Here is a 72,089-nt window from a genome sequence, read left to right as displayed (position 1 = left end):
AAGCCATGCTTTGAGTGGTTTGAATCATGTGCGCACTGTGAGAGGCAGTGCTTTCATTTCCTGTTTCCATCTTCGACTGATGAAAACGATCAGTAAGGTTTCGATATTCTTCTTGACTGATAGTGACAGATTCACAATCTTTCTTCACATCATTAGAATTATCAGAAGTTTCTACTGCATTGGCGGAAGCTACATTGTTTCTGTATCGGTAACCTGGTGGATATCCATGCTTAACATAGCATGTATCCACTGTATGGTTGTTACGTCCACAGTGAGTGCACAGCTTCATTCCTCTTCCTCTGCCACCTTTGAATTTGTTTGGAACGAAATTTCGAGTCCGTTGCTGATCAACAGCATATGCTTTTGTCTCCATGCCAGATTCGATCACATTTTCAGAATTCATTTGACGCTCTTGCTGAATTACCAAAGAAAAAGCTTTGTTCATGTTCGGAAGTGGATCAATTAACATGATTTGTGAGCGTACGTGAGAGAACTGGTCACTTAGGCCTTTCAAGAACCTTATGACTTGATTCTCCTCACGATTTTTCTTGAACTTGTCTGCTGCTCCACAGGTGCAATCTGGTACAGGCTGAAGATTCTCTAATTCATCCCAAAAAGTCTTTAGCTGAGTGAAGAAGTCACTTACTGTGCATTCTCCTTGATGAAGACGATGAATATCTTCTTGTATATCACCAATCCGAAACACATCCGTTTGTGAAAATCTCTCATTGAGATCTTTCCAAACTTCATGTGCCTTCTCCATCCATATGATTGATTTCACAATAGATCCTTCAATGGAGTGATGAATCCATTGCAGAACCATTGTGTTACAGTGATCCCATGCAGAAAACGTAGCATCATTCTCATCTGGAATCTTGAACGTTCCATCTACAAAACTCAGCTTGTTCTTAGATCGTAAAGACATTTTCATCGATCTTTGCCAAGAGTGGAAGTTCTTGCCATTGAGAAGTGGTGTAACTAAAACAAGATTCAGATTTTCTGATGGATGCAGATACAGTGGATTGGCCGGGTTCGTGAGATGATCTGGAAGGGAGCTTTGGTTTGGATTCGCCATAGGAATCAAAAAGAAAATGAAGAAAGAGGACGAAAGAAGTTTCTTGATATCAACAAGATACCAGAGCTCCCTCAGAGCTCTGATACCATATCAGAACCCGAGAGAGAAACGAGAGAAAGGAGAGAATTCATATCTGAAGAATATTCTGTATTCAATAATCTGTGTACTATACAAAGAAGAACTCCATTTATACTAGAGTTCAGTGAAAAACTAACTAACTGAATAGCTTCTAGTCTCTAACAGAAATGCCAACAAGGCTAACCAATTATCTAACAAGCTTAACTAGTCTAACCAACTATCATAACAAGCTTAACTAGTCTAACCAACTATCATGAGCTTATCGACTAAATATCAGATGCAGTGTCAACTTATACACATGCATGCTGATAAATAACATATATCAACAGTTTTTAACAGAAGTCATGCAGATATGGTTTACCTGGAACACACCCATAATGGATCGAGTCTGCGATACGGCTGCTACCGACTGGCCCATGAGGGCACAAACAAAACTTGGACTTATAAAGTTTCTCCATATATACAATAGGCCCAGTAGCTCGAAGATCAATTCTGTTGTTCTGGATGTCAAGTTCAGTATCATGGTCCCACATAGCTGCAAGTTCATCCTTCAATTCAGAATCAGAACGACCAGCCCAGAAAGCAAGTGAATTCCTGCAATATTAGCATGGACATGAATTGAAATTTCTGTTTCTGATAGGTGAAAGGATTCCAGTTTTTTAACAGAATAATTTTGTTGGGTTGATTTAAAATAATGTGGAGCTACCTGTTCTTTATGTCATTCCCCCCTGCAGGGTGTAAAAATGGAAGCTGAACTTGAGGGAGGGTAACATCCTTATGTGGAATATAATCATCGTCATAACTAGATGAACAAACCACTCGAATCGAATTTTTCACCAGATGTGGAACTCCTTTAGTAGCCTCGAGACCAATATCGTGGCAAGTCACAAAAAAGTGATCAGCACCTAAGGTTCTGTTCCAATAAGGGTACTTGAATTTTAGCCTCTCCACATACTTCTCGACTTCATAAGTCATACCCTCGTAAGTCAACCCCTGCGTAATCCAAATGTGCATTAGACTCACATCTCAAACAATCTGGGAACCGTGTTGCCACCGTGACCACAACACTTAAATGTCATACATCCACCACGCGCACTGGTAGTCTGGTATTCCAGAATCTATTGCTGATATATGAAGAATTTTATTTTTAAGCAAATTTAATCTCTGAAGTTCATCATTAGATTAGGAAGAATTAGCTAGACCATGATATGAGCAGATGAGACGGATAGATGATGGTAGATATAAACAAACAGGGTTCTTGCATGATTGTACCATTTGATGGAAAACAAATCGAATCCAATGGTGAAACTGGTATATTATTAAGCAACATCAACCTAATAGTTCTAATATTTTCAGCTATTATCTGCAATATAAGAAGAATTAGCAACACAATTGGTTTGGATAAATAGCAAAGCTTACGCCTGAAAATCTGTACAACGAATGGCGAATTTCTTGTTAATCATTTTGAGCTGAAAAGGCGAAGAAAGAAAATAGGACATACTCTGCCTCGCATTTTGTGGCAAGAAATGGGAATGAAGAAGAGGTGAGCTCGTTGAGGATCACGAGTGAAGAACCGACTTTCTCCGATGTTCTTGAAGAAATAGCCTTCACTTGCGTATTTCCCGGTGAGTTTCCTCGGCGTGTGGAAATAGGTCTCAGGATCTCCGTCAGGGTACACAAAAACCTTGAACTCCTCCTCCATCTTCTCATAGTCCAAGTCGAAAGCCTCCGGTGAGTGGAACACGCCCGAAGATAAATGTACTTTGCACGGTGCATCGGAATGGAGCTTCACAGAAACGAAATCGAATGACCGTGAAATTGGAGCTAGATAAGAGGGGGAAAACAAAGAAAACTAACTAACCTTCAGGTGTGAGAGTAGCTGTGAGGAGAAGATGAATTGTGTGATCAGATAGACGGCGAAGGCAACTATGCATACGGTAGATAAGGATAAGTATCCACAAGGGCAATGGTTACGGCGAGGGTGATTCCGGACCATGGATATTGCCGGAAAATTTGAGAGGGAAAATGAACTTTCTCGGGAAAGTGGCATTGGGGCGGGAAAAAGGTTCCTTTCTCTTTCTTCGAAAGTCGTTGTAACAGCCTTCTTCTTCTGTTTGGACATTGGAATAACCGAACAAGTGAGAGAAAGTGAACTACTCAACAAACTAGAGCTAGAGCTAGAGGGCGCTAAATATCAAATATATGATTACGAAGGAAGGTTCGGTAGGCCCGGCTTAGTGTCCAACTAATATGGCCCAAACAGACCGCAACCTGAAACGCCCATAAGAAATAATTGAAGAAACGGGGACATTTACCCTTTTGTCACTCTTTGAGTACTATTTATCGCAATGCTATGATTTATTGTAATTTTTTCAAAATGTCACGTCACATTCTCGCTACGCTAACAAGCGAGACTAAATTGGACACATGACAGTATCTTGCAGGCCACAAATCTTGCTCAGCAGTGTAGCAAGATTTGTGATCAATGTGGCAGACTGCTACATCTGTAAAAAGTTGTCCACTTGACTAAACTCGTTGGACTGTCCATCGAGATTAGGTGATTTTTGGTGATTTTTTTCACGTGTTAGCACTTTGCGTATCTCACTGGGCTACTGACCACGATTAGTGGCAACCATACACATAACAGATGCATATGTGACACATGTCACAATTGCATGAATCTTGCTGGGAGACTAGCGAGTTATGTGTAGCCACTACGAGAGTACCATGCTAATTATCATTTAAGTTATATTTATAAGTAATTATTAGGTTTTGTTACTTTATAAATGCCAAAATTTACATGTGCATTAATGAAAGAAATTCAGTTATTTCAAGACAAAAAAATATTTTAGAAGGGGGTATGCTGGTCTGGGAAAAAAATTGATAGTATTTAATTATAAATTTTAAAAAAATAAGGGTAATTATTGAATAAATTAAAGTTGTAAGAAAATATTTATTTTTAAAGAGATAACAATAGTATTAACTCATTAAAAAAATTAGGACAAAAGAATTATGATATTTTTTTTTTCTTCATATTATAGTATAAATATAAAAGCAAAGACATTGCATACAATCACCTATGAATATGGGTAGATGGAAGTGTGAGGTACATATTTAATTCTCTAATTATGTATCATTAAAAGAAACGAAGTTTAGTTATTATATATAGAATTATTGAAATCGGTTAGCAACCCAACGAGATAGGTCAAAGTGCTAACACGTGGAAACATCTTAGACAAACTCGATCACCAGCCCAGCGAGATACGCAAGGTGTGACACGTGAAAAAAGTCCACATAATCTTATTAGTTAGCCTAACGAGATTAGTCAAGTGGATAGTTTTTTTTTTTGCAGATGTGGCAATCTGCCACATCGATCACAAATCTCGTTACACTGTTCGACGAGAGTTATAGCCTGCAAGACCCTCTCACGTGTCCAATTCAGTCTCACTAGTTGACAAAGCGAGAATGTGAGTGATATTTTGAAAAAATTTCAATGGATTGTGATGTTGTGATAAATAATATTTCAAACAGTGATATAAGTGTCAATATCCCAAGAAAGCGGTACTGGTAGTCCACTTCCCACGATCCATGTATACCTATTATTATAAGTATACTTATGCAACTTGCAAGTAATGATTATGAGATTACTATTATTAGTAGCATATGGCAAAGTTACTTTTAATTCTATAATATAAATCGGTATTATTGAATATTCGATAATTTATATGATATATTTACGTTCTTTCGCGCAAGGCTTGCGTTGTGTGAGTTACCGTTGCCCCCTCCCACTCCTATATAAATAAAGACTAAATATTTTTTTTTGTCCTCTGTAAATTTTACAATATCCGTTTCAGTCCCCACATAAAAAGGTTTATTGTAGTCCTTAAGAAATGCAAAATGGCACCACTAGGGATAACCTAATGGTGTTGAGTGTGTTTAGTGTGTATTAGGTGTGCAGTTCGATTCCCTGTAATGTCCAAAAAAAAAGAAAAGAAATGCAAAATGGATCCATTTTAATCTTTTCGAGAGATTAATATGAGTTTTTTTTAATTTGTAAGGAATCACAATTTTAACTAAATGAATTCATTTTGAATTTATCAGGAACCATTATGGGCCTTTTTATTTGCTAAGAACTAAAGCGGACGCTTAGGACCAAAAAAGATATTTACTCATAAATAAATATTTTAATAATAATAAATATTATTTTATAGTAAATGTTGGCATCAATGGCAGCAAGGAGTTAAAGCCCCACACAAAATCACAAGTCACATGTATATGATTAGTAGCTTCATTTCGAATTCTCCACACAAACAAACGCAAGAGAAGCAGCGAGTGAGAGAGTCCCCATTCTACTATTCTTCTCCAATCCGTTTGAAATCAAAACGAAACCCTAGGTAGGGTTCCTTGAATAGAGCGATCGAATCACTATCATGGCGGAGGAGGGTGTTGCAGTTGCAGCTCCTCTGGGTTCTAGCGTGATCTCCTTAGTGAACAGGCTTCAGGACATCTTCGCCCGCGTCGGCAGCCAATCCACCATCGACCTCCCACAAGTGGCCGTCGTCGGCAGCCAGAGCAGCGGCAAGTCAAGCGTCCTCGAGGCACTCGTCGGCCGCGACTTCCTCCCACGCGGCAACGACATCTGCACACGCAGACCCCTCGTCCTCCAGCTTGTTCAGACCAAGAAGAAACCCGATGCCCTTGACGAAGAGTACGGCGAGTTCCTCCACTTACCTGGCAAGAGGTTCCACGATTTCTCCGATATTCGCAGGGAAATTCAGGTCCGTTTATTTTTTAGTACAAACTGTTTCTGCTTCGTTGCTTGTTCTTGTTCAAGTGTAATATATAATACTAGTCAGTGGAAGTGGATGTGGAAAATCTTTAGCGTTCTAGTTTAGGAGTCTAGTGTGAAATTTCTATGTTTAGATTTTAGAAGTGACGTGGAGCAAATTTTCAAGGATATTTCGAATTTTAGCATTTTCTGCCTGCAGGATCAATCCCATACTCCATAGTTTATTTGTTGTGACAATTTATAATCTTTTATATCCATCATATGTCTAACCGTAGGAATGTGGAACAAGCACGGCATGAGGTGGGATATTTGAATCCTTAAGAATCTTAGCCTGCTTGAAGTATTTTCACCTCAGCCAAACATGTGCCGTTGACATCTGAAATTTCCTAACTTATCTTGATGGATGAGAAGGTGGTGATCATTTAGTTCATAACCTTGGAGAAAGGAATTTTCCTGGTTTTTTATTTATGTGGTTGTTTGGCTGAGGTTCACCATGTTTGGAAGGGAGAATCCTTAACATCAGTTTTAGAGATAATGAGGGTGATCCCTTTCAATCATGATGATTATTTTCTCTATCCAGAGAAGAAGGCTAACATGCTTTCCCCAGTTACCGACAAGAAACACGCACACACAGCCCAGTTAACCATCACATAACTGAGTAGAATGAGGAGCAATCCGATAGTGATCCTCAATGGTCACGTCCATATATTTGAAGTTGATATTATGAGATTATGGCATCCGATGGTCCAACCATAGAGTGGAACAAATCGATATTTTAGAGATTTGATCATTTCGCATTAATAGATTGGAGTACAATTGAATGTAAAATAGTTGAATGAACTTTGAGGTATATTGTTTCCTCATTTGTCACAGCAGCTTTCAGTGCACCATCAGCACTGCTATAATGTTATTGACTGGTAATTACTGTCTTGGTTGAAATCCATAATCCATTTGAACTGATTTTCATGTTTTTAAGCTTGAAAGGTAGCTGAAATTGAGATTTCCAATATTTGCATCTGTGTAGAGTTTGATAAGGTTTACAGTGTACCAGTTTAATCCTTTTCCCTATATATGTGACTTTTGACTTGCATATCTTTATCCTCTTTCTGTAGGCTGAAACTGATAGGGAAGCGGGAGGGAACAAAGGTGTCTCAGACAAGCAGATTCGGCTGAAGATTTTTTCACCAAATGTTCTTGATATCACACTTGTAGATCTGCCTGGCATAACAAAGGTTCCTGTTGGTGACCAGCCTTCTGATATTGAAGCCCGAATCAGAACAATGATCATGTCATACATCAAAACTCCCACCTGTCTCATTCTAGCTGTCACACCGGCAAATTCAGATTTGGCTAATTCAGATGCTCTTCAGATGGCAGGAATTGCTGATCCTGATGGTGGGCTTTTACTTCCATATGCCTAAAACTTTGATATTTTCACATCTCTTTAATTGGTATTTAAATGTTTCTGTATCTGTTGCAGGTAACAGAACAATTGGTGTAATCACAAAGGTTCAGTATAATCTTCTGACATTCTAATTTACACTAATATTTGTGAAATTTGTTATGCTGACAATGTTAGGCACATATTATTTGGAATGTAGTTGGACATCATGGACAGAGGTACTGATGCCCGAAATCTGTTACTAGGAAAAGTTATTCCCCTCCGACTTGGTTATGTAGGCGTTGTGAATCGCAGTCAGGAGGTATGATGTTATTCTACTGCAAAGAAGGCAGTGTTTAACTAATTTAAACTTGCACGTTTCTGTTAGATATTCTGTTAAAATTACTGGTTATTGTATGTATATACATATGATTCGTAAGGGCACTTTGCAAATAAATATGCATATGCAAATTGCTTGATTAGCATGCAGGAAAATGTGTAATGCTGAAATATGGTTTGTCTATTGCTTTGTTAAATTAGGATATTCTAATGAACCGGAGTATAAAGGATGCTCTTGTTGCTGAAGAGAAGTTTTTCCGCAGTCGTCCTGTAAGGAAGTTCCTATGCATAGTTATGTTCTAGCTTTTTCACTTACATATATATACTGATTTTTATCCATTTATGTCACGCATAGGTATACAGCGGTCTAGCAGATAGTTGCGGTGTTCCTCAACTAGCAAAGAAGTTGAACCAGGTGGAGTCTTTATGACGTTGAAAACATAAATTATCATTGTTATATATTTTGATGTTTAAAATGCGGGCCTTGATTAGGGCTTTTGGCCTTCCCAAGTTCCCTTATTCGTGCAGAGTAAAGTATCCTCTTCATTCTTGCCATTTTTTCCTTCTTTATTTGACACTATAATATAGGTTTTTCCTTTATTGAAAGGCATGCAAAAGCCTCCTCCTTCGTATCATTTAATTATATCATTAAGCTATAAGAGGTGGGTTTTATAGAAGAGTTGATTTTGTAGTGGCTTTGGAATTTTGCTTTTAATCATTTGTATCATCCTTTGAAAAGGTAGAGGAAGGAGAGTTGAAATGATGAACCTCTTTTTTGTGGGGGTGCTGTGAAAGAATGAACTTTATAGGAGGATTTATTTGTTGCTTGGGTTTGGTAGGGATTGAAAGAGTTTGAAGTGAATAAGGCTAAGTTATAACTTTCTCAGACAAAATGCATACCATTTCAACATTGGAGAAGGAAAATTGTTAGATGATTATTGGAAAACACATTGAACAGAGCTAAATCCTTACAAATTGTTCCAGGTTCGTAACATGGGCTTAGTCAAGCATATCCGAGGCCCATAATTAGAGGAGGTCACAAAACTAAGGCCCATGCCCGGATAAGGTCAACCTACTTGGCACTAATATGTATACGCGGAATCCATATTAGGAGCCCAGAATATGGCCCTAGCCCACGCGTTAGTGGCACACGTGGACCCTACCACGATCTTACTAATGGCACCACTATTAACTACCCACTACGATTATAACCGTTAATAAGACCATATATAAGGATCCTATATAGGTGAATAATGGACAGATTACTCACAAGATTAACCCTTTAATGTTCATACAGAACACAAATTCTGCAAAAGATTAAATCATTCATAATTCTTATAAGAACATGGTTTCTGGACTGATGCATGTCATTATATTTGCCTGTCCATCTCTTTGCAGATTCTAGCACAGCATATCAAGACTGTGCTACCAGGGCTGAGAGCACGAATAAGCACTTCACTAGTTGCTGTTGCTAAGGAGCATGCAAGCTATGGAGAAATCACTGAGTCCAAGGCATGTGTTAATACTGGGATTGATCTTGGATATGTCCCTATGATTTGTTAAATACTTAAACAGTTAAATATACTGTATTGTGTATAATATTCTCCTTATTGCAACTATAAAGCAGCATCTTTTTTACTTTGGATGACTTTTGCCTTATTTTATCTGTAATTCTTCATCTCTGATAGGCTGGTCAGGGTGCTCTTCTCCTGAATATTCTTTCAAAATATAGTGAAGGTACCTACGATCACTACTATCTCGTTGCTTATCTCCTCTTCAGGTTTACCATCTGTGAACTTGTATTTTTTCTCTTTTTTTTTGTATTTGTTACCTGGAATTCCACATATTGTTACCTTTGCCAATTCAGTAAATGCTATCTCCATTTTCTTTCTTTTTGAAAACAGCATTCTCCTCCATGGTTGAGGGAAAGAATGAGGAGATGTCTACATCTGAGTTATCTGGTGGAGCACGAATGCATTATATTTTTCAATCCATCTTTGTGAGGAGTTTAGAGGTATATAATCCTATATTTACATATGACAGTGTTAGAAAATATACCCACTCTCATGCCATGCTTAAATTAGAGATGGAAAAAGAGCGGATCATAATTAACCCATTCATCCATTTGTATCTGATTTAAAAGAATTAAAATAAAAATCAACCAGCCTTTTTTCTTTGTTATAGTGGGTATCGAACCCCCTCCCCACCCATTCATTTATTTGATAAAATTCCAGCTCATATTGCATTTCATGGTGGATGCCCAACCACTTGTTAGTATTTATATATCATTTAATATTATTCAAGCATTATTAAATAAATAATACCATCAAATATTAGTAATCATATGTATGATCTTTTTAACAATGAAATATGTAATATTCTTTTATTTCAATTTACATTATCATATTGATTTTGTAAATGTTTAAATGCTTCATTTTGAACGATATTATTTTGGTGAAAGAAAATTACACAGATTAATGCATTTCAAGGAACAGAAAAATAAAAATAAATTTTATTATTATCACATTTATATGGTGTTGAGTTTAAGGCAATAGGCAAAATAAGTATTTGACTCCATGGCTGTGTTGCTTCTGTTCATTTCTTCAGAGCTAGATCCTTTGAGCCTTATTGTGTAACTTAATTCTGTCTTGAAGGAGGTAGATCCATGTGAAGATTTGACTGATGATGATATTCGTACTGCCATTCAGAATGCAACTGGGCCTAAATCAGCATTATTTGTTCCAGAAGTAGGTCCTGTTCCCCCCACTTTTTATTATTTAAAAAAAGGAGATAGAAATTTCTCAATTGCTATTTTGTAAATGTTTTTCTAAACTTTGTGAATCCAAATTCTAATCTTGTTAAATAAAAAAAAACCCACAAAGAACATATTTATCTATTATTTTCATGTAATTAGGTGCCATTTGAAGTCCTTGTGCGAAGGCAAATATCTCGTCTATTGGATCCAAGTCTTCAGTGTGCCAGGTTTATATATGATGAATTAATGAAGGTAAGGGCAGGGCTTTAAGGTTTGCCATCTCTAATGTCTAGCATCACCAAGTATGTGCCTAAACAAAATCCCTTCTCTTCAGATCAGCCATCGCTGTATGGTAACTGAACTGCAGCGCTTCCCTTTCTTGCGAAAGCGCATGGATGAAGTTATAGGGAACTTTTTACGTGAAGGCCTTGAACCATCTGAGAACATGATTGCACACATCATTGAAATGGAGGTATGATGAAATTTAACTTGTTTGGAGTATAAGTGTATAATTGCTACATCCTCTACCTACCTTCTACTTCAATCATCATGTTAATAATAGTTTATCAAAAGTCAATTACGTTGCAGGGCCAAAACTTTCATTTCTTCGAATACTGATGGGGTTGGGATTTCATAAATTTCATCAAACTGAAATGATTTTTACCTAATGCTTGTTTAGTCGATCGAGCATGGCTTGATGTGCTTTGTTAAAACATTGGTGACTGGTATTTTCTCTGAAATAAATTGGAAAAATCATCCTGATTAAATATATCAATAAGTTTTTGGAGTCTAGTAGGAACCCTTGACATGGCATGAGTCAGTCAGTCCGCTTATTAGTGTCAATTGTGATGGTCTGAGTATGAGAGTGAATCTTCAATTTCCTTAACCATAATTTCTTACTTAAATTGCTCAATTCTGCAGATGGACTACATAAACACTTCACATCCAAATTTTGTTGGTGGAAGTAAGGCATTAGAAATGGCAATGCAGCAGACCAAGTCTTCTAGGGTTGCTGCAGCAGTTTCTCGGCAGAAGGTATAGATATTATGTGCTGTAATTCCAAGTATGCCCTATGTTTTCATTTTAGTTATGAAAACTAATTTATGTGCTAGCCTTTGTTTTTGTTTTAAAATTTTCTCATGAATTTCCAATAGGATGCTCTGGATTCTGATAAGGGATCGGCCTCTGAAAGAAGTGTGAAGTCTCGTGCTATGCTTGCAAGACAAGCTAATGGAGTTGTTGCTGATCAGGTTTGTAATTGTATACTGTTTAATTGACTAGAAATTTTCCTTCATATCTTAATATAGGAATCAATGTAAGGACTACTAAATTAGTTACCCAATGTTATCACTTCAATTCTTATGGTATAAATAAAAAACAGGGCGTTCGTGCTGTGTCAGATGTTGAGAAAAGCGTACCCTCGGGTATTTTGTTTCATTTATTTAATGTTTGAGTTTGTCATCACATTTGTTTTATAATATATTTTCTTCTAAGGTTTTGTTTTGGCTGTCCAATCTTCAATCAAGTGATTTTGATGTATGTACAAACATCATTATTATTTTAAGATATTTACATTTTTTAAATGCTTGATATTTTTTCAGGAAACACTGGTGGATCAAGTTGGGGTATCTCATCCATTTTTGGCGGAGGTGATGGCCGTATGTCTATGAAGGAGAATATAGCTATTAAACCACATACTGAACCAGTTCACGGTGTGGAGCAATCATTCTCCATGATACATTTGAGAGAGGTATATATATGTGTGTTACATTTATCATCAGCTTGATCTAAATATGTTCCATAGATGTAAATTTTCTTAGTGTGCTTTGGTTTTTGTAGCCACCTCCTATCTTGAGGCCATCTGAGAGTAATTCAGAGACAGAAGCTATTGAAATTACAGTGACAAAGTTGCTTTTGAGATCATACTATGACATTGTCAGGAAAAATGTTGAGGATCTTGTCCCCAAAGCAATTATGCACTTCTTGGTACTTCATATCATTCTTTTTAGCTTTGTAAAGTGTTGCAATTATATATCTAAAATAAGTAGTCTATTGCTGTCAATTGCAATGTTCTGTTGTATAGCATATAGAAAAATATATTCCTATTTTCTTATCCGTTTTGTAGAGAAAAACTTGCTTAGACTTTTTCTGCATACGTTGCGTAAACTAAACCAATCAACAACTGACACATCATTACTTCAAATGTAAAATAATTATGTAGCACAAGAACTGATGCAATTATTTAATATAAAATGATTAAGAAGGCAAGTCTGGAGCAGTGGCAAAGATACTTCTATTTTATTTAATATAAAATGATATTATGTCAATACTTAATTGGTTTAGTCTATACAACTTGTGTGAATGACCATATACTCTTTGCTATTATTTTGGATTGGTTGAGAATACTTGAATTTTATGCATTCCTTAAATCCTTAAACTGTCTTCTTCTGAATCATATCAGGTAAACAACACCAAGAGAGAGCTGCACAATGTCTTCATTAAAAAGCTATACAGGTTGTTTATTACTGGCTAATTTATTCTGATGTATATATAAAATTTTCTCTCATGTTGCTTGCTGATTGTACTCTGTATGTCGCATTGAAACCAGAGACAACCTGTTTGAAGAGATGTTGCAAGAACCTGATGAGGTAGCGACAAAAAGAAAGCGCTGTCGAGAACTGCTCCGAGCTTATCAGCAGGCTTTTAAGGTGGGTAGTCATAATACTTTAATTGGCGACGTCTTACCAAATTTCTGTGTTATTTTACATTGCATGTTTGATTCTCCTTTATTTAAATTGGTAGCTTTGACATTGTGAGGTTCACGACTTTTGGTGCTCACAATCACATGGTCTGTTCATCCATAGAATATATAGGGGCCCATCTAGTGAAAGGAGTGGTTTATTGTAAGAGGTGAGAGGATCAAATCCATACATGGATGGTCAAGATGAAGTTACTTTTAAGTTACGTGATCAGTTTTAAAAGTCATGACTTTATGTCATGACTTTTAAACACAGCGTTCTCGTCGACGATATTTGGGTCTCACATGGTGTAATCGTACCTATTATTGGTTACCAACCCCCTTTTCAACACACTTTATTAATGGGTGAAACCCAATGTTTTCTCAACTACATAACTTGAGTCCAATCTCTGTTAGCGGGATGCGCGCACACACACACACACACCTACCTTTGACGATATTTCTCTTTGATGATATTTGGGTCTCACATGGTGTACTCATACATATTACTGGTTACCAACCCCCTTTTCAACACTCTTTATTAATGGGTGAAATCCAATGTTTTCTCATCTACATAACTTGAGTCCAATCTCTGTTAGCGGGACACACACACAAACCTACCTTTGACAATATTTCTCTTTGACGATATTTGGGTCTCACATGGTGTACTCATACATATTACTGGTTACCAACCCCCTTTTCAACACACTCTTTATTAATGGGTGAAACCCAATGTTTTCTCAACTAACTTGAGTCCAATCTCTGTTAGTGGGATCAGCATGAGACTTCACCCAATAATAAAGAATGTTATAAGAGTGTGTAAAACTAGCATTTCTCCACTGGTAATTGGTTTGTCTGTATGGGATTCTGTTTGAAACATTGGTTTTCTATGAATCATACGTCAATTGCAAGGGTTGCAACATTATGTGATACTTCTTACCTGACGTCGGTACTGAGTCTGTTTTCTTCTTATTGCCTCTGTCTGATGACTTTGTTCGTCTTGGTAGGACTTGGAGGAACTGCCTCTGGAAGCTGAAACAGTTGAAAGAGGATATAGTTTGCCTGAAACAACTGGTTTGCCTAAAATTCATGGATTACCAACTTCATCGATGTATTCTACAAGCAGTTCTGGAGACTATTATGCAGGTTCTCCCAAATACCCAAAGTCAAAAAGGTCTTCCCACTCTGGGGAGCTTCAATCACCATTGCATGCTAATGCAGATTCCAATGGAAGTGGGAGACCATTTACGTCAGGTTTTTATCCCATGGTTGATGTATGAGCTATAGCTGAATGAGCTCGTTGGTCCAAGTAGTTTAACTTAAGGCATTTTATTCATTTGATTACACTGCAACTTCCGGGATTTGGGATTCTGATTCCCGGAGCTGCACTGCATGAAATTACTATTATCTAACTAAAATGATCTTGAATGTTGGCCACTGCTTTCTTTACTTAAGTTCACTTTTTGGTCTCATGTAGCATTGGGTTATTTACAAGGCTCCAGAAATAAAACAGGAGGTGGTGATCTTTCACATTTTTGAGAATCGGCTTTCTATATATTCATTTATATGACCTTACTTTTTTCAGTGGTTAGGATATATTTCTTAGCAATTATGCAGTTCCACATTTTGTTCGCAGTAATGGCAGGACATATTAGCTATGTGAATTGGCTGGCAATATAGAATTTTCAATTTTAGATGAGATGTGGGGATTTCCCTAGTGATTGTGATTGCAATTGTTTTAAAGAATTCTTCATCGCTCTATTGATTCTATTATTGCACTGCTTGAAGTTGAATTGTTTTTCTCCTGTGAAAATAGTACTATAAATCCTGATTAGCAGGTTTGCTTGCGCCTCGCTTGTACCCAGGGCTCTACGAAAAAAGAGCAGCTTTTAAAATTCACGCAGATTCTTTGGCCAAAAAGGTTTTTCAAAAATGTATATATAAATAAAAAAATAAATCTGATCGAATCATTGAATCATAAGGTAGGTGATTGCGATATATTGATGTTTCTTCGAATAGCTATTTACCTTTAAGTAGCGTTAGCTGACGCACAATAAGGAGTTGTGAAGTTTTACACACGAGTTCAAAACTAGGGATCGTGAAAACTTTAATAGCTTGATTAATTGAGCTGTCGTTCCCAATTTGTTGAATTTATTATTGTACGAGTTTAAAGTTATTTTAGATAATTTTATCTAATGTTCATGAAAATATACATAAAAAAGTGTGTGGAGTTTGTATTTTTTTTCCTTCTCTTTATATAGGTCTACATGGATTTTACATATTTTTGTGTATATTTTGATGAATATTAAATAAAGTAAGTAACTTTAAAAATTTTAAACTCTATATATTGTGTCAACAACGAGTGAATGATTATGGAAGGTTTATTTGAGACAAGAATGAAACTTTCAGTGATTCAAAATTCAACAATTTGATTTTCCACTTCAGCATAGGGTTACAATATATAGTAACTGTATATGTGCCCCGAGGAATAGCCTTGCATGCTATAAGAAAACAAGGGTTCATGAATGCTATACTTCAGAGCCGATTTGAATGGATTTTCATAAGTTGCTTTATTTTTTATTTTATTTTTTAAAATCTTTTTCAAACATGTAAGTGTTTGAATGTCTGCTTTAAGGGGAAAAAAAAAAAAAAAAGCATAAGTCCAAAAACTTACTTTTTTTAATCCAACCTTAACCAATCCCATCTCCCTATTATTATCGTTGTGATTACCACTATTTTCATTACCATCATCATTGTTGTCACTACATCCTACCATCACTGTCATTATCCTGTTGTTGTCGTTGCTGTCGCCGTTGCCACACCCCACCATCACTACAACTATTTTGCCATTCTTACTACTATCCCGTCACCATCCATATCCCTGTCGTCGCCACCACCATCCTTACCCTCATCATTGTTGCTGCATCACCGCTTCTGCCACCATCAAATTTATTTCTAAGATTTGTTTTTACATATCCTTTTAATAATTTTGTACAAAAATTTTTTTTTAATTTTAACATTCAAATAATGTATGGAGAAAATGTTTGTCGTTTTAAAGAATACAATTTTCTTCATTTTAAATAAAACGATTGTGTTTTAGTGAATTGTTACATTCTCTCTCTTTCACTATTTACGTATTTTTTTACTTTCTTTCTCCACAAAAGAGAAATGATATAAAATTATATCTTTTAAAATGCCAAATGTTTTTCTTATAATATATTTAGTAAAAGTATTTTCATGTACTGCGTTCCAATACAAAATAACATCAACTTTTAATAATAATAATAATTATGAAATAAGCAAGGCATCCGCGTACCAAATTCTTTTTTTAAAACTATTCCAAACTAGCCTTGGAGCTAGACCCAAGCAGTGTTAAGGGGGCTTCCGCGCATTATGTGCCATTAAGGCATAGGATAGTGCTAACGAAACTAGAAACCCAATTCGCTTGGTAAGGTTGGTGTTGGGATAGATATGTATAGTCTTGTCACCTGTGTATTAATATTGGATCTATGTGCCTATTCATGGGAGAGATATATTAGAAATCAATGGATCACTGTATATAGGGGTGTGTAAAATAATCAAAAAATTGAACCGAACCGAACCATGAACTGTACCGAACCGCCCCTTAAAATAACCGGTTTTTAAAAATCAGTTCATGAACCGAACCGATTTTTAAAGAACCAGTTCATGAACCGAACCGGTTTAAGAACCGAACCATTTTCGAACCAAATTGATTTTTATAACTTTATTTTTTAAATTTTTAATTTTTTTTCTTTTCAAAAGAAGGTCAACTCGAACCGGTTCCGAACGTAACCGAACCAGTTTTGAACCGAACCAAACCACTTTCGAACCGAACAATTTAAACCAATTCGGTTCTGTTTTTCAAAAAATTCAGTTCGGTTCAATCCATGCACATCCCTAATTGTGCATTATAATAAACGACATAGCTAAAAGATGTGATATGTGCAATATAGAATGTGTGTACTTTATTGACTTAACCCCTTATTTATAGATGAGTTTCCTGGCGACAGGAGTGAATTTTTGGGCCTCTTAGAAATAAATATTGGAGGTACAGTTATTGATCCATTGCTGCCGTAATAGAATTAATATAATTAGGAAGATCTTTATTAGTCTTTTTTCGGCCTTATGTGAGTTTTTGTTAATTCTATAACAATTGGCGATGCAGTTATCCCGGAGGACCCGGACAAGCTTAAACAATATGCTATGGTTCATGGCAGAATCGTGACAAGCACTATCCCTAATGTCCTTCGTTTTTTTGGAGGCAGATCTATATAGAATAGCAAGCAAGCTATGGAAGGTTGTTTTTGCATATGCATTTAATTATGAAAGAACTTTCACCAAGAAAGGGGGAGATCTGATAGAAACATCACACATGCTTCGAATGAATTTTACTCACATATCAGAATATATTGTTAATAGAACTTTCTAGAATTGAGGCCTGAACCGTAAACAAAAGAAGTGGGTGAGGTCCGGGTCTTCAACCATTTTGATATTGTTTCTCATCTAGTTAACTTTTGGGCATGGATTCTGAGAGTAAGTAGCTTTTTCCTTATTTTATTTTTTTGGTAGTTAAAAGTTTAAGTGAAGTTAAATACTGGTATCACATTAGGGTTAGGGAATACCGACCTTTTTGAGGATTTTTGAGAGAAATTACATATTACCTACCAACAAAGTCCTGACATCAGATAGCGAGATTTGAATTCACACCTTTTTAGAATATGGACCAAATCCATAGCCAAGTGTTGGTATTTTTGTTGGCAGCTTTTTCCTTATTGATATGATTGACTGGTTCAAATTAGGAATGCTACAATTGGAGATTTATAAAATCATTGGTAAATTTTGTTTTTTTGTTTTAATTCTACTGTGCTTGTCTCGCATACTCAAGTTTATATATGATGTTAAAATAGGCGAGAGAAAAAAAATTACTATTCAATTAAGAATAAAAAAGTGCATATTTTTCTTATTGTTAATCATATTTTATTATTTAGCTAAATTTTTTTTCAAATGAATTTTTTTCTTTATTTAACATTATTGAGTTGTAATGAACTTTTCGTATATATTCAAATTGGACCTCTAAAATATCTAACCCTGCTTAATTGGATTTAGTTCAGATTTGTAACGTGTAAACAATGGCCAAACATTGAATTGGGTTTAGGATGAAGCCCGCAAGGATTGTTATGTTATGTTCCATCACCTAATTTTACTCTATTCTTCCTTTTGACCATCTAATTTCTCTACTTATTTTATTTTCTATATATATTTGTATTTTTTTTCTCTCTTCTTTTCACATGATCCAATATGAGTTTCACATACTTTTATATATATATATATATATATATATATATATATATATTTATATATATATATATATGTATGAAATAAAATTATCTCCTATAAATTCATAACAAACATTAAATCCTTTAATTGTTGAGCTAAATTTTTCTCAAATGAATTTTTTCTTTATGTAACATTATTGAATTGTAATGAACTTTTTGTGTATATTCAGATTAAACCTCTTTTTTTTTTTTGTAAATCAGATTAAACCTCTTAGAGTCTTAGTAAAGATACTCCAATATGGCCGAGCTAAACTAATCTAAGATATCTAACCCTGCTTAATTGGGTTTAATTTAAATTTGTAACTTGTAAATAAAGGCCAAACATTGAATTGGGTTTAGGATGAAGCGCGACAAAGATTGTTATATTATGTTCTATTACCCAATTTTAGTTTACTCTCTCTTCTGGCAGTCTAATTTTACTATTTATTTGATCAAAAATAAATATTTAAAAACAATAATTTAATCATTTTCCATCCATGTTATTTGACATGTACCTAATTTCAAATAAAGTAACCTTTAAAAATGAGCAAATCAAAATATATTCCTTTAAATTTTAATGGATGAAGATTATGATATATTTTAAATTAAATTATGACAAAAACAAATTTTCTTGTTCACTTTAAAAATAAATTTCACTTTGAAAGAGCCTTATTTTAAACAATGTAGGATAATATCTCAATACAAAATGTAAACTTAAAATGTTTTAGTAAATCATAACATTGATATGATAAATTTTTATTGTTAATGTACTTTTTAAAAGAAATGGTTTGATATATATGAAGGCGAGTCATGTAAAAGTCGGAAAATATTGCGTGTTTCATATAACAAATTTGAATACATCAATAATGTACTTACCTACTAAGTTAATGCAATTATTTCCAGGAGAGAATGAAATAGAGTTAAGCACGTAATAGTTTTCAGGAAATGTTTGATGAATTGTTGTGGTTGATAGATTAATTATGTAAATTTTAATTAAATTCTTAAATTATTCTTTTAAAATTGGCATATAATTACGTTTATTTTTAAAAATATTTCTGTCATCAAAATTAATTTCTTTAAAATATAAAAATGTTATTAAATTTATTATTTTTTTATCATTACTTTAATCTCAAATAATGTTGTGGCGATGCATGCAATGTTCACTCAAAGGCCTTCCAAGATGTATGTTGTTTTTATAGCTGGTTCTGTTTCTTTCTGTTGAAGTTTTTCCCCTTTATCTAAATCCTTTAAATTCTACGTTTTTGGTAGATACTAAATCTGCAAGTAACACTGCACTATAGCATCAGAAGTTGAACTATTATATACAAAGATGTCTCCCCATATCACCCTATACTCTGTAGGATATTTCAGCTTAAACAGATGTGGGAGGGATAATTATCTTTCCATTGTTTGTCTACTAGTAAGGACTAACAGACTCTTCAGAAATATTGATATGATATTTATTTTAGCTTGAGAAGGATGAATATGTTAGGTTAATCTTTAATTTAAATAAAAGAAAATAGAAATATGAAATGTTTTGTTTTGGTTTTTTGGTGTGTCCCTAGGCATATGTTAGTGGACATTTAATATGTTTAGATTTCCTATGTTAGTCTTTATTATTCTTAATCATTTGTTGTTGCTTATAAAAAGCACATTGTAACTCTTGAAAAGTGGCTTGGTAGAATCAGTAATACAATAGAGGTATATTCTGAGAATTGTGTGTGTATCTTGTGTGAGAGATAAAACACCATTAGAGGACCTGTTAAATATCAAATTGGTATCAGAGCTTGATATCAATGGAAGGTGTGAGTAATGGTCTGCCGGTGCCCCGCCTGAAAAAGGGCAATTATGAGAATTGGAGCATCCAAATGAAGGCTCTTCTAAGAGCCTATGACAGTTGGGGGTTACTGCAAAATGGGTTCGTAGAACCTGAAATAACAGAAGGATATTCAGCAAATCAACTCAAGCAGTTGAGTGCGACGAGGACAAAGGATGCAGCAGCACTCTTTATGATGTTTCAAGCTGTTGAAGAAAGCGGTGGTCTTGAGAAGATTGGAGGCGCAACAACGGCTAAGGAGACCTGGGACATATTGGAGACGGTCTACCGAGATGCTGACCGTGTGAAGCAGGTCAGACTTCAAACTCTTCGAGGAGAGTTGGAGGGGATGAAAATGAAGGAGACCGAAGGAGTGTCGGACTTCATCACCCGGGTTCAGACTGTTGTGAACCAGTTGAAGCGGAATGGAGAGGCGTTGGCCGACTCCAGAGTAGTAGAAAAGATTCTGAGGTCGTTGACAGACAACTTCGAGAACGTGGTGTGTGCAATCGAGGAGTCCAAGGACTTGTCTACGCTCTCTATTGACGAGCTAGCAGGTTCCCTTGAGGCGCATGAGCAGCGCAAGAAGAAGAACAAGGAGGAGTCGCTGGAGCAAGCACTCCAGACAAAAGCAACCATTAAGGATGAGAAGGCGCTCTATTCTCATAACGTCCGAGGTAGAGGTCGTGGACGAGCCGAGGAAAAGGACGTGGCCGAGGTGGAAGAGGCCGATGGTCAAATCAAAGTAATGTAGAGTGTTATAAGTGTGGTAAGTATGGCCATTATTCAAAGGACTGCAACTCGGACAGATGCTACAACTGTGGCCGAGTTGGGCATTTCGCGAAGGATTGCCGAGATGAAAGGAGAGTTGACGGGATGTCAAACTTTCCTGCGGAAGGAGAAATAAAAGATGAAGGAGTTCTGATGTTAGCACATGGTGAAATGAGTTTGAAGAGTGGGATGGAGTGGTACTTGGATACTGGTGCCAATAATCTCCGTTACACGGACACACGAATTTTTTTCAAATTTACGTGTCGGACACGTGTCCGACACGGACACGCTCGGACACGCGGTCAACATTTGGGGACACGCTCGGACACGTTTTTTTATTTTTTATTTTTTATTTATTTATTTTTAAATCTTAATTTTATTTTGTTAACTAAATATAAAAGAAATAATTTATAAATTAATTTTTTTCTGTTATAAAATTTGACATTAAAAATTAACAAACTACGAAAAATTATTTATATTTATATTTATGTTATGAAATTTAAATATTTAATTGGTTATATGACTTATTATGGACTCTTATATGTATTAAATATAATCATATTATATATATTAAAAAATTTATTTAATATCAAAATGTGTCCCAACGTGTCCAAATATGACATTTTTTAGAATTAACGTGTCGGCGTGTCGTGTCGTGTCCCGTGTCCATGTTCGTGCATCATAGCCAATAATCACATGAGTGGTTACAAACATTTGTTCAAAGAACTGAGGACGGTGGAAGCTGGACATGTCTCTTTTGGAGACGCGTCCAAAATTGATGTAAAGGGCCGAGGTACGATCCGTTTCTTGCAAAAGGATGGACGAGTTGGTATGATTCGAGACGTTTATTACGTGCCTGAGCTCAAAAGCAATATTCTGAGCGTTGGACAGTTGATGGAAAAGGGCTACTCGGTTCTAATGACAGACCGAGTCCTACTATTCAAAGATAAGTATGGGCGGTTAATAGCCCGAGTTCAGATGGAAAAGAACAGAATGTACAAGCTGAGTCTGAGGAGCACGGAGGTCTGCTGTCTGCAAGCCGGGGTAGAAGATAAGATGTATTTGTGGCATAGACGGCTTGGACACCTTTATTATGGTGGTCTGACCGAGATGATGAAGAAGAACATGGTGGTGGGACTGCTGAAGATAAACTCTGAAGGAAAGTTTTGTGAGAACTACGTATTAGGAAAACATTCAAGGAGCCCATTCCAAAGGAGGACGAGATACCGGGCTAAGCAGCCTCTGGAACTTATTCATACCGACCTGTGTGGACCCATAACTCCGGGTTCCTTCAGTAGAAAAAGGTATTTTGTCTCATCTATTGATGACTTTAGTCGTAAGACTTGGGATTATTTTCTGAAAGAAAAATCCGAGGTGCTGGATACCTTTAAGAGGTTTAAAGTGATGATTGAAAATACAACTAGAAGATACATCAAATCGGTACGTTCAGACCGAGGTGGGGAGTATGTGTCAATAACATTCAAGAAGTATTGTGAAGAACACGGGATAAGGCGGTTTCTGACCGCGCCATACTCACCCCAGCAAAATGGAGTAGCTGAGAGAAAGAACCGGACTATCTTGGATATGGTCCGATCCATGTTGAAGACAAAGAACATGCCAAAGGAGTTCTGGGGAGAAGCCGTACAATGTGCAGTGTACGTGCAGAACCGATGTGCTCATTCGAGTCTGAATGATAAAACCCCGCAGGAAGCGTGGAGTGGTTTGAAGCCCTCAGTGGGTCATTTTAAAATTTTTGGGAGTGGTGCGTATGCACACATACCAGATCAGTTGAGGACGAAGCTTGAAGACAAAAGTAAAAAGTTCGTGTTCATTGGTTATGATGAGAAGACGAAGGGGTACAAGTTGCTGGACCCCGTTAGTAAAAGGGTGTTGGTGTGGATGGGACTGGAGTAGTCCATCCGGGGTCAATGTGGAACCCGGACACATATCAATTGAGGTCGGACAACATTCGACCCGAATTCCAGAGAATCCGAATGACTCTGATAGTGATGAAGAGCAAAGACAACCGAGATTGAGAAGCCTACAAGATTTGTATAACTCAACCAATGAAGCACACCTGGTATGTCTGTTAGCAGATTCTGAGGAGTTGAGCTTCGAGGAAGCTGTCCGAGATGAGAAATGGAAATCTGCCATGGAGGAAGAAATGAAGGCGATAGAAAATAACAAGACATGGGAGTTAGCCGTGCTACCAAAGGGAAGTAGGCCAATTGGTGTAAAATGGGTCTACAAGAAGAAAATGAATGCTAAAGGGGAGATAGAGAGATTCAAAGCCCGACTAGTGGTGAAAGGGTATAAGCAGAAGGCTAGAGTAGACTATGACGAGGTATTTGCACCCGTGGCAAGAATGGAGACAATACGACTGTTGATTTCTCAAGCAGCCCAATTTGGATGGCCGATCTATCAGATGGACGCGAAGTCGGCATTTTTGAATGGAGTACTCGAGGAAGAGGTGTATCTCGAACAACCTCCGGGGTTCATGAAAGTCGGAGAAGAAAGAAAAGTGTTGAGATTAAAGAAAGCCTTATATGGTTTGAAGCAGGCCCCAAGAGCCTGGAACACGAGGATTGATAATTACTTTAAGAATGATGGATTTAAGTAGTGTCCGTATGAACATGCTCTCTATATAAAGAAGAAGGAAGGTAAAATTTTACTTGTTGCCTTATATATTGATGATTTAATTTTTCTGGGTAATGATGAAGGAAGGATAAAAGACTTCAAGAAGAGAATGACGGAATAATTCGAGATGACGGATCTCGGTCTAATGAGATACTTCCTTGGTCTGGAAGTGAGACAAGACAAATCCGAGATCTTTGTATCTCAAGAAGCTTATGCAAAAGATATTCTGAAAAGGTTCAAAATGATAGACTGCAACCTGGTTTTAACGTCAATGGAACCCGGTTTGAAACTCTCGAAGTATGATGGAGGAGAAAAGGTAGATCCGAGTATTTATCGTAGTCTAGTTGGAAGTCTGAGATATTTGACATGTACAAGGCCGGATCTGTGTCTAAGTGTTGGGATCATAAGTCGGTTTATGGAAGACCCGGGGTACACTCACTGGAAGGCGGCTAAGAGAATTCTGAGATATGTGAAGGGAACAATCTCACAAGGACTTCATTACTCGAAGTCGGACAAATACAAACTGACGGGTTATTCAGACAGTGATTGCTGCGGAGATGTTGATGATAGGAAGAGCACGGCTGGCTATGTGTTCTTCATGGGAAACACAGTGTTTACTTGGGTGTCGAAGAAGGAACCCATTGTGACCCTGTCTACATGTGAAGCCGAGTATGTTGCGACATCTTGGTGTGTTTGCCATGCAATATGGCTGAGGAATTTACTAAGCAAGCTGGAACAAAAGCAAGTCGGCCCAACCGAGATTCGAGTTGACAACAAGTCCGCGATCGAGTTAGCTAAGAACCCGGTTAATCATGAGCGGAGCAAATATATTGATGTTAAATTTCATTTCATCTGGGATCAAGTAAAAGAAGGAAAGGTGGAGCTCAGTCATGTGGCAAGCCGAGATCAAGTTGGTGACATCTTTACAAAACCACTGCCGACGTTGCTGTTAGAAAATTGTAAGAAGAATATGGGCATGAAGGACGGTAGAGATATTAAAGATTAAGGGGGAGTTTTGTTAGGTTAATCTTTAATTTAAATAAAAGAAAATAGAAATATGAAGGGTTTTGTTTTGGTTTTTTGGTGTGTCCCTAGGCATATGTTAGTGGACATTTAATATGTTTAGATTTTCTATGTTAGTCTTTATTATTCTTAATCATTTGCTGTTGCTTATAAAAAGCACATTGTAACTCTTGAAAAGTGGCTTGGTAGAATCAGTAATACAATAAAAGTATATTCTGAGAATTGTGTGTGTATCTTGTGTGAGAGATAAAACACCATTAGAGGACCTGTGAAATATCAGAATATAAGGGTGTTTAACTTTTTATAACGTATAATAGTTTTCTCATTACATTGTGCCCCTATGTAAAGAATTTCCATTGCATATGTGTTATATCTCAAGTAATATTATAATCTATTGTTAATGTCTACTTCGATTGATTGCAATTTTCTTTGAAGTTACTGTAATGTGTGGCTTGTCACTGTTCTTAGACTAATATGATAATTTCCTTAGAGAAGAAGCCACTTCTAAAAGTTAGGTTGTTGATTAGGGAGAGCCTCTACTGCAAATGAGAGCTTCATTTCTCATACCTAACTAATATGGGACTCAATCATCAATAGGGCACTCATATAAAACTAACTTATCCAAAATTGTTGTTCATATTTGTTGGTTTACATGTTTTCTAAGAGAATATTACTTACGTTGACGTTGTTCATTTGCTTGCAGTGCCTGAATAGTTATGGGAATGACATTAGCAAGTGCCAGTTTTACATGGATATGCTAGCAAAATGCAGAAGTAACTCCGGAGCCACATTAAGTGCATGAACATGCTTAATTTACTTTGCCTTGCTGTGGTATAGCTTTGGAGTTTGCAGTTGTGCCTAAATGTGTCTCATGGTTAGAACTGCATTTATGGTTTAAGTATTCCATTTTAATAATCCTTGTAGGACGAGCCCAAAAACTGGCGTGAAACCAGTATGAATTTATTGTTGTGTTTATACTTTTGGTTAAATAAAACTGGTTTGGTCCGAAATTGGTGCTGGAATAAATTTTTTGTGAATCTATTGGTGACTGAGTAAAGATGCTTAAATTACTTGTTGAACATGCATAGCACACCAGATGGTGCTGGTTTTGCGGTTGCCGAAAAACCAAGAAATTTGCGTAATATACACTAAGATTTTGATTAGCTAAAACTTGGGATTTTCCCGTCAAGGCTTATTAAACTCTCAGAAGTAAACCTTCGACTGAGAGTTGATTTCATGTGTAGTTTCTGTGACTATATAATTTAGAGAGAGTCCTATGAAGTATGAACCAATCATTTTTTGTGTAGGAGACACCAATTAGAAACGGAGTACCTTCGTCTGGGAATAAAATTCAGTGATGTTATGTTTGGATTAGGTTTTAATCTTTCCTGATTGCTGCATGGTGTGGTATACTTTGCCCACAGTTTGGCTGATGGGATATAAGCGATACCTTTTTTTAATCGACCTAACTTTTGATCAATGATACGTTGAGTTACTGTTAATCATCATTTTTGTGAATAGACATTTTGAATTTGATAGTAAAATGAAAACAATTAATCACCATCAATAATTCGCCTTGGGTAATTTGATTAGCAATTTAAATAGCTAGCTTTGGAGAGTAAAGTCTAGCAAATTAGTTATTGCTAATCATATATTGGAGAGATTAAATGAACTTTTATTTTTTTACAACGAAAGAAAAAAAGAGAGGACACTATGATATGGCCCAGCCCTTAAAAGTATATAAGAGCGACAAAAGGAGGAATAATTGGGCTAAAAGAGTTCAAGGCCCATATGCTGATTCAACACAATTACTTTGAATTTCCAAATTAACCCTTCAACAGAATGAAAGGCGAGTGGAAGTTATTTAAATAGTGGAGAAGGTGGCTGAGGGTGGTATGGAATTGCATACTTGGAATTGAGACTTTGGGAGAGAGTGAGGCCTCTTTAATTGCTTCACATTATCAATATCTTTTCTGCATTTTGTCTTTTGTTTTACATTTCTTTTGTAATTTTCTGTTTCTGTTTCACTGTTATACAAATTTGTAATTACTCTTCAAGTTCCCATATATATATATGAAAATACGATTTTATCGGCCAAATTCCTTGTTCTCTTTTGTTGATTCTTTATTTGAGTAGAGGTCTCTATCACAATATTTCTCCATCCAAAATACCATAGGATCATTGAAAAGAAAATATGGCTAAACAATCACACAAGAAAGGGGGGTGAATTGTGTGTTACTTCTTCTTTAAGAAACAATGAAAAATAAAACCTTTTATAAGAACTTCAACCAAAAACGAAATTCATAGAACATCAACATTTTTCCAATTCAAAAACAGAATCAAAACATATTACACAACACGTAATTCAGAGGTTTAACAACGGAATAAAAATTAGAAGGGAAAAAAAAGAGAAAATCAATATTATTCAAGACCCTTTTCAAGAAAATATTCAAAAGCGTAATCAAACAGAAATCTAATGATTCCCAGACCTTAAACAAATTCAATATAACATGTACAATCTAGAAAATAAGTTATAACCATCGAAATCAAATAGATAAGATAAAGGAAACATCACATCGCGATATGTCCTGGTTAACTCTCTAACCACTTGAGAGCTATATCCAGACTAAGGTCGGTCTGTTTCACTATGTTCTAGCTTCCAACCGGTGCCAGAAAATTCAATTTACAAGAGGAATTTCACAAGTGTATGATCACATATTGATCAGACTCAACCTAAGTCCTTTAGGATCACTCCACTTGTCTCACAAACAATTACAACAATCAATTTCATTCAAACGGAAGTAGGGTAGACTACCCGTGTTCAGAATTCTCAAAAAGATCAGAAAAAGATTAAGAAATGAGAGAGAATTGAGCTTTTTCTTAAAGATATGTAAAAGTAGGCCAAATAAGGGTTCAATCTGAAATCTCTGTGTTTTGGTGTTTTCCAATGTTAATCCCTATTCAGAAACTCTTAGAATATGTTTATATAGGTGTCCTATCGAGTTACTAGTTGTTTATAGTCGTTGGACATCTAAAAATTCGAATTACTTAAGCTTTAAATCACTTAAGACAGGGAGTAATCGATTACTTTTCGTGCGGTAATTGATTACTTCTTCAAAGACTTGAGGTAATTGATTACTTCTTCAAAGAACCTAAGTAGTCGATTACTTCACTTAGGTAATCGATTACTTCATATTAGAAATTTAGTTTTCAGCTGCTCTTTCGATTTTAATGAATCTAAGTGACTTCTAAATGATTTCTAGTGACATCTAGCATATGTATGATTATCTTTCGCACTTATATAATAACTCTTGATGTGTGTGAGATCTTGCATGCATGATCAAAGTGTATATGTCACTAATGCATGAGTTTATGACTTATTAATGCAACTTTCAAGTTAAAGATCAATAAACTCAATCCTAAAGATTTTACGACTCGAAAAACTTATTACAAACAGTAAGAGCATTGAGTTTTCTTTGTCTTCTATAGTCTTCAAGATTTGAATCTTCTAGTTGCTTCTTCTAACTTAAAAAGCTATGACTTCTAGCTTGACTTTGCACATTTGAGTAGATTCAACAATTTTGCACTTTGCTTTGGTCTTTTAGTACCATTTAGGACTTGTTGACATGCCTTCCATTGAGAGCATCCATGTTGAGCTATGTTGGTCCTTTGTAGGTGCTTTGTTATCATTATAAGACTTATTTTTACATCGATATAAGAATATCTTATCCCATATATATTTGCACATGTTCATCGATTACCCGACTAAAGACCTTTGATTAAAAGGAATATGTTCCTTACCACTTGAACTAATAGTTATTGATGTGAATGCGTTTTTGATTCCCACTTTTCGCCACTAAACCTTTGAGCAGCGACTCTTTTTGCATTATGACAATATTTCATGTGGAAAGATAAACTACTTTTGCTATGAACTATTGATAGGAGGCTTTACGGATGTACTGGCTAAGCATGAAATTAGGAAGTGCAAAACTTTTATTTTAGAAGGATAAGAGTTTCATTTAGTTAACGTTCCTTTTCCTTACCAAATAATGGTAGTTCAGTTGGTGTCAAAGAACTGAGCAGATAAGGGTGAGAGTATCTGTTCGATTCTTCTTAATATTGTCTTTGGAAGGAATTTAAAATCTTAACCCCAGAAACTGATTGGAATATATAAAAAAAAAAGTTTCCCTTCCCTTTTCTCTTCATTTTTTCATCAACTCTCTTATTCGCCTATACAATGTGCTCAACCTCATCAAATGTCAGTGCTGGTTTAGTGGAAAGCAATGCAACCTCCCAATTCAATCCTTGGAATTCAAGTCTACATACATGGATCCAAACACGTCTATTATTTGCCCAAAGAACCTGCTTTCTTTTTCATATATTGCGTAGTGATTAGGAAGTGCATGTTTTACAGTGTCTTGTTGGTACTGAATTTATTGCAAAGACTTGACGTCTTTCTTTTCACGCCTGTCTTTTGTGGTCTTCCACTTAGCATACTATGCTGTCTTGCAACCCTTCTTTCCTTCTTCGTTCTATGGAAGTTACAACGGATCTTCTGCTACATTTTATTTTGGCCACTAGTTCCCTTCACTTTATTTCCTCTTTATCATCCTTCTCTGGAAGATTTATTTTCATTCACACATTTCGATTGAGATTCCATGATCGATATACTTGGTATGTAAAATTAATTATAAATCTCACTTATATTGTCAGTCTCTTGGTATTTACATAAAATTTTCATCTCAATATTGATGAATTTAACTTTAACTTTGTTTAGAATATATATAGCTTAAAAAGTTTAACAAATACTTGCTTTTATTAAGGGCTTTTTAACTATATTTTGACACAAGAATACACGTTCATGTATATCATTGTCCACCATATGTAGATAACCCGTGGATTCATGAAAGTGTAAACTTAAGTTGGCAATTATATCTTTTCAGCATTGCTTTCGTAGCTTTAAGGAGCGTTTTCTACTTAGTTACATCTTCAAAAAGTTCAACGCACTAGTCTGACAATTAAACAATTATGTATTTTAATTTGGGAAATCCTTTTAAAGGACAAAATAATATTGTATCAATTTAAATGAAACTTTAATATTTCATTTAATATTTAAATTATTATTTTTAATCAATAACCTACAGCTCTTCTCACAATAATTTTTCATGTCACAAATTTTGTTGAGATATATAGTTCTTCAGAATCTAAATTATAAGGCCTTGGGCACTCTCACCCTTTGAGTTAGCCTTTTGGGGCGGTGTATCTCAAGGTTCTTTACAAGGTATCAGAACTTGAGTGACTACAAGTCACAAGTTCGATCCTCACCGCCCCTCACTTTAAAGTGGAATTAAAATAAAAAAGCACAAAAAGGTAAACCAAAAATTTGGCCTGTGCATAATCCACGCTTCAAGCCCAATGGGCTCTCGTGTGAGGGGGCGTGTTGAGATATACAGTTCTTCAGAATTTGAATTATAAGGCCTTGGGCACTCCCACCCTTTGAGCTAACTTTTGGGGTGATGTATCCCAAGGTTCTTTACAAATTTCTCTCACCATGAAATACAATTATTTGATTTAAAATAACACGATGTTTTATTCTTTGAAATGATAAATATTTTTTCCTTTTTAATTTAAATTTAAAATATTCATAATTTATAAGAAGGAACAATTACCTTAATTTTTTAAGTGTTTCATATCATTGAATTACAGAGTCACTGAGGTTTTAATAGAGGTTCTAGATTTAAGTTGTGGTAATAATTTTTAAATATAGAAGAATTTAAAATATTATGAATAAAAAAATCAACAACTAACAAATTTGTGAGGTATATTGTGAATAGATAACTAATGGCAGACATTTTGCAAAAGGAGATAAACACTACATCTTAAAACAGGGCCTCTGTAGATCATTATCAAACGACAAGTTTACTAGACAAGCAACATCAAAAGGTAAAAATAATATGACGACTGTTATAGAAATTTGTTAGGTTTAGATGGAAAGGGCAAAATGTGTACTTAAAAACAATGTTATTAAACTCGGCCCAGTCCTCGACTCGATCGAGGTACTGGGTCATTGGGTCATTGGTTCAATCAGTGGGTCACTGATTGAACCGCATGACCCGGTATGTATATATAAATATATAATTTATGTTAAAAAATATATAAATATATTCAAATACCTGTAAAAAATAATACAAGTTCCAAATATTCTAATATAAAAAATAATAAATTATATATCATTGTTCAGATCAATTGTTAAAATTTGATATTAAAGAATATTACCTTATATATAGACTTATTGAATTATTTTTATTTAAAATATCCCAATCATTAATAATTGATAAACACAGCCCTTCCTAATTCTTGATTACAGTATCCATTAGAAATCCATTTGTAACCCCAACCACGCCACGTCATCGATTTGTAATATATAAGTCATTGGAGGATTACTGCATCCACCAAATTGGACGACGTGGATTGTGAATTACACACCGTCGATGATTTTGTAATCAACAATTAAGATTGCTTTTCCATAAAACACAAATCACATCAACAGAAAAAATATAATAGGAATGGAAAAAGGGTTTGTCATTTACTTTTGACACAACAAGTGCGACTATCGAGGTTCAAATTATCCTGAAATGCAGTTTGCTCTCCATATTCATGAAATGCTGTTTGCAAATCATCCTTTTGCGCTTCCTCGTGCATATTTGCGATCAAAATAATCCATCCTTCATCCGTTTTCATGGTTCAGATTTCAGATCTACGCTTCTTTTCTCCTCGCGAAGTCGTTTATTTCTTCTTCTTCTTCTTTTTAAAATGAATATGCATGATCCACCGGTTCAAATTAAAACCGCCCGAGTCACCGGTTTTTGCAAAACCCGGCCGAGTCACACCAGGTTGCACCGGGTCGCACACTTGACCGATCCAACATAAAAATCGGATCGACCATAAGACCGGTTTACCGGTTTTCGGGTTGACTCGGCCGGGCCGGTCTGATTTTTTCAACACTGCTTAAAAATCTAGTCTGATTGATTATAGCTGCATACCATACAATGTACAATACATGTGACATGCACATCCTTCTTTCCCCTAACCCACAAATTGGGGCTTTGAACAGGCTCAATTTTTGGTTTATTTTTGTGCTTTTTTTTTTTAATTCCACTTTAAAGTGGGAGGCGGTGAGAGCTAGGCCCAATTTTTGGTTTACTTTTGAACTTTTTTTTTAATTCCACTTTAAAGTGGGAGGCGGTGAGAGCTTAAGCTTTGATACCATGTAAAGAATCAAGCTAGCTCAAAGGGTGAAAGTGTTCAAGGCCTTATAAACTCCACATTAGTTGCACATACAACCAAACTATATATCTCAACACGCCCCCTCACATGAGAGCCCATTGGGCTAGAAGCGTGGATATTGCACACGCCCAATTTTTTGTTTACCTTTTTGTACTTTTTTATTTTAATTCCACTTTAAAGTGAGGGGCGGTGAGGAAATAACTTGTGACCTTATAGTCAACTCAAGCTCTGGTACCATGTAAAGAACCTTGAGATACACCACCTCAAAAGCTAGCTCAAGGGATAGGAGTGTCCAAGGCCTTATAAAGGCACATTAGTTGCCCACATAATCAATATGAGACTATATATCTCAACAAAATATGATTGGTAACCTAAGGTTATGACATTGTTTTTTTTTTTCAAACTGATAGTTTATATAAATAAATATAGGAATTAATATTTCTCATATTTAGGACATAATTTTATCTCTTACACATATAAAATGTTAAGACCCGTGTTTTTTTCCCCTCTTCTCTTTATATAGCCCAACATGAATCCCGTATACTTTTATGTATGTGTAAAAGATAATTTTATCACCTACAATGTAAAAAATATTAATCCCATAAATATATTACATCATGTCGGAGATATAGGAAAAATTTGTGTGCCACTAGATAATACGGAAAGGACAAGGGTAGAATCCACCAAAAAGACAAATAATTGTGGGCTCAGTTAGTAGGAAAAGAGTACCGGTGGCTTTAGCATTCTTTGATTATTTCGAATCCAAAACTAATAAAATGCGCCTCAGGTATTAACGACAAAACTAATGATTTATTGATGTAGCATGCCTAGGATAATTCTTGTGTAATACCGGCAAATTGACTTCACACATTGTTCCAAAACTGTGAATTATCGCGCAACAGGCATTGATTTCCCTATGCTTCTTCTCTAACATATTAATATTTAAAAATATCATTTCTCACTTACAAAAATTCCTTGTTTTCCTCTTTCACATCACATGTTACTCTTTAATTGTCATAATCGACCCTTGAGAAAACTAATGCACAGTCTTTTCCATGCCTCTTTATCTGGCTCCCACAATGCTGCCTTAACCCTTGCCTCCACAGCAAAAGATTCCTGAGATTCAAAACATCCTTGATAAGTAATTAACTCAAACCATGTCATGGATCCAAAGACCAAAAGAAACAAGCTAATGCAAGACAAGAATATATATGTGCATACCATGATGAAACTGCGTTGAATAAGACGATCAATAAGGTGCAAAAGGATGTCATATGTGTATTCAGGGTGGCCTTGGATGCCCATGATGTGATCTCCATACCTAAACATCTCAATTCCTGTCTTTTCAGACCAAGCAATCACCTCTGCTTTTGCAGGGAGCTCTCGTATCTAATTTGATACAATTTAACATAATGATATCAGTTTACTAACATGAAATAAAATAACAACAATATAGGAGGCTATATTATATGAGTATCTTTAGAAATAGAGTTAGTTACACACACCTCATCACGGTGGCATTCGATTATGGAAAGCCTTGATGGCAACTTGAGAGATGACAAAGCCAATGATGAAGATGATGACAAGTTAATGGTTCTGACACTGATGTCCCAACCAGTGGGAGAACGGCTCACCTTCCCTCCCAATGCACGCCCAAGTATCTAATCAAACATTATTTTAATTATATATCAGACGTCAAATTTATACAAGTCAAACACAAGCTTTCTCTTAATTAAAGGGAAACAAAGAGTAAGAATGTTAATTATGATTGTAAAAAATGAATTATAAATAATTATAATAGGATTTTATTAATCTCATATATTAAAAGAGATAAGTTAACTCATGTTATATAGATAAAGTTGTGGGTTCCACTACCTGAAAAAAATAAAAAAAAGTGGTACAATTATAGAAAAGTGTATAGAACAAAAAATTTATATCATGTAACATGAGAATAATTTTTTCCATTAAATATTTTATAATAATTTCTCATTTAATTATTATTTTTTATACAAAATAAATTTATTTATCCTCCTGGCTCTTTCTCTTAAAACTCTTCCTCTTAGGGATATCATCATAAACGTTATAAATTTCCTTTAAAACATGAAAAAGACAAAAATGCACCTCCTCGTTCAAGCTTTCTCCCCTTCATCCCAGTACAAACAAGTGATCTAGGACCCCAAATAGGACCCATTCCGAAAGTGAAATTTTAACCAAACATACAATTAATACTAAAAACAAGAATCCTAGCGGTGCTCACATAGTCCCATGCCATTGCAAATTTGCAACCATGAAGAAGAAGAAGAAATGGACAAAGGGGGCGGGGGGGACCCGTACAGTATAAAGTATAAAGCACTCAAAGTACAAGGAACCGTTGATAATTTATTCGACCGAAAAAGAAGTATAATAGGATGTGTGATTTATATAAAATTTATATGATCGGTCATATTTTGTGTAAATCTGAAAAAAAAAAATTCTCTTTCCAATCACATAGCTAAAGTTGAACAAATTTTTTTTCTTCAAATTTACACAAAGTAAAATATGATCGGTCATACTTTATGTAAGTCATTCAAAAAACATAATTTTCGTCTTTTTAAAACGACACACTCTTTATTTGAATGCTTAAAAATTTACAGTAAAAGAAAGTAATTCAAAATTTAACCATAAAATTTTGATCCTTGAACTTGTGTTGATAGAACAGAATTTTTTTTCTGCAATCTACGGTTCAGACACAAGAACACAAATTTTTTTTTTGAATACATTAAGAATCGAGCATCTACTATCCACCCCCTCACCAGTCACCACTGCTGGGAGATTTTTTTTTTTTTTTTGGAGAGAGAAATTTTTTAGTGTCATCGATGCACCGAATTTTTTTGTATATTTTAATTTACAATGTAATATATCTTACTTGTATTACATTATTAATAAATAAATAATTTTTAAAATCAAATGAAAAAATAATTTGATAAAAAATAAAACATTGTAAATAAGAGATGCACCGATTAGCACTAAAGAAATTTTCCACTAGGCTGGCCCCGGTGGCCTTACCACCAGACTGGCTGATACCTCATTCATTGACTTTTCTTCTTTTTAAAACAAAAATTTCCAAATCAATTTTATTTCAACTTATTTGTCATTTTAAAAAATGATTAAACTATTTGACCATGTCTTGTTTCCATCTTCATTAAATGAAATAAAAACACTTTAGTTATACAGATATTTTATTTATTCTTATAAAAATAATTAAAAAATTTAATATTTCTTAAAGAATGACACATATTTTCATTTAAAACTTAAATTGTTTCAAATTAATTATATATATTTTTATTTTTATTTTTAACATCAAACATTTTTTGCTAATATATGCTGATTTCCTTGAAATTCAAACATTTTCGAAAGAAGGAGAAACAGCAGCTCAATCAAAAAAATAAAATTAATGATTTAGATTACCTGGTGGCCAAAGCAAATGCCAAGGATTTTCTTGTTCATAGTGTTCAATTTGTTAAGGAGAGCGAGAAGGTCATGGATCCAAGGGTCGTTGCCATGTGCATCATTGCAGCTTCCTGTGATGACAAATCCATCATATAAAGCCACCTCATCATCCTCCGGAAACTCTCCACGCGCCACCCTGTACACATCCCACCTCTCCCCTTCCTCCGCCAGCATTCTCACGAAAATCCCAAAATACCCTCCGTACTTCTTCCTCGAGTACTCTGAATCCTCCGCACACAATAACACCGCAAACCTCTTCCCACCCATCTTCTTCAACTGTCTCTCTCTCTCTCTGAGATCTTAAATAAAGAAAGAGAAAAAAGAAAGAGACAAGAGGTTTCTTAGAGAGAGAGAGAGTGCAGAAAATGGACAGAGAAGACAAGGGTTTAACGTTTTTTTTTTTAAACAGCGTACAGATGTAAGTGGTTGTGTTTTGTGGGAAATGAAAATCAACGGGGGAGATTTTTAAAGGGTTGGAGTTATGAAAATGCCCATGTATGGTTCCGAATATAACGAGACTGTCCTTGTTAATATTTCAATAAAACGACCCTTTATTATTAATTGTTGGGGTGGCAAGCATAAACGACCCCCTGGTTTTACTCAATATTGTGGCATTTTTAATATATTTTTCTTTCAAAATTTGGTTTGCAGTTACCAAAAATAGCTTGACCGGCTAAAGTAAGAACTTGAATGTGACCGGGAATGCGGCCATGGTTTAAACCAGCAATGAACCTGTCCTTGAAAACGATGTTTGAATCAAATGGTATCTAACTTTCCATGCCAGAATGTTACGTACGTGGGGATCACTCAAAGACTTCCAAACTTTTTCAGTTCTTGGGTTTTGGCCTTCAATTTTCATTTTGTTAATTCATTGCAGTTAGGTAGGCCAAAAATGAGCATTCGGCTAAAATAAGTCCGGTTGAGTTAGAAAAAAATAAGTTAGTAACTAAAGTCAGTTCTATTTGTTTCACCTCGAAAAAAATTGAGCCAACCTACGAGTCAAACGGATTGGCTCGCGGATTATGGTTTTTTTTAATATAAAAGTATAAAAATTAATGAATGTAAAGTGGAAAGCTAAAACTTAAAATTTCAATTCCAAAGACCCAAACAAAAATACACTGCAGCTGCCAAAAACCGTGCATTAAGGACCTTTTTTATAGTATGTGTGACAGTGTGAATGTGATGCCAACTGCTAATAGTTCAAGTCCAAATGCAAAATTTTTTATGGTTTATCTGTATAATGTCTTAGTATTGAATGAATTAATAATTTAGGAAAAAAATTTAGAAGTTATAGCATCAATGAAATTTTTTTTTTCGAGTCAACTCGCGAGTCAACCCTAACCCGACTCGGGTTAGGGTTGGGTTGAGTTTTCTGGCTCATTTATTTTTCAAGCCAACCCTAATCCAGCTCGTTTTTTTTTATTGAACGCGAGTTAGGTCGGGTTGAGCCGGGTTGACCCGTTTTGTCAACCCTAATTGCAGTCTTGAAAGTTACCATTATAATAGAGAAAATTATTTATATTTTTATCACATAATCTTTTTTCTGCTACACTTTTATAAAAGTAAATGAATCTTATTGTAAAATGAGAGAGAAAAAAAATTAATAACATACATTCATTTTTGTATTAGTGTAGCTTTATTATAACAAAAACAAAAATATTAAACTCATTATAACAATAATAATAATTATAAGATCGATGCCCTTTTCGTTTATTTTTTTAAATTGTTAACTTAGAGAAATATATATTTTTGTTGGGTCAATACCTTCTTATGTCATATGAGAAGTTATTGACATAAGATAGTATTTTCTTACACACAATAAACATGTGAGTTCCATTATAAAAAAAAAAAATTAAGTGCAATCCACATATTTATTATATATATATATAGAAAAAGAATATTTACATAGAAGATGTTAACCCATTTTTGTTACATTGGTGATTTTGTAGGCCTTAATTAGAAAGAGAAATGAAATAAAAAATAGGGTGCATCAGATGTTCTGTTATAGAATATTCTGTAACTAATTTTAATTATATACTTCTGAAAATATATAATTGTAATATTAAAATTATTTTCTTAACTATATATTTTCAAAAATATATAATTATAAAATAGTTGCAAAAATGTACAATATCATTCCTGCAACATGATTATTATATTTTCATAAAAAAATAAAGTGTAACATGCAGCATGAGATAACTATTATCTCCTATAGACTCATTTATGCAGATAAGATTCACTTTCATAACGAGATAGAAAAAAAATAAAATAAAACTCATCTTAAATTTATGTGTATAGAAAATAAATTCTTTCTTATTTATTATTCCCTTTTACCTATGCCATGATGCTCATGGGCTTGTCTTTTCCTGTCTTCTCTGCCTTGCCCACTCCACCTTATTTGCTGGACATTAAATACAGGTAAAATCGTAGTTAATGCCATAAGAACAGCTCGTTGACTTTTATATTCCAAATTTTCTAATCATTGAATAAACATATAAATTTATAAGAAAATGAAACAGATCAGGTTGGATCCATGAAAAGATCAATTTTACAAATGATATATTCACATTTCACAGTTTAAAATTATGGGATTTGATTTTCTCACGTTGCATGAGAATTCAATTTTCATGTTATGACTCAACTAGTGGTGGACCCCATATTTATTTTTAAAAAAAAAAAAAAAATTGCACGCAAATCGAAGGATCACTAACATGAAAGTTGAATTCTCATGCAACATGAGAAAAAGTTTTCCCTAAAATTATTTATATGTTTTATGTTTTAAGAGTTTGCCATTCTAAGTAGTATATATATGAGCTATGACATTAAATACAGGTAAGATCGTAGTTAATGCCATAAGAACAGCTTGTTGACTTTTATATTCCAAATTTTCTAATCATTGAATAAACATATAAATTTATAAGAAAATGAAACAGGTCAGGTTGGATCCATGAAAAGACCAATTTTACAAATGATATATTCACAGTTTAAAATTATTTATATGTTCTATGTTTTAAGAGTTTGCCATTCTAAGTAGTATATGAGGAGTATCTTTAGTCTATTTTATCAGTTTTTTTTTCTTTGAAACTAAAATTGTAAAGAACCTTGGGATAAATTGTAAAGAATCTTTGGATATATCACTCCAAAAGCTAGCTCAAAGGGTGAGAGTGTTCAAGACCTTATAAACTCCACATTAGTTGCATATACAACCAATGTGAGATTATATATCTCAACACGCCCCCTCATACGAGAGTTCATTAGGCTTGAAGAGTGGACAATACAACAGGCCCAGCCTATCTGTGCTAAGAAACGTCACAAGAGAAAGTGGGGGCCGGCGAGGCTCTGATATCATGTAAAGAACCTTGAAATACATAACCTCAAAAGCTAACTCAAAGGGTGAGAGTGTTCAAGGCCTTATAAATGCTATATTAGTTGCCCACACAATCAATGTGGGACTATATATCTCAACACGCCCCCTCACGCAAGAGCCCTTTAGGCTAGAAGCGTGGAAATTGCACAGACCCATTTTTGGTTTACCTTTTGTGCTTTTTTTTTTTTTTTTTTTTTTAATTCTACTTTAAAGCGGGGGACGCTCTGATACCATGTGAAGAATCTTGGGATACACCACCCCAAAAGCTAGCTCAAAAGGTGGGAGTGCCCAAGACCTTATAAACTCCACATTAGTTGCACATACAACCAATGTGAAACTATATATCTCAACAAAAATAAGTCAACTTGTAAGTTATTTTGATCCGAACCTATTAAATTCGGATATAAGTGAACCATTTCAAAACAACTTAATTTTTGAAAGTTATACTTTTAGGACAGAATTCGGCCACTCTGAATATGCAACAAAAATGCCAATTTTTTATTAAAAAAATAAATAACTTATAAATTGTTGAATTGCATGGAAATGTACTTATAATATATTAATATTATGGATATCTAAAAAAGTTTATCATATTATACCGCCTGATTCATGCCATATTGCCATTGATAAAAGATGAATTGTTAGAAAAACTGGAGGAGCTTCGTCCAAAAAAGAAAAAAGAAAAACTGGAGGAGCAGTACAAGTGTACAACTTTCCGCATAAAACGATAATTGTCACATAAAAATTTCCGCATTTTATTTTGAACAATTTTTATGCCAAGATCTCACTATATTTGATTTTGATTTAATGATTTACATTAGCTCATTTAATGAAGAAAAAAAGTAATAAATTGTATTTTCAATGAAAAAAAATACTTAAATTTACATTAAATTAAGATAGAAAATAGAATTTATTCATTAAAAACTATTTTAATAGGGTGAATTTTCATAAATTCGCAATTCATTATATATATGTACTCATCTTCTATAAAAATATTAAAACATAATTAGCAACTTTTTAAATTTATTTTTAGCAAAAAGAATTTGTGAGATATAAAATGAAAAAATGAGATTTGTATGCTTAACATTAAACTAGCAATATAATTGGAGCTTGGGTTCTTGTTGGAGGGTGTTAAATGTTCAAGTTTGTAGAAGGTGTTCCACTTAATAAATGGTCCACCGGTCATACCTGCAAAAAAAAATGAGAATTAAGAATGACTACTTGTTCATTAAGTAAATTAACTATTACACTTATTTAAATAATAATAATAATTTTATCTACACCAACCGCAAAACTCCGCCCGGTGGTCGAATTCGTCGCCCAATGTTATGTATAACCACCATTGAACCATTTCTTAAGTGGTACACAGCAGCATGAAAGCAGCCAGTTTGTATAAAGTAGAACAATATTATTATGTTTCATTTGTTAAAAATATTGGAGAAAATTGATAATTAATGCTTTATAATATCATAAATACATGTATTAGAAATAACTTAAAAACTTTGTGAGTGAATTCACTATCTTGTAAACTCAATTTATTTATTTACTTTTTATATTGAATTTAATGGCCTAGTTCATTAAAGCCAACAAATATGATGATGAGAATAGATCTCAATAGCTGAAGCTCTATTGAATTAGTTTAACAGAACAACTAACTTTAAATTACACGTGTGCACTTATGCAAGCTAATTTAATAGAGCTTCAGCTATTGAGATCTATTCTCAACAAAATAAACGAGATTCGAGAATTAATTACCATCTTTCTTTGTAGTGACAGAGTTAAGGAAGGGGTTGTTTTCTTCAGGCAATCATCTCGGGTACACACACAATGGAATAATATTAGAATAATATAATAAAACATCTCTAAATATCATTTTTCTTTCCAAGAATTAAATGAATTTATGAATATAACAATACTTTGACAACACATAATGGAAGATTGGGAAGTCTTTATTAGCAAAAGGTACAACCGGCACATTCCATTCAAATTTTGATATTTTAATTAAGGGTTTAATATTTCCTCATTCAATGAAGATAAATTAGCTGGTATAAATTTTAGGGGAGGACAATACTAGATGACAAAGCAGCAGCAAACCGTGACAGAAATACTGGATCATTCCCTAGGTTATCATTATTATAGACATAATATGAAGAAAGTAAGCATGAAGTGACAACATCTTGATCACACACAAAAAGTATGCAGCATTACTCTTACTAAGAACACTGATAAAAATATTTTAATAGAAAATAATTTAACTAGAAGCAATTATTTTTACTTATAATTAAAGTTATTGAATAATTTTGTATCTACTGTCTATCAATATTTGAGGTGGTAAAGTGGACGGGTCCCGCCCTGTCCAATCTTATCATCAATTCGTCAAAAAATGAAATAATTTGTCCCGTTTTGTTTTTGAAAATGGATTGAAAAACTCGGCCTGCTCCATCTCGTTTGGCGGGCTGGACGGGTTGACTCGCAAATCCAAGCCTATTTTACACTGACCCGCCTCACCCCACCTATACTCGCCAAAAAATGAGCCCACCTCGCCCTGCTCCATTTTTTGAGATGAATTTTAAAACATCCCATTTTGCAGATGGGGTGGGGTGGCCCACCGAGTTGGACGTGTTTTGCCGGCCCTAATCATTATTGTTGAGATATATATAAAATCATTAATGTAGCCTCATCCAACACCTTAAAGTTTTGGGTTGAATTGGTTCTTTACATGGTATCAGAGCCTCGATGTACCGGGTTCGATCCTCACTGCCCCTCACTTTCTTTCTAGTGAAATTTCTTTCTTCGCACAGATAGATGGGCCTGTGCATTATCCATCCTTAAGCCTAGTGGGCTCTCGTGTGAGGGAGCATGTGGGCATGTGCATTATCCATCTTTCAAGTCTAGTGGGCTCTCGTGTGAGGAGGCGTGTTGAGATATATAAAAATCATTAATGTAACATCTCCCAATAACTTAAACTTTTAAGTTGAATTGGTTCTTTACCATAAAAGTGAATGAATGGAAAGGAGCAACGTCGTAATGCAATCCACGTTGCATTATAGTGCAATCCACATTGCATCACTTAGAGAAGTGAAATGTTTAAAGTGGGTACCAAAAGTCTCGACAAGATACCTCGCAGGGTACCACGTGGCATACCACGTTTGATATCTTCAAGGTATATTATTCTTGACATAAAAAGAGAAATGATTCCACTCTAAGTCTTTGTCAAATGTATAAATGCAAGTGCAAAAAACATTGCCAAATTTGGGTACTGGCTCTGAAAACACATTACCAAATCAAGCAAACATACATATCATTCATAATTTAGATTCTGGTTGGCAAGGTCCATATAGTAGTAATGAAGTCCAATTTGTTGGAGCCCATTTTGTCAAGGTATTTTTGAAGCCCATTTTATTAATGTCTTGGACTTGTGTTTCCCCATTTCTTTTGTTAAAAGGATTTCACATCATTTTCTGTATTAACCAGTTGTGGGCAAAACGATCGTAAAAGAATAAATCTTAATAAGAATTGCCCAACTAATACGCATTGGAAAAGATTTTCCAATCTAATGCAATTAAATGTGCAGTCAAAGCATCTGTTACCAATCCGTATCTGACAAATATGATATCACATCATGAGTCCCACATGAGTTGTGCATCACGTAATGGAATGAATTTTTAGTGCATTAAATTCACCAAAAATTCAGTACATCTATTTAATTATTTTGTAATACGTGGACAGAAAATATTACATCATCTATTTTTTATATGATGTGATATTTTTTATCCATATATCATAAAATAAATAGGTAAATACACTTAGTTCAATACATTTAATATACTAAAAATTTATTCTACTTAATGGCATGTCACTAGTCCCACATAAGACTGGTGGTATGTGGTACGGGACTAATCCTCTGAGACGCTGTGCACCAAAACTATGAGTTACTTGTTTTTTAAGGGGGCGTTTGGTAGAGGAGAATTTTTTTGGTGTCTGGAAATCATGATTACCAATAATATGATAGGAAAGTGAATTACCAAGGAATGTTATAAAAAAGCTGTTTGGTATGCGAAAATTTTACTGAGAATTTTTGGTTAATTTTAATGAGTCTTTGTTTGGTTGATAATGAAATATTAGTGAGAATGTAGGGTTATTTTACAAAAACAACCCCAACTTGGCGTCGCCGCTCTTGCCTTCGAATCTGCTCTTAGGATTTGAGCTTATATGCTTGTGCGAATTTTCTGTTTTACCTGTGGATTTTTACACTTCTTCATTTATAGATCTCTCAAAAGTAGAGTGAAGGGAGAGCACCAAAATGCAGATACCAGAGATGAAGAAGTCCTTAACAACAACTCAGATCAAAGAGAAATAAATCAGTTCAGATCTGGCAAAACTGTGTAATAACAGGTACAAGTTCTAATTTAAAGCAAGTAAAAATTAATCTATATTCGACAAGCAAGGAAATAAATCAAAGAGAATGCAATTTTACTGAAGAAATAAGCCAGAAGGATGTGGATTAAGAAATGAAGATGACATTGTGAAGAGGAAGGGGCACATTTGTCCAAAAAAAATTGTGACCAAATCCATGTTACCGGTAAACGAAAAATACCACATCTTTTGTGGTATTTTGAGAAGGGAAAATAACTCATAATTTTCACATAACATGAAATCCAAGGCAAACTAGATGACCAGGCAAATATTCTCAAAACCTCTACCAAACATGGATATATATGAATCCTATTTTCACTTTCCTATTATTTTAAAAAAAGTTCTTCTACCAAACAACCCCTAAATGAAAAGCGATATGCTTTGTACCCAAAAAAAAAAGTGATATGCTGGGATACAGTAGTTTGTTGTTGGCGTAGACTAAAACGTCCACAGAGATAGCGATGGGAGAAATGATGTGGTGAAAGCAAGACCCATTTGCCTTTAGATGTGGTTTAAGGTCATTTCTTAGGGGGTGTTTGGTTAGGGTTTTATTTTCAGATGCCCATGCAAATGAGAGTGGTAATCCAGGTTCTCTATGTAACGCCTGGCCACTTCAAGAATCAATGAATATCCCCACATATTAACAAGAGACTTTTCAGTGTGCTTTTTTTCACTCGCACACTTCCTGGAAAAACTTTCCAGGAGGTCACCCATCCTAGAATTGCTCCAAGTCAAGCACGCTTAACTATGGAGTTCTTCCGTTCTAGGCTACTGAAAAGCAGATGCATCTTGTTAGTATAGGTAGTACCAATTAATTCTTATAAGCTTTTACCAACTGTACTGTCCCATACTAGCACAGTCTCTGGAATCCCTCTCTTTCGGATGTTGATTCGATTCATTCATGTACCCCGCCGCTGGAAGCCTGCCAGGAGCCGCTCCTTGTCCATGCCCTTTCGCACCGGCAATCACTCCCCGCCCTTGTCAGCGCTCAGGATGTTACATGCCCACCAGCTTCCGCCTGGTTCGTCCTCGAAACACACCGTACTAGAAGAGAGGCCCTGCTCTGATACCACTTGTAACGCCTGACCGCTTCAAGAATCAATGACTATCCCCACATACTAACAAGATACTTTTCAGTGTACTTTTTCCTCACTCGCACACTTCCTGAGAAAACTTCCCAAGAGGTCACCCATCCTAGAATTGCTCCAAGTCAAGCACGCTTAACTATGGAGTTCTTCTGTTCTGGGCTACCGAAAAGTAGATGCATCTTGTTAGTCAAGCACAGTCTCTGGAATCCCATTCTTTCGGATGTTGATTCGATTCATTCATGTACCCCGTCGCTGGAAGCTTGCCAGGAGCTGCTCCTTGTCCATGCCCTTTCGCACCGGCGATCACTCTCCGCCCTCTTCAGCGCCCGGGATGTTACACTCTATGTTTGGTTGAAGCTTTAAACAAATTTATCCACTAAAATGTTTTCCCCATCATTTTTCATTTGTTTGAAAATTGTGACCAAAATCACTCTTTAAGAAAACCACCTTGAAGGTGGTATTCAAAATTTTACCGGTTAAAGTTGAAAAGGAGCGTCAATAACATGACCAGAATGACCCTAGGACCCTAGGACAAGTACCCTTGGATCAGTATATCATCGCTGTTTAGGAATGTTATTGCTAGGATTATTTGATACTTTATTTCTTAATATTTTTATTATCAAATTGAATTTTATTTTAATTCTTGCTTTTACTCTCAACTAGTAAGATGCTTGAAAATTTGTGTTAATGGCAAGGTACTTGAATAATTTGTATAAAATTATAAATTCAAATTCATATGTTATCATTTATGTATTCATATTCAAAATTTAAAGGGGTTACTTAAGTAATTTAAACCCATTATCTCATCTAGATTTTACCTCAAACCAAACATAGACTTTATAAATCTTACCTAATTTGCTCGATAAATTTTTTTCTAACCAAACAACTTTTTTTATATTTTTCTACTAAACTCACTTTCCAACTATTTTCCTATTAATTACATTTTCCTAGTATTCAAAAAATTTCTCCTCAACCAAACGCTCCTTTAGTGTACACAATAAATCAAATAGATTTAGTGGATCATTAATTTTATTTGGTTTAAAAATTAAATTAAAAAACTTTGAAAACTGATACGTAATAACAAAATTAGATTCGAGAGTTATACGAAGGAAGAAAATTGAAACCCATCACATTCTTATGTACACTGCCAGCGTATAATTTTGCAAGCAAAGCATGATTTAGCTAGAAAATTGAATGTTCATTCCAGTACAGTGCCCATTTTGAAAGCATCATCATATATTATCTGACATTTTACCCACTAAGCTTCCAACAAATAATTTCAGCCCAATACATGACTTCCTTTACAGTTTAATTTGTCCCACAACAATAACTAAAATTCGTGACAACTAACCAACACAAAAAATCTCACTTTGTTTAACTACCGATTCAGTAGGAGGTCTATTCCTCTTATGTTATCTGACACTACCACTCTAATTGGCCAGTTTTTTTTGTAATCCATCAATCCCTTTCTCTTAAAAGTGTAATAACCTCAAATTTATGTAGACTTTTATGTTGAACACATAACTTGTCGGAGTAGACTCCTCCTATCCACATACCTGCGCAGTTGTAGTTTGAAGAACTTTCTCATCTGTTGGATTAAATAAGTCCCGCAGTTTTAACTTTTTCACTTTAGAATACAAGTTCCATACGACTTTGATGCGGGACTTTCGGTGCCTAAAACCGAACGGGTTGACCCAGGAATCAAAGCGGTCATATAATTTATTCGGTTGAAATAATATATTGGTCATATATCAAAATTGGTGTGATCTGGCTGATTTTCGTAGAAACAGGTAATCCAGCTCGGTCCAAAAAAAATTCAAATTTTTTTTTTTCAAAAAATATATTATAATGGACATATTTGAGTATTTTTTTGTTTATTGATTAATATTATCTCAATTATGCACTATGCAAAAAAATTTGATTTAATTTATAATTAAAGATATTGTTTATTAAACATGAAGTCCCGTATCACGATCATTATATATTTGTTTGATCCTTAATTGGATAATATATGTTTATAATTTTTTAATATAAATTATAGAATTATATATAGTTATTGGGTCATACCATTCAATCAGTAACCCACCGATTGAACCAGTAATCTAGTACCTGCATCTCGATCGGATCAATAATTAAGCTAATTTTAATAACATTGCTCAATAATATGTGGGGCTTGTCCCATGCTAGTTAGATGTGAGATTAATGATGTGGCACGAAGTCATGCACGCCATACTAATGATGTAGCATTAAGTATTGTATTCATCAAAAGAGGGAATTTTTAGTGGTCCCATACACATGGTCCTATTTCAAAAATAGTAAAGGAGAAGGAAGTGGGAGGAAATTTTTAAAGAAGTAAGGAATTGGGGGAAGCATATTTTTCCAAAAATAGAACATCTTTTATACTATGTTTATAATAAATCTTTTTAGTTTTTAACATAGATAATATATGTTTATAATAAAAAAATTTAGTTTTTTCCTTTTTTCTTTTTCAAAAGAGCAAAAATAGAACATCTTTTACATGTTGATTTTGTTATATATATGTACATGAACCTATCCGTAGAATTTGGGTTTTGGACATTTATATATAATGCTTAAAATTGATATGTAATTGACAACACATCTATATATTCACAAACTCTATTTTTCTTTCATTGATATGTGTATCTCCTTTAATCCACACAAACTGAATATTTATTTTTTAGATAACGATAAAAAGATAATTTTAAAAATAAAAAATAATTGATGGAGCATTTAATGAATTTTGTTTTTTTATACAATGGTGTAAATAAAATAAAATCCTTGTTATTGTTTATTATTATTATTTTATTATTATTTAATACTAATAGGACAAGCGAGGGCACCTTTCATTTTCCTTGGCGAAGAGCTCACCACGTTTCTGTCGCTGCACAAAGTGATCCCTGGTCAAGATTGATTATATATGCCAAGGGACAGAGGGACAGCAAACCTTATACATGTTGTATGCATATGAAAATCTGGTCTTAAAATTTCAAACCATGTGAAAATTTATGTGTTTTATACATTAAGTGAGATCTTATTAAATTTTTTTACATATTTATGAAGAGAGTAACCCAAAATTTTTAACCCAAGAGATCCACAATACACATGCAAGCTATCCCTGAGTGTGGTGGTCACTGGTCAGTTATTATGGGACATATGTTTTTTCCATTTAAGGGTAAGCGTTAATTGATATGAATGGTTGTCACATCTTCCTAGTCACCCGCCACCTACCACACTCCCAATTGGCAAAGTGATTAATTGCACTGCAGCAGCGGCACCCCAAAATAATATAATATAAAGTAATGAATTATTCGTGCGATGGTCAGAAAAAAAAAAAAAAATATTTATCGTCTGTCATGATTGGTTAATTGCATTGTGAATTTTGTACTTACAAAAATCTGTGTTGCTATCTTGTTCTATATTGCAAGTGAAAAAAATTACAGCCTTGACACAAAACTTTGCAAATATCAACCATTAACAAAAATCTGCTATCCAGAGTGATCAATATTATGCAAATCAAAAATAATTATCTACTCGACGAGTTATGTAAAAAATAAATAGGCCATAGTAGACTATGTTAAAATGAGGATGGTTAAAAAAAGAAAAATGCATACAACTTATTGCTAACTATAACAACCACTAATAAAATCAAGGTAACAAACAGACCAAACAAATATGGAATTAAAAGATCAGCTTGTACCTATAATAAGAAAACGCTATTAATTCAGTGTCATTCTGTAGCAATCATTGGAGGGATGAATTCAACACATACCAAACATGTGATTTTCTATGTTTATGCATTACCAGGGACATCCTCTTCTACTATCATATTTATGTCTACGATACAAAATGCAAATGCTTCTTAAATAAATTACGCTAATATGTTAACACCCAGAAGTAATAGTCTGAGCAAAAAAAAATCGGTTATTTTTTTTAGAACCCAAAAAACGTTGTCTGAAAGGGATTTGAAAGCAAATTAACCAAATGGTTATGTATGAGTCATATTTTTTGCTTACATTGAAACAAATGTGTCTAAATAGCATCAAATCAATACACATGCTAAAAACTTGTAACAATATAAAGAATCCACAATGATAAATTTTTAAAAAATAACAACATACATTCGGGTCCCCCAAAGACTTAAAGAATGAGGTGACAATAGCTTCGCAGCTTCAAACACTTGAAACTTGATATCTTGGCTCATTATATGACTCCAAATTATTTTTTTTACGTCGACCTTAAATAACATGGATTTTTCATTAAGAACATTAAGTTTTCTTGGATAATATTCCAAATCAGCACCCTACATAAAAAAAACTCCTTCAAAATTAAGTATAACTCGTGCGATGCACGGGAATAAAAGAAATGTGTTTGTCTGTCTTGTAAAAGTTAATGCAAATCATAAAAATATATCTCTGCATTTTATTAAATCAATATTGTTAGCTACCTAACTCCAACTTTTTGTACATGTAGAGTTGACAAATTTTTGAGTTATTATGTTTAATATAAAAGAAGAAGAGCGAAATTTTAATTTAATTACAAGAAAAATATTGGCGGGCCAGTCCTATGGACCGACTCCACTTTGCAACCTCTAATTGTCAGCATTATATACCAGCATGTAATAGGTTTTTATATTTATCCACATGAAAAAGTTCTTATATTTGCATCTACGTTTTTATATTTTATCTCAGAGATGGACATTCATTTATTATAATCAGATTTATAAAATAATAATAAATAATTATTTTTTGCAAGGATCTGTGTCGTTAGTATTTGGAATTTTACAAATTTGTATTTACAAAAATTAAAATCAGATTTAGGAATTTAATTATAAAAGAAGAAGAATGAAATTTTAATTTAATTACAAAAATTTGTTGGTGGGTCGGACCTCCGGGCCGAGCCTAGTTTTCCCTATCTAACTATCAGCATGCAATAGATTTTTATATTTATCAACAAAAAAGGTTCTTATAGTCACATTTACGTTTTTATATTTTATCTCAGAGATGGACTTTCGTTTATTACAATCAGATTTAAAAAATAACAATAAATAATTATTTTTTTGCAAGGATTTACGATGTTTGTATTTGAAATTTTACAAATTTGTATTTACAAATATTAAAATCAGATTTAGGAATTTAATTATAAAAGAAGAATGATGAAATTTTAATTTAACTGTAAAATGTGTTGGTGGGCCGGCCCGGAGTATGCCACCTCTAACTATTAGCATATAATAGATTTTTATATTTGTTAAAAAAAAGCTCTTTTAATTGCGTCTAGGATTTTATATTTTATCTCAGAGATGAACTTTCATTTATTACAATTAGATTTACAAAATAATAATAAATAATTATTTTTTTGCATGAATTTGTGTCGTTAGTATTTAAAATTTTATAAATTTGTATTTACAAAAATTGAAATCTGAATTAGGAATTTAATTATAAAAGAAGAATAGTAGAATTTTAATTTAATTATTAAAACGTGTTGGCAGGCGGGGCGTGTGCAGACCCTTTGGGCCAAGTCCAGTTTGCAACCTTTAACTATCAGCGTTTTATGTAAATAATATATTTTTGCAAGGATTTGTGTCATTAGTATTTTGAATTATACAAATTTGTATTTACAAAAATTAAAATCAGATCTAAGAATTTAATTATAAAAGAAGAAGGATGAAACTTTAATTTAATTATAAAAATGTGTTAGTGGGCCGGCCTTCGGACCGAGCCTAGTTTGCAACCTCTAACTATCAGCATGCAATAAATTTTTATATTTATCCACAAAAAAGGTTCTTATCGTCACATTTAGGTTTTTATATTTTATCTGAGAGATAAATTTTCATTTATTACAATCAGATTTAAAAATAATAATAAATAATTATTTTTTGCAAGAATTTGTGTCATTTTTATTTGAAATTTTACAAATTTATATTTACAAAAACCAAAATCAGATTTAAGAATTTAATTATAAAAGAAGAAGGATGAAATCATGTGAAAATTTCAAACCATGTGAAAATTTATGTGTTTTATACATTGAGATCTTATTAAATTTGTTTACATATTTCTGAAGAGAGTAGGGACATTAACCATGTTGCCACCCCTTTAACAAAAAATTACCGGATATCTGTACTTTTGTCACGTGTCAGCATTCCGTCATTCTAGCTGGGCAGCCCAGTGATAATGGTTAACCATTCAGCACTGATACGTGTCCAAATCATTCCCGCTTGTCAGACCAGCAAAATTGTAATGTCACATTTTGTTAAAAAAATTTCCTAACAAGACAATCCAATATTTTTTTTGCATAAAAGATGATAATATGATCAATGTCCCGAGTAATCCAAAATTTTTAACCCGAGAGATCCACAGTACACATGCACGCTATCCCTGAGTGTGGTGGTCTCTGGTCAGTTATTATGGGACATATGTTTTTCCCATTTAAGGGTAAGCGTTAATTGATATGAATGGTTGTCACATCTTGCTAGTCACCCGCCACCTACCACACTCCCAATTGACAAAGTGATTAATTGCACTGCAGAAGCTGCACCCCAAATTAATATAAATAAGGAAAAATGTATTATGTTCAAGCCCCACTACTTATTTAGTGCAGGGGTATCAATATAAATCATGACACGTGACTCAACCCGTAATATCACATAAAAATTTGTATTTGGATTGATCTGCAAAAATAATTGTGTCATGTTTATGTTGGAAAAAATAAAAAATTCATGATGTATTCATATTGATGTATTCGTGTTCGTGTTGACCTATATTTTTTTTAAAAAAAAAATTTAATTTTTTTTGTCAAGTACCGTTTTGATCCTTATTTTGGGTGTTATTCGTGTCGTATAGTGTCTATCTGCAAAAAAAATTAGTGTCGTATTAGTGTTGAAGATTTTGACACGAAAAAAAATTCGTGTCATGTTCGTGTTGATATATTCATGTCGTGTCAAATGCGTATTGTGTCAACCCGTTTTGACACCCCTAAATCAGTGGTCCTTTATTTATAAATGAAAAATTTTCTTTTATTTCTTTTTTTTTTTTCCCTCCTTCAATCCATCCTTTTTCCTATTTTGAGGAGGGAGTACCGCGGTTCAGGCCAAAAAAAGAATACTTCCATATAAATAAGGTTCACATTCTCGTTACTCTCTTGTGCCATCTTTCTAATATGGCAAACTCAAAGGCCGAGAAGAAACATGTGGCGGTGTTTATTTTCCCCTTTGGGAGCCACCCTGTTCCTCTATTAAACCTTGTCCTCAAACTTGCTCATGCAGCTCCCAATTTGTATTTCTCATTCATTGGCACTGAACACTCTAATAAACCTCTTTTCTCAAAACCTCACATTCCAGATAACATAAAGGCTTATAGTGTAGGTGATGGAGTCCCTGAGGGTCAAGTACTAGGTGGCCACCCAGTTGAAAAAGTGAACCTTTTTCTTCAGGCTGGTCCTGAGAATTTGCAAAAGGGTATAGATTTGGCAGTGGCAGGGACAAAACACAGAGTAACTTGCATCATTGCTGATGCTTTTGTTACTCCTTCACTCATAGTTGCTCAGAAACTAAATGTTCCTTGGATTCCAGTTTGGCCACCCTTGTCATGTTCACTCGCTGCCCATTTTTACACTGATTTGATACGCGAGCAATGTGCTAATAATAATAATAATGGTGGAGACAGAGCTTTGGATTTCATTCCAGGTTTGTCTAAGATGCGTGTTGAAGATTTGCCAGATGATGTATTAAAATGTGGGGAAGAGGAGGCACTATTTTCAAAGACACTAGCTTCACTTGGTAGAGTACTACCTCAAGCTGAGGCAGTGGTTATCAATTTCTTTGAGGAATTAGACCCACCCTTGTTAGTTAAGGATATGAGATCAAATTTGAAGTCAGTGCTTTATGTTGGTTTTCTCACTCTTTCACTGCCTCTGATGCCATTGCCTCCATGTGACACAGATGAAACTGGTTGCTTGTCATGGTTGGAAAAGCAGAATGAAAGATCAGTGGTGTATGTTAGCTTTGGGACTGTGGTGACACCACCTCAACATGAGCTTGTGGCAGTGGCAGAAGCATTGGAAGCAAGTGGTTTTCCATTTCTTTGGTCCCTCAAGGATCATCTAAAGGGTCTTCTTCCAAATGGGTTTCTTGAGAGGACCATGATACGTGGGAAAATTGTGCCTTGGGTTCCACAAACTCATGTTTTGGGACATGATTCTGTAGGAGTGTTTGTGACTCACTGTGGCTGTAACTCTGTGTTCGAGAGTATTTCCAATGGGGTGCCTATGATCTGCAGGCCATTCTTTGGAGATCATGGGATGGCTGGAAGAATGGTTGAAGATTTTTGGGAGATTGGTGTGAGAATAGAAGGTGGAGTGTTCACCAAAAATGGATTGCTCAAAAGCTTGAATCTGATTATGGTGATGGAAGAGGGGAAGAAGATGAGGGAGAAGGCACTAAAATTGAAGAGGACCGTGGAAGATGCAGCTGGACCACAACGTAGAGCAGCACAGGATTTCAAGACCTTGGTAGAACTAGTTTCTAGCTCTTAATTAATGATGAATTGCATTGATTAGAGTGTTTTTCATGTGTATTTATTTTTTTATCTGTGTTTTGGTTTCGGCGAATAATGAGTGTTTTGACTAAGAATAAACGTTTATGTTTTTAAATGATATAATTTTGTGTCATTTTAAATCTTAATCGTTGATTTTTATCAATCAACAGTTATAATTTATTGGATTAAATTTATTAATTGATTAATAATAAATTTGACCAAATAAATTTGATCCAATAAAGTATAATTATTGATTGACGGAAATCAATGGTTGTAATCTAAAATGACACAAAATTATATCCTTAGAAAAGAGACAAATATTTTTCCCTCAATACAGATTTTGATGGATATCAAATGGCCGTTAGATAAAAGAAAAAAATAGTATAAATTTCAATATGAAATCATAAAAAATATGGCTAAGAATAAATGTCTCACTGTTTAAATTAAGAGTAATACTTCTTATGCAAAAAAATATTGTTTTCTGTATTCACATTTTTTAAATGAGTTTCAAAAAAATTTATCTCTTATATTTATTATTTGAACAGGAGATAATAATTTTTTTATATAAAATAAGAAAAATATTCCTCTTAAATTAAATAGCATTTAACCTGAAATGACATAAAAATAGAGAAACAAGAGACTCAGTAAAACCTTATGTCTATCTTTTCAGGAGCATTAAATAGGTGGAGCCCAATAGTTAAAATTTATGAATACCAAAAGTTAAATGATAGGTTTCTTGCATTTGAATGCCTCTTTAAAGAAGTACTCCGCCAAGAACTTTATGGGTCTCATATCCTCACATTATCACTAAAATCTGATGGGGGTATTTTATTTTATATATATATATATATATATATATATATATATATTTTTTTTTTTTTTTTTCTTCTTCTTCTGTTGCATGAACAGAAATTGTCTCCCGCAACAAGTAACGATAAGGAAAAAAATAATAAAGAAAGTGAGACTGTCTTATTTCTGTAATATATATAAATGGAAATGAAATGACAATCCTAACTATTTATCAGGGAGAAAAAAACAAAATATTTAATGACACTATATTATTAAATATTAACTACTACATAAAAAATTAAAAAAAAAACACTCACACATATATAAAAATATATATGAGTTAAATATTTCTACAACTACTTTTGTATCCAAAAAAAATATATATTTCTACAACTACTTTAGATAAGATTGACTACACTATTCTTTTTTAACTAAGTTTGACCAGTGAGACATAAAAATTGCATTTTCTCTCTCCGTTATGTCAGCCGGCAATATCTAATGAGAGAAAAAAAAGAACAACTTTATTGTTATAACTATATCTTACTGGTCAAACTTAGTTAAAAAAAGATAGCCGTAGATAATGTTGGCTTTTTAACCTTTTTGCCTTTCAATAATTAATTAATAACCATTTTACCCCTTATCCAAAACTATCCATCAATTTGTCTCTCTTTAATCGATTAACTTGAATATTTAATCGATTAAATGGTTAAAACAGGCAAAAATGATTGACTGGAGATTTAATCGATTAAATATCCCTCTTTAATCGATTAAAGAGGGATATTTAATCCATTTAATCGATTAAATATCCCAAATGAGCGTGAAAACATTGATTGAATGAGACAAACAAGGAAAACTCACTGGTTCACCGCATAGCGAGAACCAATCTTGGTTCATTAACACATTTGAGTTGTTCCTTGAATCCAAATTTTCATATAATGCTCGCCAAGTGACCTTTGGCTCCCGACTCAGACTTGTCCCTAGTTTAAGAACATCCCGAACTATGATTGGTTCACCTTTAATCCAATGTTGTTGGAAGAGAAATAGCCCTTCTTCTGACAAGTCACTTGACACTGGACAATATATGTCATTACCATTCGTGCCATCTATAAAGATAGCTCTTATCATAGATTTGCTGCTTAATCATTATAGTAAACTAAATCTTAATCATCCATTTCGTATTTCTTCACAGCAAGTAAGACAGATTTGAAACGAACACTTGGGGAAGCCAAAACTTAATCATTATAGTAAACTAAACATTAATCATCCTGTTTGAACGTAGCGAGTTTTTCTTGTTTGTCTCTTTCAATCAATGTTTTCACGTTCATTTGGGATATTTAATCGATTAAATATAAATTTTAATCGATTAAATATTCAAGCTAATCGATTAAAGAGGGAGATTTAATCGATTAAATCTCGAGTCAACCATTTTTACCTATTTTGACCATTTAATCGATTAAATATTCAATTTAATCGATTAAAGAGGGGCATGTTGGTAGATAATTATGGATAAGGGGCAAAATGATTATTAATTAATTAATAAGGGATAAAATGGTCAAAAAGCCAGATAATGTTATCTAAATTTAGTTTATATATGTAGATATAAGGTATGTTTTGATGATAACAAAATGGCAACAACAAAAAGAGAAGATCTTTGATCAAGAGCAAAAAGCATCAACCGTATGTGGATATTGAAGATGTATGATGTAGTCACACAAGAAGAGTAATGTCACATCAAAGTGGCAAGATCATTGGATCAAGGGCAACAAGAAATAATTAAAAGAGCAACACCAATATCAAAGACAACCAACCATGGACAACATCTAAGAGAATCTCAATATCATAACCATGGTGAAAAATGATCAAAACCAACAAAGTGCCAAACATTGTCATATTCAACAAGTCAACACATCAAGTTCAAGTAAGGATCCAAGACACAAGACATATAGCTAAGTCTAAAATCATATTTGGAATATATCTTTAGGACTTAGAATATATGTGAGGGTATATGGTAGATTACATTGCATGAGCTCAAAGTTTTTCTCAAAGTAAACGTGTTTTTCAAATTGCATAATCATAATCTTTATATACTTGAAAGAAATTTGAAAAATCCAAGGAAAAGATCCTTGACATATTTTATAACTTCAAAACATATTTATCAAGTCAAGATCTTTCACAAAAAGTGGTTGGAAGCAAGCTAGAACACATTTGAACCTAAAATTTGTTGCTTAAGTTTGCTGCTTCCTTCCATACAACTTTTAATATCTAAGATGATGTATTTGGATCTTGTGTTCTTCATAAAAGCTCTAGATCTTTCTTTTATCTTTCCAACAAGACCAAGATCACATCAATTCGACAAGTATAACCCAAGTTATGCCCAAAATACGAAACAATATTCTTGCTGTCAATAAAGTATTCGAATACCTGATGCATTATTCGAATACATGATGAAGTATTCAAATACCACACGAAAAATATTCGAATGCTTGCTGAGAAGAAGGTCTATAACGACTATAAACGGCTATAAATGAAGTATTCGAATACCACATGAAAAGTATTCGAATACTTACTGGGCAGAATGCATAAAACGGTCATAAACGGCTAGTTTTTAATGGAAACACTATAAATACATTCCTTATGACCCTAAAACGTATTGATCACTATTCCTACACATATTAAGGATGATTTGAGAGCTTCTACACTATCATTTGCATATTCTTTCATATCTTTCAAAGATCAAATATATTTGAGCTCATATCTTGAAAATCCATATACCCATAGTGCTTCAAGTTGTATATCCACACTTTGAGAGTGTATATTCATTTCCTAATATTCCCCTTCTTGTATTCTTGAGTTGAAAGGGTTGTGAGACCCATTGTTTGAGATGTAGCCAAATACCTATGTAAATTTGGAGTAAATTGTAAGGTTACCAAGTACCCGTAAACTTGGAGATTGAAAGGTATCCAAGAACCCGAAATCTTGGAAGATTGTAAAGGTTTGTCAAGCACCCGTGAAGCTTGACCATTAGTGAAAGAGTTGATCGAGCGGCTTCAGTCTGGACGTAGGTCACAAGTGGTGGTGACCGAACCAGGATATATTGTGTTAGCAATTCTCTAAACTCTAAACTCTTTATTTCTAGCACTCTAATTGCTTCTTTGATATCTTGTATGTACTAGTATAAGTTCTATAATTGTGATATATTATATATTATGGTTTGTCTGAATGTATTGATTACATTTCCACATATCAAAGTTTGCTTGAAATAATTATTTAGAAACTAGAAGGGGACTTTTGAGAAAATTTTGTAATACTCAATTCACCCCCTCTTGAGTATGGAAGCCACATTCCTAACAATATATATATATATATAGAAAAATATTTCTGCAGTTATTGCAGATAAGTTATCTGCATTTACTTTCACTTCCAAAACGACGTCGTTTTGGGAATGAAACATTAAAAAATTATAATTATAAAGACTGTAATAACCCTAAAATAAATTAAAATTAAAAAAACACCATGATTTTCGCTCCAAAATGACGTCATATTGGACTTATTGCAGATAACTTATCTGCAGTAACTGCAGAAAAAACGAACCCATATATATATATATATATAACTAAAATGTAGATTGCCATAACTTTTTGGTTATCATTAATTAAAGTTTTAAGATTTTAATATAAAACGAGCGATTCATACACGATTTAAGTAATAAAGATATTTGTTGAAAACTTCAAAAAAAATATTAAACTATATCAATGTTAAGTTTAAATTATTAATAAAAATATATTCATGTCATAAATTTATTATCGTAACATGACAAGTTAAATTTAAATGACATTACTTACATGTAATTGTTAAATTACAAATAAAAATCTAAATTAGAAACATACCCAAATATTACAACAAATAATAAATAAAAAACTCAACCATTTAGTGTAAGTTTTTTAGAGAATCATAATTATTTTAAAAGCTTTAATAGCAATATTTTGATCATAAAATAAGCTAATGCAAGCACAAACTATATTTTGAATGAGTCTTTTTATTATATTTTATAAGATTATGAGTATATTTATATTGATTTATGTGTTTAATATTCCTCATGTTGTAAGAAATAATTTTATCTCCTATACAAACATAGAAGTATATGAAGCTTATTTTTTTTTATCTCTTCTCATCACATGACCCCACATGAGTTTCACACACTTTTATGTGTGTAGAAAATAATTTTATCTCGTATAACATAAGAAACATCACACCATTAATTTATTTTGTGTGTAAATATACTCTACGTATCATACCACATTACCAATTATAATTTCCTCTGTTTAGAATGTGTCTATTGTCAAGTTGAAAGTTTAAGAGCCCTTACTCCCAAGAAATTCACGTATTCCGAGAATAATACACACATCGAATCAAAACATAACAAGTCATAATACTTTATAACAAAATTTAACTAGTTGAATGGATTACTTACATAAGATTTTGATAGAGATTTGCAGTGAGATGTGAAGTTGAAAATATAAGATAATAGTTTAACAGGGTTTATTAGAGTACAAATGAAGGTTTATTCAGAGAAAGAGTGACCATTTTGCTACACTTGACAAAAAAATTTATCAGACTGTCATGCTAACAGTAAATTTTGTCAAAATGTCACGCGACATATTTCGCTACACTGTGTAACGAAATATGTTTGCAAGTAATTCGCTACACAGTGTAGCGAAATATGCCATGTCAGAATGCACAGTCAGCAAAAAGAATGACACGTGTCAAGCAGGCAGAAATTCGCTACACTGTGTAGCGAATTATGCTTGAATTCGGCCTGCTTAACACGTGTCATTTTTGCTGACTGTACAGCCTGACATGACATATTTCGCTACACTGTAGCAAATTACTTGCAAATATATTTCACTACACAGTGTAGCGAAACATGCCGCGTGACATTTTGGCAAAATTTACTCTTAACATAACAGTTTGTTAAAATTTTTTGTCAAACGTGACAAAATGGTTCGGTGTTCTTTATTCGGATGCAATATACACTTCACATTCAAGATTGTTGAGAAGTTGGCATTGACATGTTAACCTTGCTCCCGCTAGCTGAATCCTTCCACTGCTGTGTTACTGTTTTGATCTGTGTATAAAAGTTAACCCCTGCCTTGCCTGTCATTCAAAAAATAGTATCAAACTCAAATTCATTCAAATCCAAGGGTATAGCCTATATATCACAAAAGCGAAACCTGATAGTACATGTGGAAAGGAAAAGCTAGCTTTGGGAGAAATCATTATACCATAGAAATTGAGATCGCCTGCAAATGATGCCTTGTTGCCAGTAAATGAAAAAAAGGGTAAAGGAACAGGAATTGGAACGTTGATGCCCACCTAGTTCAAATGCAGTGACAAGTGATAATATCCGTAAGAGTATCAAATATATTATTAGCGAATAATATAAACTATTAAAAAGATCTTCACCTAACACTTCAAGGTTTTGGGTTGAAGTGGTTCTTTACAAGGTATCAGAGTCTGGTTTATATTATAAAGAACCACTTCAACCAAAAACCTTAAAGTATTAGGTAAAGATTTTTTTAATGGTTTACATTATTCTCTGACGTATATAATCAATTTGTGGTAGAGAGAATCTAGCACATGGTAAAATGTAAATTATTTGGTTGAAAAAAATAACATACAGCAATGCATATACAGGTTCAAATCCATAAACACTATTATTTATTAACGTGTTTCCAATAGCAAAAGCAGAACATCCCACTTAGGACAAACCTGCCCTGCCTCAATCTCTGTCTGAAATTTCCTTGCAGCCACGCCAGATGTAGTAAATATAGTAGCACCATTTCCATACCTAAAGGAGAAGTCAGAGTTAACAGATAAATGGTAGTTTAGCAAAAGCAAATGAAACGGAGTGCTTGTTAATAAATACTTGTTTTCGTTGATAATGTTTATGGCCTCTTCCAAGCTATCAGCCTGATGTTAAGAAGGAAAAAGAAAAAACATTGTATCAGCATAACATTATATTAAAAATCCAAGACATATGAATCTTCCACATGACCAAAAAACGAAAAATAAAATAATTCCAAATTAGAGGATTTCAAGGATGAGACAAATAAAATGTACCTCCATGAGAAGAAGAACTGGACCAAAAATCTCCTCCTGCACAGACCGTGATATAGTCAAGTTTAATTTAAGCCTAAACTTCCAAGTCTTTCTATTTTCTGAAATTCTTTAGTAAACACTTACTGATTGAAGATTAGTGAGAAAATACCTGGTAGCACTCCATGTTGGCAGTGACATCTGATAAGATGGTTGGTCCAATAAAATTGCCAGATTCATATCCGGGGACCTACTTGACATCCACGTATGAATTGTTAAGCAGTCATAAAATTAGGATTAAAAGAAAGAAAAGAAAAAATCCATTGACTATATGGCAAAACAAAGGCAAATGCAAGGACTGATCTATAGCAAGTGGAATACAGACATGCACCAAACTGTACGTCCTTTGCATTTGCCAATTGACTTTTCTATTCATGGTTCTCCATTTTATTGCATCTCAATCAGGTTAATTCAAACTAATTTTCAGTGTGCTATGACACTCTGGCTTCATATATACTCTTGAGATATATAAAATTATTAATGTAACCTTACCCAACAGCTTAAGCTTTTGGGTTGAATTGGTTTACATGGTATCAGAGCCTCACCGTCCCCCACTTTCAAGTGGAATTAAAATAAAAAGCACAAAAAGGTAAACCAAAAATTGGGCCTGTGCGATTCCACGTTTCAAGCCCAAAGGGCTCTTGCGTGAGGGGGCGTGTTGAGATATATAGTCCCACATTGATTGTGTGGACAACTAATGTGGCCTTTATAAGGCTAGCTTTTGGGGTGGTGTATCTCAAGGTTCTTTACATGGTATCAGAGCCTCGGTGTACCGGGTTCGATCCTCATCGCCTCCCACTTTCTTTCTAGTGGAATTTCTTTCTTCGCACAGGTAGGTGGGCCTATGCATTGTCCACCCTTCAAGCCCAGTGGGCTCTCGTGTGAGGGGACGTGTTGAGATATATAAAATCATTAATGTAACCTCACCCAACAGCTTAAGCTTTTGGGTTGAATTGGTTCTTTACATATACCACCAAGCAACTGAAACCAAGCGCCACAACCATGGGATTTTTTCAAGGTTCCATAAGAGTTATACAAATAAAAGGTTCTATTTTTTTACAGGTATTTAATTGGTTAACCAGCACAAAAGCTGTTAGTTTACAACCGAATCAAATGATATGCGAAGAAGAAATGTTTCATTATCTCCTGTATGTTTTTCTTCTATAAGGCCCCAGTTGGAAGAGTGCTATGATTACTTAAATTACAGTCTTCGTATACATAAATCTTTCTGCTGCTTTTGGTTTCCAAACACTCCTATGTCAATTCCTATGCCAAAGATTGAAGAGGTAAATTGATCATACATGCAAAAGTAAAGAAATGTGTATGAACTATAAATATAAAATAATAAAAGTGGTTGAGAATATAAAAGCTACCACTATATTTCTTCCATCAAGCACTAGTCTTGCACCGCTTTCAAACCCAGATTGAATTAATCTGTGTATTCGCTCCTTTGCCTATGCAGTCGGTAAGAATATCGATGAGGAAAGGTAATGCAATGAATCGCTTTGACAGTAATTCTTAAACAATATTCTGAAGATTTGCCATTAAATTTTAGTTCAAATCCATAGCATGGAAAAAGTAAAAATAAGAACCGTAAATAAACCTGTCTGCTAATTACTGGACCAAGGTCTGCATCAGGTTCAGTTCCAGCATTTACTTTAAGAGCTTTGGCACGTTCCACAAGTTTACTTTCCCTGGAAAAATATTGTGGAGACTAAAGGATGAAATTATACTTAAAAGATTTTAAGTACATGATAAAAGTAAGTTTTATAAGGCCAAAAAAGTACATAAAGTCAATTTCCCCAAGACAACTACCCCACAAAGAAGTCCAAATACTTGGAACAGCCTCTTCTCTGGACAATCCCGACAGAAATATCAAAAAGGATGGAAACAATTAATCATCCATGCAAATTGGTCCAGCAGTAACATCACTAGCAAAATGTGATAATAAAGTAATTGCAAAAATTTGTGCTATGTTATGACTTAGTAAAGGAAGAGTGATGATTCAGTTTGGCACACACCAAAGACATCCAGATCGTTTTGGAACAAGCATCTAGTGGAAGATGCTACTGCAAAAATCATAATAAAATCGAATTAAATAAGAACATAATAGAGTATGATACCACAGTTTTGAGCCTCCAACAAAAACAACTGTGCTGAGAGCCATGCACCTTTGACCAGCAGCACCAAAACCCGCAGCAATTAAAGCATTTACAGTAGCATCAAAACTTGCATCAGGCATGACAACTGCATGATTTTTGGCCCCCATATTAGACTGAAAAAAAAAATCATTAGGTGCACAACTTCCAATCATTAGCATGGGCAGAAAGAAACAATTTTACTAAAGGGAGGAGAAAACTAAGTGCACCCACCTGAACACGTTTTCCTTTAGCTGCTGCTCTTGCATATATGTGCATTCCAGCCTTGAATACAAAATAAGAATATCAAATAAGGATATATAATAATAAAATTCGGGGGTGTTGTGTTGGGGGTGCAACTATCATTTGCAAAAAATAGCATTTGACTCACTTGCTCTCTTCTATCTTTTATGTTAGTGCGGTCAAATTGTGAAATGATTTAATTTTGCTGATATTTAACAGGACTGCCTTTGGTTTAAATCATTTAAATTATCGTTTAGGATCATAAAATTAAGGCATCATATAAAAGCAGTAAAATAAAATATAAAAAAATCATTAGATGACTTACAACATTTGAACCAACAAAAGATACGGCTTTGATGTCGTCATGATCACAAATAGCATTGACAATATCCTGTCACCAATTGGATTATTACGAACATCAATTTATGCATCATAATGTGACGAGTTGTTATAAGCAATCCTCTGATTTAAAACTTGAATATGTAATGAAATTACCAAATGCCAAATGAGCCCATGAGTTCTTTACTAGGAAAGTATCAAAGAAACAAGTGAAGAACAAAAGTTTAATTAAAAAAAGGTGATAGCATACATGAGTTCCATGAACTATATTTAAGACACCCTCGGGCAAACCAGCCTCTATTGCCAATTCTGCAAGCATTACAGAAGTACCTGGAAAAATGCCGAAGTTAAGATATAACATCCAGCCATAATGAAATTAGTTTCTCTCCACCAGAAGTTGTAACCAAAAAGTGATGAATCATGAAAGTGGACAAAAGACTCTATACATGTAAGTTCTGCCAGATAAGTGTGCCTTTACCATAGGAGCATGCTGCATGTATCATCACAAGGGTAGCGAAGAAAAACTAATGGATGGCTGATAATATTCAGTATTCCATAACTTGATAGATAAATAAGACCATATTTATCAGTAATCACTAAGTAAAATTAATATAGACTTCTCGGACAAACTGTAACATATTAAAGAAGCATAAGATTGCTTTAAATTACAGAAAATATTAGAATCCTTTTTCCATTATATTCACACCAAGCTTCAAATTGAGGAGTTAATTCAAGGGTATTGATAAACAACAAATATATGTGGAAAACTTCACCTGGATCTTTCTCTGATGGCTTTAGAATAAAGGTATTGCCGCAGGTAACTGCCATTGGGAACATCTGCAGAAAGATCATAAACATTTGGAATTTGGTATCATGTCCTTTTAGAGAACAGGATGTCAATTTTATGTCCAATACAATATAATATACATCATATTCCCGGAAAAAATAACAATAATATGGGAAGAGACAAATACAAAGCTATTCTAGCCGAATATTTCCGAACCATTTTATATAATTAGACCTTTCCTATCTTATGCATGCTGATATGAATGAGATGACCAACCAAACAAAAATAAAGGAGTACCCAAGAACTAAAAGCAAAAATTAACCAAAAATAGAAGACAGCTTACCCATAAGGGAATCATTGCAGGAAAGTTGAACGGACAAATACCAGCACAAACACCAAGCGGTTCTATAATGCTGAATGTATCAATTCCCCGTGATACATTGGAAAAATACTCCCCCATTTGTAGAGTTGCCATCCCACAAGCATGTTCCACCACCTCTAGATGACATAAATCAAAATGTTCAGATAACTTACATTACCAAACATTTTGAGCTCAATCATTATCTCATTGACAAAAACTTCCCAAGCAACATATTAGAGAGACCAACCTAAACCACGGAATACATCTCCTTGAGCATCCTTTAGCGTCTTTCCTTGTTCAGTGGTCACATTCATTGCAAGTTTATCCTAAAACAATTACAAAGTAGAGTGATATGATTAAGAAAAAAGAATTACTGGCATATGTTGTAAAGAACCTTGGGATACACCAACCCAAAAGCTAGCTCAAGCAGTGAGAGTGCCCAAGGCCTTATAAAGGCCTCATTAGTTGCCCACATAATCAATGCGAGACTATATATCTCAACACGTCCCCTCACGCAAGAGCCCTTTGGGCTAGAGGCATGGAATTGCACAGGCCCAATTTTTGGTTTACCTTTTTGTGCTTTTTATTTTTAATTCCACTTTTTTAAAGTGGGAGGCGGTGAGGGCTCAAGCTCTGATACCATGTTAAGAACCTTGAGGTCACCACCCCAAAAGCTAGCTCAAGGGGTGAGAGTGCCCAAGGCCTTATAAAGGTCATATTAGTTGTTCATCCAATCAATGTGGGACTATATATCTCAACATGTTAAGAACCTTGAGGTCACCACCCCAAAAGCTAGCTTAAGGGGTGAGAGTGCCCAAGGCCTTATAAAGGTCATATTAGTTGTCCATCCAATCAATGTGGGACTATATATCTCAACACGCCCCCTCACGCAAGAGCCCTTTAGGCTAGAAGCGTGGAAATTTCACAGGCTCATTTTTGGTTTACCTTCTTGTGCTTTTTCTTTTTTTTTTTAATTCCACTTTTTAAAGCGGAGGACGGTGAGGCTTTGATACCATGTAAAGAACCTTGAGATACACCAATCCAAAAGCTAGTTCAAGGAGTGAGAGTGCCCAAGGCCTTATAAAGGCCTCATTAGTTGCCCACATAATTAATGCGGGACTATATATCTCAACATATGTGCTGATATGGGTGTCTTGGTCTAAACCAGTGAATGAATGTGACACAGCCATAGAACATTGTAAAATGCTTACCATATCTCTGCGTATAAGCTCCTGGAACTTCAACATAACACGTTGGCGTCTTGTGATTGGAGTGTTACGCCATGATGAAAATGCCTTCTTTGCTGCAGATACCGCAGCTTTAAACTCTTCATCCGTAGTCAAAGGAACTTGTGAAACAACTTCTTGTGTTGCCTGTTATCAGATGATATCAATATTAGAAGTTTGCCTTCTCAAAACAGCAAAAAAGAGAGACAGCTTAATGCTCAATATAAAACCAAAAAAAAAAAACACTTACAGGGTTTATGACATCAATGAAAGTCAACGATTTTGAGTCGACAAAACTGCCCCCAATTAGATTTGGAACCCTCTGATACAATACAATCAAACGAAAATGGGAGATAAGAGGTAAATGGGAAACTCATGAAAAGCAGATTACTTATCTTAATGCTAATAGCATATACTGAATTATGCATGATCTAATTGTGACTGATTCTCGAGTTCAGATCTCAACTTTCTCGGGACACAATATCAAAATCTATAGCAAATGCGATTATTCCTTATATGTTACAAACTTATGAACAAAAAGAACAAAAGCATGTAACTTCATGGTTATGCAAAGTAACAAACCAAGTATCAGATCTCATATTGTTGCCAATTCACTGTAGAATAAGTAAGCCAAAAAGTTACATTTTTTTTTTTTGGTTCATATCAATTTGGTCAATTTTTCCTAAAGTTCAATGAAAAGACTTGAATCAAATTGAGACGACTACAAAAATACAAAAATTTCTAAATCAGTCTCTCTGAGCAAAAACATATTCAACAATAAACTTTTTTTTTTTTTTTCAAACTACTGAGTGAGTTAACAGATAACCATCAAGTCAAAATTTTCAGGAATCCAAACTAAGGTTGAGCATACCGGGGGATTACGTTGTCTTGAAAATAGCTCAGCAGCTGTTGATAAATGAGAACTTGCCATAGCAGAGTTCTGAGGCCTCAAAAGGTTCAAACTTCTTCCCTGCAACATCATCAAAATTGGGTTTTCCTTAATCAGATTTCAAATTTCAATTACTCGTCATCATCAGCCATGTACAAGAGTGCATCCAAATAAGCGGGAACATACGCTACGTACTTCAAATCCTGTTTTAATATTTCAGGAAATTAAGGAACATGTCTTGGAGGAGTGAAAGTGAAACTCACCGGACGTAACTGATTCTGCAAACGCCACATTCACTCACTGGAGTCACTGTCGTTGTGAAATGTTGCTTATATACGACACGTGCTTTTGGATTATCATTCATTCATTCTTTATTATTAAACACCAAAAATACTTTTAATTAATGATTAATATATGTCCGTTGCAGTTGGGCAGATAGAACAATTTTTTTTGTGATAGCTGTGAATATATTTGATTTCTCATAAAGATGATTGGACAAAAAGTAAAACTAGAAACCAATTAAATAAAAACCAATGATTTGCATGCTCTCCTCGCGCTTACTAACGCACTGTGTATTGAACTATTGATTCGGATAAGACTTTAAAAATGATGTATGAAAAAGTAATCTTACAAATTTTTCTTTTGCTTTTGGAGCCACTTGAGTCATTAAACATATAATTTAAAAAATGATGAATGAAAAAGTAATTTTATAAATTTTCTTTTGCTTTTGGAGCCTTATTAGAAATTAGTCTTTGGGTTTTATAAAAGTTATGTTGCAGGAAAAATAATTCTGTAATGTTATAGAAATTCGTTTTGCGTGCCTTAATTTATTTTACAAAGTGTGATCCCCACAAAATATTGTGAGTGTAGAAAAATTTATTGTGTTATGTTAAAGGATAAAACGAAAACCTTTACTCATTCAATGGAAAATTAAAAATGTCATCATAGGCCAAATCCAAGTCCAAGTCCAAGAATTCACACAAAACAGAAGTATCTGGACCTGCAACATAACTTTGCCCAAAAAATGAAGTGGCCACACACTGATTCTGAATCTGAATTTGAATCCTCTGCTCAGCATGGCCATTTATTCACATTCCAATCAAATCAAAAGCTTGGTTTCAAAGGGTCTTTATCACCAAACACTTGAACTTTTCACACAACTCCATCTCTCTGGCCACCACTTCATCTCCTCTGTTCTTCCATCAGTCATCAAGGCATGCTCCTCTGCCCAGTGTCATGCTTTTGGCACACAGCTTCATTGCTTGGCTCTCAAGACAGGCTCCTACTCTGAAGCAGTTGTGTCCAATTCTATCGTCTCCATGTATTCTAAGTTTTCAGATATCCAATCAGCACGAGAAGTGTTCGACACAATGCCTCACAGAGACCCCATCACCTGGAACTCAATGATTAATGGTTATTTGCAAAATGGGCACTTGGCAGAAGCTTTGGAAACGTTGAAAGATGTGTACTTGCTTGGTTTTGTTCCCAAGCCGGAGTTGTTGGCTAGCATGATATCTCTGTGTGGGAGGAAAATGTGTTCAAGAATAGGAACACAGATTCATGCTCTTGTTGTTGTTGATGAGAGGATAGAACAGTCAGTGTTTCTGTCAACAGCTCTTGTGGATTTTTATTTTAGGTTTAATGACTCTTTGATGGCTTTACGAGTATTTGATGGGATGGAGGTGAAAAATGAGGTTTCATGGACTGCTATGATAACTGGGTGCACTGCTAATCAAGATTATGATGTAGCTTTTGCATGCTTCCGAGCAATGCAAGCTCAGGGAGTTAACCCAAATAGAGTAACATTAATCGCTCTGTTACCAGCTTGTGTAGAGCTAGGCTTTGTTAAGCATGGAAAGGAGATTCATGGGTATGCCTTCCGTCATGGGTTTGAGTCAAGTCATAGTTTTTCATCTGCTCTTATAAATATGTATTGTCAATGTGGAGAATCACTGCACCTTGCTGAGCTAATTTTTGAAGGGTCTAGTTTCAGAGATGTGGTGCTATGGACTTCAATCATTGGGAGCTATTCTCGAAGAGGGGATAGCTACAAAGCCTTGAAGCTTTTTAATGAGATGCGGACTGGGGAAACTGAACCAAACTATGTAACTTTGTTGGAAGTGATCTCTGCCTGTGCAAACTTATCTTCACTTAAGCATGGTTGTGGACTCCATGGCCTCATCTTTAAATTTGGACTTAATTTTATCATCTCTGTGGGCAATGCACTTATAAATATGTATGCCAAATGTGGTTGTTTGGATGGTTCTCGTAAGATATTCCTAGAAATGCCAAATAGAGATTCTGTTTCGTGGAGCACTTTGATCAGTGCCTATGGCCTTCATGGATGTGGTGAACAAGCTTTACAACTTTTTTATGAAATGAAAGAGAGAGGAGTGAAGCCTGATGCGATCACCTTCCTTGCAGTTTTATCTGCTTGTAATCATGCTGGGCTTTTAACTGAGGGACAACGGGTATTCAAACATGTAAATGCAGATTGTGAAATTCCATTAACTATAGAGCATTATGCATGCCTAGTTGACCTTCTAGGAAGGTCAGGCAAGCTTGAAGATGCTTTGGAAATTCTGAGAACGATGCCCATGAAACCGAGTGCAAGAATATGGAGCTCTCTGGTATCTGCTTGTAAGCTTCATGGAAGACTAGACATTGCAGAAATGCTAGCCCCACAGCTTATAAGATCAGAACCAAATAATGCTGCCAATTACACATTGTTGAATATGATTTATGCAGAGAATGGTCATTGGCTTGATATAGAACAAGTGAGGGAAGCTATGAAACTACAAAGGTTAAAGAAATGCTATGGGTTCAGCCGCATTGAGGCAATAGATGAGAGTTTTTAACAAGGCAGAATGTTTGAATGCCAGGTTTAGATTATGGATAACAGAACATTGTATACTGCCTAGACTAACTATTCTTAGCAAATACCATCTTTAGTTTTTCTGAAAAGAGAGACAACATGTTCTTAAGATGGCATTTAAGCCTATGCCTTTGTTGATTTTCAAGAAAAATTCTTTAAAATTCAACTAATTCTTTTAATCACCGTTTTTCTGGGCAGCTCGAGTTCTTCACATTATCACGTTTGTTCAATAACCATTTCCTTTTATATTTCAGCTTCCACTGGCATAAATTTCTTTACTTTTTAACGGGGGCAAAATACGCAGTCAAAGCAATACCGTGTAGAAACTATTAAGAACCTTATGATGCCCTTGATAGACGAGTAGGATTGTCTGCAAAAATTTACTCACAGCATTCCGAGAGATTACCAGGAGCAGAAAGAGTTGACTCCTGCTCAAACAAATAGTAAGAGGAAAATTATGAATTAAGTTTGTCCGTGGCCAAGGTATATATATATATATATATATATGGCAAAATGATTTCTGCAGCTGCTGTACCTACAGCAAGCAAGGATCCGCGTCCGAATCCTAGGATACGGCAACGGATCCTGAGTTTTTTTTTTTTTTTTTTAAAAAAAGCCATGGGGCCCACTTTTTGTGTCAGCTGTAGATAACACTATCTACGGCTACTGCAGAAATGTTAAGCCCTATGGCTGTAGATAACACTATCTACAGCTACTGCAGAAATATTAAGCCCTATCACTATCTATATATATATAGGGCTTAACATTTCTGCAGTAGCCGTAGATAGTGTTATTTACAGCTGACACAGAAAAGTGAGCCCCATGGCTTTTTAAAAAAAAAAAAACTCAAGATCCGTTGCCGTATCTTAGGATTCGGACGCGGATCCTTACTTGCTGTAGGTACAACAGCTGCAGAAATCATTTTGCCATATATATAACTTTCCCAAAAACGAAAGGAAAAAAAATCCCCGTGAATATTGATAGCTTCTAAGCACATGGCATTTCTAGAGGTGCTTCATCTCCATCTAATGAGTCTGTCCATTGTTTAGTCACTGTCTTAGTCTGTGTGTAGAACTGAATTCCAGCTCTGCCTACAGGAAAGATTTTTAAGAATTGATAATAAGCTCATGCACTAATGCACACATCAGGTCATAAATTGCAGAAAGCAAGGTTCCAAAAGTTTTTTACCATCAAAATTCAAATCACCAGCAAAAGCAGGTCTGGAGGTAATAAATGAAGAAAAGGGCAATGAAACGGAGATTGGGACATTTATGCCAACCTGATTGAAATCAGATTTAACAACGCATTAGACTGAAATAGAAATAACAGAAAAGGTCACAAGTGATATGCCTTCAGCGCATATATATATATATATATATGATCTTAAACCAAAAAGAGAAAGAATCTTGATCAATCTTGGATAAAAAGGGCTAAAATTGTTATTAAATTGATAAATCTTAATCAGATATCTTGTCATTGATTTTTTACTAATTTTGTAGGAAAACGGATCAGAAAGAAGTCCAAATTGAAGGCACAAGTCTGAAGTCCCGCGCTATTAGCGCGGGTGTGGCGCTAGTAGCGCCAGAAGAAATTTTCAATACAGAGACTCCCACGCTACTAGCGTGACACTGGCGCTAGTAGTGCCAACCAATTTTGCCAATTGCGCTATCAGTGCGGGAACCACGCTAGTAGCGCCAATCTGCAGTATGGTGAATAAAACTCCCACGCTATTAGCGCAAAACTGGCTACTTTGGCGCTAGTAGCGCGGGAGGTACGGAAAAATCTTTATTCTATCTCAGACTGAATTAAAGGAAGATTGGACCAACATACACAATGAAGATTCGATCAAGATTTCTAAGCAAGACATAAACTTTATAAATAGAGACTCAGACCTCAGAGACAAATCATCTTTGGTTGGAGAGAATTGAGGGAACTCTTGGAGACTCGCTGGAGATCAGGATTCTAGAGAAGCTGAAGACTAAAGACCATTGATCCTTCATCTTCATCTTCTTCTTCTTTTCTTTTTCTTTCATGAACAATTTCTATTTTAATTTGTTAGAGTCAGCTATGTCTGGCTAGTTTTTTTTTATAGTTGGGTTCACGGACCCAATGTGAATTCTTTATATTTCCTGTATTGATATTTTATAAGTTAATTAGTTTGTTTGTTTTATTCTACCTGTGTTAATTTTTCCATATCCTGATTAGAATTGGCCACTCTAATTATAAGGTTTTTAGGGTTAAAATTCACTATAGACATATTGAGGTTTTAATCTGGACAAGGATAGAATAACAATTTGTGCATGACCTAGACATAGGCTTACATAGATTGCAGACTTATAATTCATTTGCTTAATGCTTAATTCAAGAGGGATTACTAAGACATTAGAATTTTAATTAGGTAAAAGGGTTGAAATCACTAAGACATTGAGGTTCAACTATTTTATAGGGAAATAATGAATTGTCTGAACAAACCAATTAATTAATTATAAAATATAATATAAGAATATAAGGGAGGATCAGAGGTGAAGTGTATCCTGACTACAGTATTTTTACAAATTTTTCATCAATATTTTCTTAACGTTCTTGATACTCTTGCATGCGTTCAATTTTAATTGTTTTTAATTTTCTGTTTTTAAATCTATTTGTTTTTAAATTCTGTTTTAAAAATCCCAAAAATTAATTACTTTTACAATACAAACAAATTTTCTTTTCCAACTTAAAGGGGAATAGTTGAATTAATACTTGGTGCATTAATCCTCGAGGGAACGATATCTTACTTATCACTTTATTACTTGAAACGAACAGTATACTTGCCGAATTCGCAACACACAGCAAGGGATGTAAATAGGCTAGGCAGGCCTAGAGGCCTATGGCCTAGCCTATGTTAGGCCTAGGCTTTAAAAAAAACTATTTAGAAAATAGGCCATAGGCTTTTTTGTACATGTCGGGCCTATAAGACTACAGGCCAGCTTATATCATATTATTTATTTAAAATATAATAAATAAAATTCTTATTTTAATAATTTTGAATAATAAAATAATATTATTTTAGTTATTGTTTTAATTGTTAAATGTTTAATAGGCTTAAACAGGTTAACAGGCCTAGGCCATGGCTTTTATTTTTTAAATATAGGTCAGATCAAACTTGTAATTTGTGTCCTACACAGGCTAATAGGCCAGGTCATACTCAATGTTTTTGCACAGGCCTGACCTATTTAAGCCAAAGCCTAGTCTAACCTATTTACACCCCTAGCCACTGAATAGAATAGGAGTTTCTGCATTACGCAAAAAAGACCCCCCGCGGGGGGGGGGGGGGGGGATGCAGCAAGAATGAACAAAAGAGATGATCTAAG

At 34.4% G+C, this 72,089-nt stretch overlaps 6 protein-coding genes across 8 annotated transcripts in view; 3 read left to right on the top strand and 3 right to left on the bottom strand.

The window, feature by feature from the left end:
- LOC133313484 (probable glycosyltransferase At5g03795) overlaps positions 1–3,087 on the bottom strand; it is an 8,114-nt gene extending 5,027 nt beyond the window's left edge. The window contains exons 1-4 of the mRNA XM_061514872.1: positions 3,015–3,087; positions 2,655–2,977; positions 1,860–2,146; positions 1,515–1,747 (exon numbers count right to left, since the gene is read on the bottom strand). Of these exons, the coding sequence (XP_061370856.1) occupies positions 1,515–1,747; positions 1,860–2,146; positions 2,655–2,977; positions 3,015–3,087 (916 nt within the window). The remainder of the gene's footprint in view (positions 1–1,514; positions 1,748–1,859; positions 2,147–2,654; positions 2,978–3,014) is intronic.
- Positions 3,088–5,474: 2,387 nt separating this feature from the next.
- On the top strand, positions 5,475–14,846 carry LOC133313457 (dynamin-related protein 3A-like). Its single transcript, XM_061514830.1, has 20 exons — positions 5,475–5,931; positions 7,055–7,337; positions 7,423–7,451; positions 7,544–7,645; positions 7,864–7,932; positions 8,018–8,077; positions 9,061–9,174; positions 9,351–9,399; positions 9,567–9,676; positions 10,317–10,409; positions 10,577–10,669; positions 10,752–10,889; positions 11,339–11,452; positions 11,572–11,667; positions 11,799–11,841; positions 12,019–12,167; positions 12,257–12,403; positions 12,879–12,931; positions 13,026–13,125; positions 14,162–14,846. Exons 1-20 carry the CDS (start codon positions 5,584–5,586, stop codon positions 14,432–14,434), a joined length of 2,463 nt encoding a protein of 820 aa, XP_061370814.1. The 5' UTR covers positions 5,475–5,583; the 3' UTR covers positions 14,435–14,846.
- Positions 14,847–32,852: 18,006 nt separating this feature from the next.
- On the bottom strand, positions 32,853–35,892 carry LOC133313488 (gamma-glutamyl peptidase 5-like). Its single transcript, XM_061514875.1, has 4 exons — positions 35,472–35,892; positions 33,530–33,685; positions 33,246–33,413; positions 32,853–33,140 (listed from the first exon to the last, which is right to left on the bottom strand). Exons 1-4 carry the CDS (start codon positions 35,778–35,780, stop codon positions 33,039–33,041), a joined length of 735 nt encoding a protein of 244 aa, XP_061370859.1. The 5' UTR covers positions 35,781–35,892; the 3' UTR covers positions 32,853–33,038.
- Positions 35,893–51,557: 15,665 nt separating this feature from the next.
- LOC133313485 (anthocyanidin 3-O-glucosyltransferase 7-like) lies at positions 51,558–52,940 on the top strand. Its single transcript, XM_061514873.1, has one exon. The coding sequence runs from the start codon at positions 51,558–51,560 to the stop codon at positions 52,929–52,931; it is 1,374 nt and encodes a 457-aa protein (XP_061370857.1). The 3' UTR covers positions 52,932–52,940.
- A 5,290-nt stretch (positions 52,941–58,230) lies between these two features.
- On the bottom strand, positions 58,231–66,133 carry LOC133313475 (methylmalonate-semialdehyde dehydrogenase [acylating], mitochondrial-like). Of its 3 annotated transcripts, none has more exons than XM_061514861.1 (19): positions 66,125–66,133; positions 65,844–65,942; positions 65,223–65,294; positions 64,958–65,119; positions 63,994–64,072; positions 63,729–63,883; positions 63,372–63,435; positions 62,849–62,928; positions 62,585–62,650; positions 62,251–62,301; positions 62,002–62,153; positions 61,482–61,572; positions 61,252–61,332; positions 59,991–60,068; positions 59,843–59,878; positions 59,649–59,692; positions 59,492–59,570; positions 59,005–59,095; positions 58,231–58,876 (listed from the first exon to the last, which is right to left on the bottom strand). In XM_061514861.1, the coding sequence occupies exons 2-19, from the start codon at positions 65,901–65,903 to the stop codon at positions 58,764–58,766; spliced, it is 1,554 nt and encodes a 517-aa protein (XP_061370845.1). In that variant the 5' UTR covers positions 65,904–65,942; positions 66,125–66,133; the 3' UTR covers positions 58,231–58,763. The 3 variants fall into 3 exon arrangements, with proteins under 3 accessions (XP_061370845.1, XP_061370846.1, XP_061370847.1); XM_061514862.1 differs by lacking the exon at positions 66,125–66,133 and adding an exon at positions 66,057–66,075; XM_061514863.1 differs by lacking the exon at positions 66,125–66,133 and having other exon boundaries at positions 65,844–65,952.
- Positions 66,134–66,919: 786 nt separating this feature from the next.
- Positions 66,920–68,755, top strand: LOC133313492 (pentatricopeptide repeat-containing protein At4g31070, mitochondrial). The gene has a single exon (XM_061514879.1). It carries the CDS (start codon positions 66,938–66,940, stop codon positions 68,717–68,719), a length of 1,782 nt encoding a protein of 593 aa, XP_061370863.1. The 5' UTR covers positions 66,920–66,937; the 3' UTR covers positions 68,720–68,755.
- Positions 68,756–72,089: the final 3,334 nt, after the last annotated feature.

Source organism: Gastrolobium bilobum, unplaced genomic scaffold (assembly GCF_033153095.1).
Source record: "Gastrolobium bilobum isolate Gb01-03AN ecotype WA unplaced genomic scaffold, APGP_CSIRO_Gbil_v1 utg3603, whole genome shotgun sequence".
NCBI lineage: Eukaryota > Viridiplantae > Streptophyta > Magnoliopsida > Fabales > Fabaceae > Gastrolobium > Gastrolobium bilobum.
The sequence above is the reverse complement of the archived record's forward strand: the minus strand, read 5'-3'. Positions and strand labels throughout refer to the sequence as shown.

Excerpts from the sequence above, each read along its gene's own strand:
- LOC133313488 (XM_061514875.1), bottom strand. The coding sequence starts at position 35,780 with ATGGGTGGGAAGAGGTTTGCGGTGTTATTGTGTGCGGAGGATTCAGAG. Across the intron at positions 33,414-33,529 it reads TCGAATGCCACCGTGATGAG|ATACGAGAGCTCCCTGCAAA; the intron begins GTGTGTGTAACT and ends GTATCAAATTAG. Across the intron at positions 33,141-33,245 it reads TTCAACGCAGTTTCATCATG|GAATCTTTTGCTGTGGAGGC; the intron begins GTATGCACATAT and ends TTTGAATCTCAG.
- LOC133313457 (XM_061514830.1), top strand. The coding sequence starts at position 5,584 with ATGGCGGAGGAGGGTGTTGCAGTTGCAGCTCCTCTGGGTTCTAGCGTG. Across the intron at positions 11,842-12,018 it reads TGAGAAAAGCGTACCCTCGG|GAAACACTGGTGGATCAAGT; the intron begins GTATTTTGTTTC and ends ATATTTTTTCAG. Across the intron at positions 13,126-14,161 it reads CTTATCAGCAGGCTTTTAAG|GACTTGGAGGAACTGCCTCT; the intron begins GTGGGTAGTCAT and ends TCGTCTTGGTAG.
- LOC133313485 (XM_061514873.1), top strand. The coding sequence starts at position 51,558 with ATGGCAAACTCAAAGGCCGAGAAGAAACATGTGGCGGTGTTTATTTTC.
- LOC133313475 (XM_061514863.1), bottom strand. The coding sequence starts at position 65,951 with ATGTTGCAGGGAAGAAGTTTGAACCTTTTGAGGCCTCAGAACTCTGCT. Across the intron at positions 61,333-61,481 it reads GTCCAGTAATTAGCAGACAG|GCAAAGGAGCGAATACACAG; the intron begins GTTTATTTACGG and ends CCGACTGCATAG. Across the intron at positions 59,879-59,990 it reads CCAACATGGAGTGCTACCAG|GAGGAGATTTTTGGTCCAGT; the intron begins GTATTTTCTCAC and ends CGGTCTGTGCAG.
- LOC133313492 (XM_061514879.1), top strand. The coding sequence starts at position 66,938 with ATGGCCATTTATTCACATTCCAATCAAATCAAAAGCTTGGTTTCAAAG.